This window comes from Echiichthys vipera, assembly GCF_963691815.1.
Source record: "Echiichthys vipera genome assembly, chromosome: 20".
Lineage (NCBI taxonomy): Eukaryota > Metazoa > Chordata > Actinopteri > Perciformes > Trachinidae > Echiichthys > Echiichthys vipera.
Genome location: NC_139845.1, coordinates 15,298,621 through 15,370,709, shown reverse-complemented (window position 1 = coordinate 15,370,709; position 72,089 = coordinate 15,298,621). Strand labels below are relative to the sequence as shown.

Genomic DNA, 72,089 nt, shown 5'->3' with positions numbered 1-72,089 from the left:
CAAAGTGTTTCCTGTTTACGCATCAAGCAGAAATAGCAACATTACAGTAGCATTCATTTGGAGTCATTTATCTGGACGAATAAAAAATCCAATGTCTAACTCTTGAGAGAAATATCAGCTGCTTAATGCTCCGCTTTGTTCACGAGCTAAGTGCTAATTTGGTCTGCCGGTTAGTGGTGGAGCTGGTTGTGTACTGTGTAGTGAACCAAAACATAGAGTCTGGGGGGGTCGTCAAACCAAAACAATGACTTGGAAGACACTAAAACGTGGCGAAGAGCTGAGGGGAACTGCAGAGTCTGTAATATTGCTTATTCTTCCACACTAAAAATAATATGCAGAGGATATAACGCGAGACAAAACCTGAAACGAAGCACCAGAACATGAAGAAGAGAGTGATTCACATGATATGAGTGATTCACCTGTTATTTTGAGAACATTTACATTTTTCCAAATGGGTAAATATGCTAAGAACGTGTAATTTACACAAGTGATAACAGGCTTACTGGTGTAGGTAAGGTAGCCATCCACAGATACAGTTAAAGTTTTAATCCATAAGATTTAAGATACCTTGTTTCTATAGTCGCCTCTTTGGAGGTAAGATGTATTTGCAGGCAAGCCTGTTCTTTCAAGGCCCTCCATTTTTATTTTATCTTTTTGCTCTTTTGTAAACTTTATTGTAACACATTCTCCTCTCTACTTCCAGTCCTTCCCCTTTATGTTGCACTCTTAAATCCATACACACACACACACGTTCCTACTACACTGCCCTTTCTACAAGCCACGGACATACAAATTGTGATACTCTGCAAAAAGGCAAGTAAGTACTTTCATTAGTGGGTCATATGATCAATCACAACTGTTTTAACTGACTCTTTGATAGATGGTTACTTAAAAGGAAATTAAATAGATGGAAATCTTATGGAGTACAACTTTAAGCTTGAGGATTTGCTGTGCCTTCCTCATGTTTGTTTAATATTAAAACATCATATATAAATGTATGAATATGTCAATCATTACTATTTTAATAGCTTAGTAATGTAGGAACCATAAAAAGGTTTATGTATAGGCTTTAGTCTGCCCTTGTAGGCCCAGTTTACCATGCTTGCAAATCAATTTTATATAGAGGGTCCTTGCTCCGTCTCTCTTTCAGATAAGAGGTCCTTGTTGTTCTAAACCAAAGGTTGTCTGCACCTAAATGACCAGACAACATAAATATCACAAAGTGTTTCCCCATGGTTTGAATAGAAAAATCAAGCTATATGAGTAACACATTATGTTTCCTCACCTGCCTGTACCTAAACTCTCATGACACTGTGCCTGTAAATACACAACACCTCTTCCAGTGATTCCTCCGCCCTCTCTGTGACAAAAGTAACAATTAGTGTGAATCCCATCGCAGTGCTGGCCTCATACTTTAATGTCACGTCACCCTGAGCCTATTCCCAGACTACGCACAGGCGGCGCTGGCACGATGCTATTATCCAGGCCAGCCCATAGGAAATAGACTGAGGAGAGAGCTTATTGATTGTCTCTGTGTGAGAAGTGGTTGATATTCTCTCTCACCTGTATCACCTCTGTCGCTCTCTCTCCCTCTGTTGCTTTCTCTTTTCTGCCTCCCTGTTGCATTACAGCCTCAAGGCTACATCTGAGAGAAGAAAAGTGAAGCGCAAACACACAGAAACACACAAACACCATACTTTATGTCCATATTTCCCTTTTCCTGTTTGTATTTCTGATGCCTCTCTGCACTGAATGTTGAGGTATATGGACACTTTCTTACACACGCAACCGCTTGCGCAGGCACACACACATACACACACACACACACACGCACACATACACGCACAAACACACACACACACGCAAATTCATGTGCACTCAAGTGCATCTTTTCCCAGCGTGTACCCACATGCAAGCACAGCAAACTGTAATGTGAGAGAAGGAATGTGTGTGTGAGCGAAATGAGATCAAACTAGCACTATAACTCTCCTTGTTATCGTTATTACTCGTTTTTGAAAGTGTGTGTGTGTTTGTGCGTGTGTAGAAAGTGAGAAGGGAGAAAAATCGAAGCCATTAAGCCTCTCCAACACTTTCCCGCGCCGTGCTCTCCCTGTATCTTTTCACGTGGGGAGAAGCTTTTTGGCATCGGCTGTGGAAATGGAGTCAATTTATTATCTGCCCTTTCCCACCTAATTCTGTTTCAGTGCTCACTAACACACCACTGTTTGATTTACAAGAGGCCATTTAATATTCATGTGTGCCTGGGAGACATCAGCCAAACTCTCCAGAGACAGCTGGAGATTTATTGGCCGTGTGTGCTCTCCATACTTTGTGTCTATTTGCGATCGAATAGTGAGGCTGCAACTTGTTTCTTTTCATTCTGAAACAGTTGTCTTTCGCATCTCAATTATCCTCATTGTCTTTCTCTGTTTGTCTTCATCTTCAGCCTCTCCCACCACGCCCCCCTCCTCCCTTCCTGATTCTTGAAGCCTCTCCGAGTCACAAATCCAGAAATGTATCGCCGATGCCGAGACAGGGGTCCTCCCGCATCTCCTGCAGGTGTCGTGCCATTTAATGACCCGCCTGCTCTTTCTGGGAGTGCAGAGGAAGAGATTAGAAGCCGAAAAAACATCTATTATCCTGAATGTCTTCAGCACTAAATAGAAAAGTCCTTCAAGTGCCCTAAAAGGAATGTATGTCAACCCCAAATAGCTGTGAATGCATGTTATGAAGTGAATGTTGAAGCTACAAGCGAGAAATTACATCTCTCCATTCATATATGTGTGTTTCACTTTCTGCACGGGGATTTATCAGCGCGTAGGCCTCTGTGTGTGTGAAACAAGCCATATGTATGTGTCTCAAGGGTGAAGTGTATTCTAGATTGGCTGGTGGTTTGTGGCCAGATTTTGCACCTCTTGTTTGCGCTGGCAGCAGTCATAACCTTTTCCATGACGAATCCTCAGCCACCCACCCACCCACCCACACACACACACACACACACACACACACACACACACACACACACACACACACACACACACACACACACACACACACACACACACACACACACACACACACACACACACACACACACACACACACACACACACACACACACACACACACACACACACACACGGGACTTAGAGGAGAAGCCAACTGTCAGCAACAAGAAATCATCAGCAGCATCATCTGCACTCTCCCCTGGCCTCCTGTGTGTGTATACGTCTGAATCCATCTGCATGTGTGTGCCAACATTTGTCTTTGAATGTGTGTGTGTGTGTGTGTGGGTGTGTGTGTGGGTGTGTGTGTGTGTGTGCTGTCTGGCTGTGTAGAGGGGCTGAGGTGAGTGATTGCCTTGTTTCTGTGGGCGGCAAGCTGTGGCGGTTTGCTCTCACTGTAAATTTAGAAGAATTCTTAATGGAACTCCAGAGCTGTCAGACCTCAAAGTGTTGCGCCCTTTTTTTTCTCCTTCCCAATGATAAGAGAGATGCCTAAATCCTTCACATCCAACTTTATTTCCAGTGTTGTGAGGAGGGAGGTGGCAGCGGATGCATATGTGTTGTGAGACGTACCGCAGTGACGTTAAAAAAATGTGTCGGAAAGAAGCAATAACTTCGCCATGATGATAGCGTTGTGAGAGGTGGCATAGTTCTTCTGTGTAGACATGCGGCTTTAAACTATATCAGTAAAACTATGGGAGATGGATGCATCACAAAAATCAATGCTTTGCCTGCAATAAATTCTTTATTTCATCAAGAGACTGTCATGTTTTTGATCAGGCAGTTTGAATGCGTGCAAAAGGATACACACTTTTTAAAAATGAGTGGAAGATAACCTTGTACTTCTCATTCTCACACCACATCAAGGAGATGTTATCAGTGCACTAGGTCTGCCTCTTATTCAGCTCTCTAACGTCTTCATCTGATCAAGTCCTTTCTTCCGTCCATTTCTACCTATCATGGAGCCGGATTCTTTTATATTAGCCTTCGCAGTAAGATATTCAACACTTTTAAATTTTTTATTAGTGAAACAAAGAAGAAAAGCCGCATCAAACTGGATTCATGTTTGAATTAAGGGGTTAACCACAGTTATAGTTCAGTATTGGATTCAATTTGTACAATATTTGTGCAATACTAGATGAATGTGTTAAACATGATCAGGCTATGATTATCTTCCCAACTGCATTCTCAATTACTTTTTCAAGGGAAACATAATTTGTTATGCATTATGTTTGTTTTTGACTGCCGGTCCCGTGTGAAACCAATAGTCAACATTGTCTTATTTCAACTTCACATCCATAAATTAAGTTACATGACAAACATACTTGTCTTAACCCAAACCATAATCTTTTCCTAAACCCAACCAAGTCATGATAGCTTTCATAGAGAGTGACGATCATGTGTTACTGAAAAGGATTTTTGAGTCTTCAACTCACCATCAACAATCTCTGCTGACATCGGAAACCCGTAGATGAAACCAAGGCCACAGCACATAATACTTTTTTTATTAAGCCATCCAGTAACCCCTCCTGCCCTGTATGGAAGCATCTGCATTCACTGCGTTTCTACTCACTTATTCAGGTTTTTCCTTTTTAATTTGTTGCCCATCAGTATGTGCCGCTGCAGGGTCTCATATCCCGCTCAAGTCACTCTGGGTAGGCCGGCTGAATTACCAAAAAGGTGGGTCGCGGGTTTGTAAATCAGCCACAGATCTGACTCTGTGTGAGCCGAAGACGATACTTTTTTGAGCGGGAGCGAGGGATGATGAAGGGAGGAAGGAACAGAGACATGACAGGCGATAAAAACAGGGCAGCAGATTAGATTTTGATAGTCTGCATGGAGCAGGCAGGCGACAGCCAAAGATGGATATTTGATTGGCTAATGCGATGAGGCGGGTAGCAACAGAGGGCATCCCGTTCTGGCCGTGCTCTCTTTCTCTCTCCCTCTCGTTTTCTCTCAGCCTTGACGGAACAAGACCACCCATTGGGGACGTCTCTGATCAATGCAGTCATTATCCTTGCTGCACACACACATGGACACACACACAGACGTAGGGGACAAATGAGGGAGAGCTGTGCTATGACTAGGTCAGAGCGGCAGCAAATGTAAATGTGTCTGGTGAAATATGCTGGAGAATGTCGCACCATTAGCCAGGCTGCAGAGCGAGCCGACTCTCTGGCCTCAGGTACAATAGAGATTTAGATTTAGGTTTGTCACTGCCTTTCTCTTGACTTGCTATCTTTGCCCCCCCACCACCCCCCCTCACCCTTTACTGCGTGTCTTCACCCTTTTCCTTCCTTGCTTGTCATGAACCACAGCTGAGACGAAACAACGCTTATCGGCTGTGACAAACACTCACTTCCTGTGTATACCTGCATGCATGCATCGACATGTTTATGTCTTCCATGTGCACCATATGTGATTTAAATCTGTGTGTGTGTGTGTGTGTGTGTGTGTGTGTGTGTGTGTGTGTGTGTGTGTATGTGTGTGTGCGTGTGTGTGTGTGTTTGGGTTTGTGTGTGTGTGTGTGTGTGTGTGTGTGTGTGTGTGTGTGTGCGTGCGCCCATCTGTGCTTATGTGGAGGCACGGTCCCAGTGGAACAGCAGCGTTCTGAGTGGAACAGTGTAATGATTCCTGTCTGTTAGCTCTGCACCACCTGTATGCACACCAGTGTTTGCAGACCCGACATGTCTGTTTGCTGTTTCTTAATGGCTCCCTCCCCGAAGGCAATACTCCTTTCCTTCAGTCGCACGACAAAGCGAGGGAGAGAGAAGAAAAAAAAGAAAGAAAGATGTTGTTGTGGAGAAGGAGGAAACACATGCATAAGATATTAAAGATGAAAGAGATGAAGAGAGGGTTTGGGTGCTGGAGGTGCGGGAAACATCCTGATGGGGGCACTGGAGGACCTGCTATCACATCTTTGTTTTTTTCCTCTCAGAGAGCTCAGCTATTGGAAGCAGAGGACTCGGGGACATGGCTCCATCCCATATGCTGAAAATTTCTATTTGTGAGAGCACCATTGAGTGAGTTCATGGGAAATACAAATTAAGTCTAATACTACATTCCTTACATCCTGCATGGCGGCAGTTTTCTTTGGTCAGTTATTTTGGAACACTTATCGAGGTGTGAGGGGCTCGAATGCAGCTCACAGAGCTAAACTGGGGTTCAGTGTCTATTGCTCCTTTCGAGATGCACAGTTTTGCCGTCAGAAGCAATGACCACTTGTATGAATACTGAAAGATATAGTTAATCTGAGAAGCAGTTTAGCAGATAAGAGACTGAATGCTCAAGAGTGATCCATTTTTCACAGTGTAGGCTCGATCAGCCACACTTCAGTCTGCAATTCAACATGAGGTGCAAAGGAAATCTTCACCAAGCGCACTGTACATATGTAATGTAGGCAGATACACACAGAAAGCCCAGAGATACAAATGTTCCATCTATTATAAGTGATTGCATGAGCAGAATTTTCTGTATTCAAGTAGCTGATGATAATGTTCTGGTTCCATCATTAGAGTTTATAACCTAGCTATGGCTATTCTTAGCCCGGATGGAGGATTACAATGACCATCACTGTGGCAGGTCGCCTTGAAAGCCAATATACTGCAGTTAGGGGATGAATTGTAATTCTAGATTTAGGAACACAGCTGGAGATGTGGAAACAAGGCACCTTGTCATTCTCCTCATGGAACTGAGGACTTAAGTTGTCGGCGCGCTTCAAACAAAGCACTTGTCGAATTATTGAAACATAGCGGAAGAACATCTATCTCTCGCTCTCTCTTTTCATTTTTTACACAGTGTACAATCAAGTGTAACAACACGAACGCCTTTGAGGAGTTAACTGTCCGAAAGTGTGCCCCATTCTCCCCACTGACTCTCTCTATAACTGCTTTGAGAAAGCTTTCAGCCTCACTCATTGTGAGCATGTCAATGCTCGCAAGATAGCAAGTAACGTATTTGTCGGCAAGTGTTGGGTTAATAAGTAACACAAGATTTTCTTCAGAAATGTACGCAACGTTTAGCCAAGCTGCATGTATTGCATTGCTTTAACTTTTTGCCCTCATTAGAATTAAATCCAGTGAGTTTTTTTTTACCCACGGCAACCCCACCTCATCGGACATACAGTACTGGAATAAAGACTGACATCCGGCATCTATCTTGCGCATCAGATGTTAGACCTCTTCCCCTCTCAGCTTTCTGTTTTGCAAGTGCACTGTTGGCAGTGACTGGTAAAGAGAAATACAAACAATCTCAAAATGATAAGCCAGTGTAGCCAGATCATGCTCCAATGCTGACACAGCATTGTGCAGGTCTGTAAATACAAGACTGCACCACACCTGCTATCCCACAGTGCTGAGATTGGATTTCCCTTAATTCCCAAAGAAAATAAACGGGGACAGATCTTTAAAGGGCTCGTATGCTGTAGTCTTATAGAGATGTTGCCCACCATAACGCTAGAATGGGCTCACCATGACTTGCTGAGCACATACATGCGACTTTAAGTTAAAGGAATAAAGTAAGAGCAAGGCTTGAAGAAGTAGAGGTTGCTAACCAGAAACAAAACAAGTAGCCTTGGTCATCCCATCCATCTATGAGACAAACGTAGAGAGGTCTCCGGGAATTTGGTTCAGTTTTTAATTGTTCTTTCATGTCAGCTAGTATTGGACATGTTTTATGCTGTCTGGAGAAGAAGACATATTATGGGAATATCCGTGAAGATGCCGACAGCAAAAACAGCTGATCAGGCAGTTAAATGTCCATTATGTCAGGACTTCGGCGAAGCCATTTCGATATCCCATATATGCATCAACTCTTTTTTGATAAAGGGAAAAACAACCATAAGAGAGTGTAAAACTGTTTTGCGCAACTGAGGTTTTTGGCGTTGAATTGAAGTTTTATCCAATAATTCTATTTCCATATAACTTTCCTAATTTGATTTAAAATGTGCCTACAAAACAAGAATGGGAACACGACCTATGGAATTCTTACACTGCCACAGATAAACACGAGGACATCTTAACCAATGAATGTCATGCCATAATATTCTCCATCACTCCCTTCTTTTCTGTCTCCGCTCTTTCTCCATGTTTTCCAGAGTTGGACAGCAATGGCTGGTTGCACAGTAAAGTAGGACACCCTATGGTCCTGTCACTGCGGGTAAATCAGAAGGTATCCATTCTAACCCACGGCACATCTTTGCACCAACATATTGGCCTGTTTTTCTCCCCCGACGCCCCTGAGATAAGATGTTTTCCCCCAGGGAGAAGGCTGCACATACACACACACACACGCTCTTTCTCTCAGACATTCACACTCATCCCCCAATGTCAGTTGAACCCCTCTTAGAAGGTGACAGTTTTTGTTTGTCCATGTCCCGCTGCGTTCTCCCCTAGAGCAGGGCTGACACTGGAGCAACGTGTCTCAATCATCCACAGTCATGAACAGAAAACGAGCCTGTGACATAAAATGGATAAGGAGAAGAAGAGGCAGGGAGGAAGACGAGACACTGGAGAAAATGACTTAAACAAAATATCCCTGAGGGGGTTTGGAGACTTGGGTCGTAAGGGTGATTGGAGACTGGAAATAGGAGGTATCAGTTAGATTTTTCTGGAGGGCAAACTGCCTTACAGCGGCAGTCATTTCAGTCACACTGGCTGAGGTGCATTAATATTGGATTGTGCTGCACCTTGCCTCGACACAGACCAAGAGACACAGGAAAAGAGCATTTCTCTCCGGAGCTGCAAGCTGGCAATATAGACAACATTGTTTTGTGAAAGGCAAGGTTGAAGGTCGCACAGAAGTTGTTAAAAAGAATCCATTAAATGTGACTTGCCTTCCATGTTACTTAAAGCCTCTGAAAACTAGCTTCCAAATCCTGCAAATACACTGGATATTTGTGACTAAAAGAACAAATAAGATAAAACAATCAAGGTCAGAGTAATTAGTTATTTATTTGAAAGCTCAGCTCATCTGCTTCCTCGGGACGGTGTGGGCGTAGATTGATCAGATGTGATTGATTGACTGTGCCGGCAATATAAACAAACAGCGTCACGACTGTCATAACATTTTGATTCAAATTTTGCTAAACTCTGATTGATGCCTGGATATTGGCGACATCACCTTTTTCCAACTGAGCCTCACATGAGAAGATCACCAACAACAAATCCCCAGAAATCTCTCGGGAAATCACCAAAACTGTTCAATATTTGCCCAAATATGTTGTTACTGAACACTGTCATTCATAATGACAAGCTGATGTAGAAAAAAAGGTCCTGAAAAGTTTGAAGGATTTTATGGCTGTAACATGTATTTAAAACTTTTCTGTTTTTTTCCCTTTTATCTGTATTAGAATTAGAATAGAATCCCAAATTAGCTTGTTTTAAAACAACTGCTACTCTGAAAAATTAAAAACGGGTGATTACAAAGTTTTATTTGCTTTAGTGTTTTTTTCTTAACACTAAAAAAAGTAGCCTACTACATGGTTATGTTAACTTGCTAGAATTGACGATGCTAGGCTAAAATGTCTTTGTCATTTGTACATTTTCCACATATTAATTTTGTGTGTATTCCATATTTTTGCAGCTGAAGAAAGGGGGCAGGTTGGGTCACATAACAAAAAACGGTCACATAATGTTAGTTTTTGTGACCAGACCTAATCAAAACCAAATCCGGTCCGTCATCTCGCAGTCGACTTCTGTTAACCATTTCGTAAGATATAATAGGAATTTTTGTTCAGAACATTTTGTACAATATCGTAAAAACCTGTTTTTTTTAGAAAATGTATGTTAGAAAGGTTAGGTGGCAGTGATGCTAGCAACTCTTTGAGCCTGTGCACGAGCACAGCAGTGCTTTGAACTAAATGTTAACCTCATTATGCTATTGCTAACCCTATATACTAGTGCTCTTCATGATACTCAAAGACTACCTATAAATACAATACCTTTGAGGCCCATCTTGAAGCTCTCTCTCTCTCACTCAAACTCACCCACACACACACACTGACGGACTTGTATGCAGTCAGTTAGGCTGTTGGTGAAGCATGCCTCATATTCTCGCACAAGAAAAAGTGACTGCAGATGCATTCTGGCTAATGAAGTCATTTAGGGGAGAATGGTGTCTGTGTATGGTACTTCTGAGCTACCATGCTGAGGCTTGCTGGAGAGGACTAGACAGCGAGTAACATTACAGGGTGTAATTACTTCAAGCACCATTAGGAACACAATAACATCTGTGCTTAGCAGAAAACAAAGTCCAGCATGCTCGCTGAATGTGTTTGTGCATGTGCAACTCGGTTTATGTGTGGCTGCACAAACAGAGAATCTGTTGCTGGAGCAATCTACTCATTACTTGTTAATCACTTGAATGGGAGGACCTGTTTGCTAACAAAGCGCCAGCTGAGGTAATGACTTGTCACTACAAAGCACTGGCAGAGGCCAAAGTGCCACTGTTGATTCAGCAGGTACAACTCCTGCAGCACTTTGGTTCTTGACCCAACTTCCCAGTGGTATTGAGCTGTGGTCAGTCTTCGGGGGAAGTTACTTGTTAAAAAACCAGGTGGATATTTGGAGTAATTAGAAAATGTGCTCCTAGTGCGCTTTGAAGTGTCAGTTCACCTACAATTCACCTTTCCTCTGTAATGTTAGTGATATCAAGCCATGAAGAAAGATAGTTAGATAGATAGATAGATAGATAGATAAATACTTTATTTATCCCTGAAGGGAAATTATTTTGTTGCAGCTTACTGGTACAACTGAATATGATACAATACAATAGGATAAATATAAGATCAAATAGAAATATCTGGGTATAAGAAATAAGTAGAAACACAGAACGGAACATGGGCACTTAGACGTGAGCACAAGATAAAGCAAAGTAAATGAATAGTAAGGTGCAGTGGCAGGATGATGGTAAAATAAAATACTTATGTATATGTACATGCAATATATGATATAATATCCATCCATCCATCTTCAACCGCTTGTCCCTATCGGTTCGCGGGGGGTGGAGCTGATCCCAGTTGACATCGGGCGTGAGGCGGGTTACACCCTGGACAGGATGCCAGTCTATCACAGGGAACATAGAGACAAACAGAGACAGACAACCATTCACACTCACACCTACACCTTAGAGTCATCAATTAACCTAACACGTGCATGTCTTTGGACTGTGGGAGGAAGCCGGAGAACCCGAAGAAAACCCACGTAGACACGGGGAGAAGATGCAAACTCCACACAGGAGGGCCCCAGTCGGGATTCGAACCACCCTCTTGCTGTGAGGTGACAGTGCTAACCACCACACCACCGTGCCACCCTGATATAATATACAGTATATGTATGGGATATGTAGTATCTGATTTAGTCCAGGTGGGCGATTGAGGCTCTGACAGAGGTATATGAATTGAATATATATAATTAATCAAAGATAATTTGGATAAATTTGCCAGGGTTTTGAGAGGCATACTACATGTGTCACATACCAATCATCACAGTATACTGTTTAAGCAGTTAATAATGCAATTCTGCAATGACATCACCAATTACAATCCACAAAGGCAAAGTTTGATGTTTTAAACACTTTTTTTTAGCCATGGGCAGCTGTTCAGTTTCCCTTCTGCATTGCATTGTGAGAGAGTAGTCAGCAGCGCACTCACGAATTGACCGTCTTTAGTATGCATGGGGTTGGAATATACTTCATTTTGGTCGTTTTTTCACTGTGAACACACTGTATGAATGAAGGTCTACATGTTGCATCTCCGCAACTGGTAAAACACAGGAAGACGGTCCTGAACACAAACTGAAATATTTATGTCTAATCAGATTTGAAGGGCTTTCTCATTGATTATTTATCTGCTACAGGGACTGACCTTCGTTCCAATTGACGTGTTTGAGAGACTCTTGTACTATATATATGGATTATGCTATTAGAGCCCTTCCTCACTTGCAGCTTGGTTTTATTTTTATTCATTTATGTGATCATATATACATAATGGCATATTGACACATTCGTTAATTAAGCATGTGATTCCAAAGCAGCAGTGGTACACTACAAACGATGGCTTGTCACAGCCAGGAGAGAGTTTCCTAATGATCGAAAAAGTCATTAGTTTGTAATTGTCTGGTGTTAGTCGTCTATTGATGGAGCACTTTAATGCTAATTGATATGAACCAACATTTTAAATATTTATGTCAAAAGACAATATGCCTTAACAATAACTAACAGAACCTGACAAATGTTTGCAGTTGAAATACTTTAGGAGAAGACACGAAAAAAGATTTTGACATTGACACAAACATACCTCAATACGTAGAACTTTTGAGTAAATTTACATCAAATCTTCTCAGAATGCTGTCAGAAAATAAGATTTTTCCGTGTTTTAGTATCAGAGGGGAAACCCACTGTAAAGTATGGTGTTTAATCATGTTGTCACTTGTCCACCCTCAGCATGTTGATGTGTCTGTTTGTGTGTCACTTTACAGACACCCTGACAGGGCTCCAGCGACTGTTAACACTTGTGGGCGCACATTAGTGTATTTTTACAGTGCAGCAACGCTGTAACAAAATATAACTGTGGCAGTCTTTTATTGCATACACAATGCATTTGCAGCGTACAAACCCAACTCATTCAGAAATGATAGCTTCCTCTGTAATGAATGCATTGTGGACTGAATCATATCCCAGCATTGCCTCTAGATCATTATTACGATTTGCAAGATTAAAAAGATTTGTAATTGCAGTTTTAATGCTTATTCAAGGGCCTCTCCTGTTGAGTGTGTGCTTATACTCAAAATTACCATAATAAGGAAAAGTGGTTCCTTAAAAAAAAGATGCTGCTGGAATTGCTAACGAAGAAGAGTCATGATAAATTTGTGACAGGTGTTCACATAACATCTGAGCCCAACCCAAATGCAGTGAGTTTCTGATCTGACCTGTTTATTTGCACTGGGTTTCCCACTGATTTTGGTTTACATCACAGGAATGATCATCCATTTTTTAAAACTTTTATGCCATTTGCATTAAGAATTTCATGAACCCCAAATGTGTTTTTTATGGCTTATAAGAACTTATTCTAACATGAGTATATGTTGAGCTTTGTAGTTTATCCTTGACCTTGAGAACAGGTCATCTCAAATCAAAATACGCTTATTCTCTTGTCCCAGGGCTCTCTACCATATTGCATGGTTTTTATTTGGTTTGCTCAGCGGTCATAGAACTGTGAATTATTCAAAATGGTACTATTTAGTATTTTGAGCACTTTTAAAACTCCTTAATAGAGTTTGTCTTGACCTTGGAAACTGCAGTCGACAAAACAATCTCAACTCAAGTTCCACAGTGTTTGATCATTTAATATCAGCACATGGAGTTTGCTTAGTGGCACTGACAGTGCAGATGTTTAAACTTTACATTGTTTTATTTCAGCACTTTTAGGGTTTCCATCCATACAAGTTGAGCTTTGTGATTTGAATATCTTCATCAACTCCAACTACAGATGAAAAAAACAAACACTGGACATTCCTTTAAGGTCTGATCGTTGTATATGAACGGAGCCTTCTGTCTGTATTCTGTGTTTATTTTGTCCTTATTTGGGTTTTGAAAGCTTACAAATACAGAAAGAGATGGACATTATTAAGACCTTCTCCATTTGTTGTTGTCAGAAACTCTTGACCTTGAGCTCCCCTAAGTATTGATGTATTGCTTAAAATCTATGTTAGTGTAAAATAAGTAAAGTATGTGGGCAATGAGGATTACTTCATATCAAATTAAAATGTCTATTTTCGTACATAAAGAGAGCAAAATAAAAACCTTAAAGCTGCAGAAGGTAAAAAGCAAAAACAAAAACTGCCATAATTGGAAGCAGAGTGAGTCTTGCTCTTGCTGCTGTCCCTCTCCCCTTTCTATCCAGAGCCAATGGGAACGATCTTTCTCTCTCTGAAACACTGTTGGCCAAAGTCTCCAATCACGCGACACATTTTCTAAATCCTGAAGGAGGCCAGGCAAAAACATCAATTTAAGTGTTCATTAGTAATCAACTGGGAAAGATTCATTTTGAAATATGTTAGTTACAATTTTAAACCTATTCACCTCCAGTGTGTTGGAAAATCTATGGAATTTGACAATATATGTCTTTAAAAGTCATTTCCTCAAAAGTAGTTTTGAGCCAGAAATCTCCACTTCATTAGCAATTGCATACACAAAACGTTCCAGTTTGAGTCCAGTCTATTTTCTGAAGGTTTTTACTGTGTCGTTTGTTCATAGATTGACTGTAGCTGGATTTATACAACATTTTTATGCCTGAAAACATGGTGAAAATAGATTTTTTTAAAAGGTGGTTGCCAGCACTTTCTGACTCATGGAGTGTTAAAAAAAGAGATATCAAAAAGTCTGTCTTTAAAAACCTTTAATTCATATATGTCAAAAAATTAAAATGACAATGTATTTAAATAAGCACATAATCCATAAGATGATGCACATTTCATAACAAATATTTGTCTTAAGACAAATATTGAAGTATAAGTGAATCTACCAGTAGAAGAGCACTTCAAGCACTGTTTTCAGTGTTAAACCACACTCCGCCATACAGATGGATATCATAATAATATATTGATTAAAAAACACCCCATGGTTCCAGCTCTGACCTCCAGAATGTGTGAGCACATGAGTGAGTTGAAATGTGAGAGTGAAGGTGTGTGTGTGTGTGTGTGTGTGTGTGTGTGTGTGTGGGCGAGAGATGGAGAGTGAGAGATAAGAGGCCGGTAGTGGCTCCTGACTCAGAAGATGGACTGCTGTGGCCTCATTGATCTAAATCTCTTACAGGGAGCCCTTTCCAATCAATACAGAGAAGTAGACAACAGCACTGCAGCTGTTTGGACCACCGCCCCTGCAATATCTGCTCTCTGTCCCTCGTTCTCTGTTTCTCACTTACATTGTGTTCACACCACCCACCTAATTATGCTTAGTCTCCCACACAAGCAAATATTTCTACTTATGTTTGATTGTACTGTTGTTAGTTGTGGGAAAACAGCGAATTTCAAGATTTGGTGGCTGTAATTATTGGTGTCATAATATCACAGCACCTTTTACCTGACCTCAACTTTCCACCACTGCACAAAAGTTTGTTTGCGTGCAGTGACTTGTGTGTTTCTGCTGTTTCACAAAGCTTAGGGGGAAAAAACTAATCCTGATTGCAGGAACTGGTTGAAAAGGTCAAATCAGGTCAAAATGGGAATATTCTTGAAGTAGGTCAATAACACACCTCATACACCTACTTGGTGTGTGTGTGTGTGTGTGTGTGTGTGTGTGTGTGTGTGTGTGTGTGTGTGTGTGTGTGTGTGTGGTTGCGTGCATGAGGGGAGAGAATAATAAAAAAGGATAAGTCATAAGTGTAACTCTTTATGTTGGTGAGAAAATAGCTGAAGGTTGATGCAAGTGTGTGTGTGTGTGTGTGTGTGTGTGTGTGTGTGTGTGTGTGTGTGTGTGTGTGTGTGTGTGTGTGTGTGTGTGTGTGTGTGTGTGTGTGTGTGTGTGTGTGTGTGTGTGTGTGTGTGTGTGTGTGTGTGTGTGCGTGCGTGGTTGCGTGCATGAGGGAAGAGAATAATAAAAAAGGATAAGTCAGTGTTTTTCTATTATATTTTAAGTGTAACTCTTTATGTTGGTGAGAAAATAGCTGAATGCAAGTGTGTGTGTGTGTGTGTGTGTGTGTGTGTATAAAGGTGAGAGAGGGACAGAGTCAATGAGAGTGTCAGGGGTATGCAATGGCACTGTCATCTCCTGTTAGGAACTCTTTCTCTGTGTAAAGACAGTGGTTATTTGAGGACAGAAGCCTCTGTGTGTGTGTGTGTGTGTGTGTGTGTGTGTGTGTGTGTGTGTGTGTGTGTGTGTGTGTGTGTGTGTGTGTGTGTGTGTGTGTGTGTGTGTGTGTGTGTGTGTGTGTGTGTGTGTGTGTGTGTGTGTGTGTGTGTGTGTGTGTGTGTGTGTGTGTGTGTGTGTGTGGTAGCGGGTGTTTGCCGCTGTTTCGTCTCACCTTGCGTCTCAGGTGGGATGTGGGAATGAGATAGCGACTCTCAGGGGGGCTCCCGACAAGCAGATGGAGAATAAATCAATAAGGAAGTAGCAAAGCAAGACAATGAGGGGAGAAGGAAAGGAGGGAGGGAAAACAATTTGGTTGCGACCACGGACAAGAGTGGCTGGAAAATCCCTGTTGTCTCTGCGGTCATACTAGACATTATATCAGAGTAGTGTACGGCCATTTTGAGAACAGACAGTCACTCCATTAAAGATTAGGTTGCTCAATACCTGCTCAAAGCAGCAGGTCAGCACAGTCACGCTGTGGCAGCCACGAGTAGTAGCAGGAGATAACTTTTAAATCTCTATGGATTAAAGGAACGCAAGTGACAAGGACAAGCTTTATTTAATTCTTTCTCCTTTGGAAAGTACTGACATGACACACGCTCTTTATACACATTCTGTGGGACTAGACTATAGCTCTGCTGGGCTTAACATTGCTGTCTCTGACTCTCTGCTCTGCACTGACAGAGCTGAGATGTTTTCTTTAACACTGTAGATGACAGGTCATACACTAGTGTAAAAACTTCAGACCTTACTACTACTACTACTATACTATCAGATACATATGAAAGACAGGACAATATCTAGAAGTACTTATATGTATATATACGTATATACACATATATATATATATATATACACATATATACAGTGATTTTGCAATGCCTGGCTGATTAAAAAAACAATTAGATTAAGATACTTAATTTAAATGATAAGACTTTAATTTTATAACAGACATACACATTTTAAAAGGTATGGGTGTTTATCAGGTAGGGAAGGGCTAACTTAACATGCCAACAACTTGAATTATAGCAGGGGTGTCCAATCCTGCTCCTGGAGGGCCACTGCCCTGCATTTTTTAGATTTCTCCCCGCTCTAACACGCCTGATTCTAATGATTATCAAACCTGTGACAAGCTTCATCTGCTGTGACAACGAGCAGGGCATTAGACTCAGGTGTGTTAGAGTACTGTGTTGCCTAGATACGAGAGAAGCAACCTCATCAGACACAGCACCGCATTTCTTGAGTGAGTTGGGTGGCCTCTACCTCACCTGGTAAAGCCTGGTAGGCAAGACACTGAACCCCAAATTTCTCCCCATGCTACATATATATGGGTGTGTGAATGGTTAGATCTACCATCAGTGTGAATGTCTGTGTGAATGGGTGAATGTGACAAATGGTGTGAAGCGCCTTGAGAAGTCAGAAGACAAGATAGGCGCCATATTAGTACAAGCTCTTTTGCCGTTTACCACATAGGCCATCAAGGCTCTGTCCTTGCCAGTGGCCCGGGTTTGAATCCAACCTGCAGATCCACCTCCCTCCCTCCTTTCCTCTCACTTGTCAGCCGTGCTAAAAAAAAAAGACATAAAGTAAATAAGTGTGATGAAACGTAAGGTGAATAAAACTTTAAAAGAAAAAAAGAATTGGGCAGCATTACAGATGGATGCATGTTGCTGAGCTCCCGTAGAAAGGCACCGGGTTTTGAAAAGGTTGACGAGCGTTGTGGAAACCCCAGTTCCAGTGTGGCTGTGACTTTTTAACTACAGTGGCTTACACTCACTCCAAGAAGCCCAGACCCAAACTGTTACAGGTGCTTTAAAACTCAAACGATACAAGGAAGGTCAGGATATCTCAGCCTCCGCACCATCAATTTTTATTATTTTTTACGAGTGAGTCCTTCAACTTTACGGCAGTACAATGCTAAGTTAATGGAATAGCCCTTGCTATGCTTACCATATAATATTGTCATTAATTTCTGAAATGTGGGTTATGGGTTTAGTATTTATTGGTCACCTTTAATCATGTGGTTAGGCTGATGTAATAATGTCTCGGGTTTCCGACGTTAGTCATTTCATTAATCGCTGACTAGGACAACCTGCATCGTCTGTAACTTAAATATTTGATTTGATTTGGCATCACTGCTGTGGGACTACCTGATCACAGTTCCCACATTACTTTTCATCACTTTTTCAGTTGCTTGTGCAGTGTCAAAAAAAGAAAGAGAAACAAGAAACCAGACTTTGTGCGGAATGAGCTCAGCATGAAATACCACTCCATCTCAGCAGACACCTTTGATGTCTGATGTTCTTTAATGAAACATCTCGCTCACATCAGAGCACCCTATTAAATTCCACTCATACAGGGAGACAGAGAAAGAGTGAGATTGAGAAAACCAGCGCAATGGAGCACTGACCTTTTGTGTGGATGCGTGGGAGTGTGTATGTCAGAGAGAAAATGAGGGAATGAAACATCACTGGCGTCAAGCAGAGTGAGAACACTATGAAAATCAAGCAAAGGACATGAAAAGAAACACATTTCAAAAGCACTTTATTGAGCATTTTCATAAAATAAATGACATCAGCTTATGTTTGTTTACTTGCATATGGAGAGCAGCAAGATTGAATAAAGATTGAATTTCACAAGGAAATTAGTATAGCTTTAGATACTCAGTAAGTTTTGAAAAAGCATAAACAAGTAATGTCTAGGAATCAGCGCAAACGTTAGCAAGCTAAGCTAACTAGCTTAAACAAGCAGAAGCCATGGGTCTAAGCCAAGACTAGTAGAAAGACGCAAAGTCAATGAACAAAAATGGCGGTGCTTTGGGGGTATGACAAATGCGCCGTAAAATCTGTTCTGTAGTTGCCATGAGGCTCAATAAGTGACACACTATCATACTAATAGAAAAAGAAATGGCCCAAGCACACCTTAACAGCACCTGAGCAGAAACCATCATTTTAAGAGTAGCACCATCTGCTGTAACCCTCCAACAGCACAGCTCCAGTTCCACTACACATGCGTCATACTGCCAAAGTACCGCCATCTTTGATTGGTGTCCTAGCCTCCTTCCTTAGCCTTGGTCTAGGCTAGTTTTGCTAGCTTCTAATATTTCTTTTCTGGTGTTAAAAGTTGTGTGTGTTTGACGTAGAAAGACACTGAATATCAAAAATGGAATAGAAAAACAGAAATATATGTGTGCATGCACCTGTCTTTTCCACAAGTGCTTGCTGGCTGTAGTCAGTGAGCATCTGCAAAATGGTAGTCATGAGGCTAATTGAGATAGAGCCAACTCATCACTTTGACGCACACACACACACACACACACGCACACACACACGCACGCACGCACGCACGCACGCACGCACGCACGCACGCACACGCACACACACGCACACGCGCACACACACGCACACACACGCGCACACACACACACACAAAATTATTCTTAGACGGCCAGGCTTCACAAAAAGAAACTAATGAGGCCAATTTCAGAGTCACACAACAGATTATCTTTCATATAAATTGCTAATCCCAGGTGATAATTCAACTATCATTGTTTGGCCAGAAAGGTGCAGAGCTCAGAGCCACAGGTGCAGTGCAGCAGTGCTGAGACACACCAAATCACTTAGCAACCACTTTGCCTTATTACCCAGAATCCACCAGGGCCCTGTTAGTGTATTAGCAGGGTATTCAGCTCTTTTCATTAGTGCCCCTGGCTCATATCTGCTTTCACCTTGATCACAGATGAAATGTTTTTCCCCCCAAAAAGGAAAGATCAGATTTATTTTTAACGCTGTTTTATGTCTTTTCAGTTTATCGGTGTACTTCACAGGCCTTTCTTCTTCATCCCTCTCACAAAGCAGTATTTCCTTGCCTGTCTTTCTTTGCTACACAGGAAGAAATCCTATTTGTGTCCTCCTTCATGGAAGGATAAAGACATTCCTGCGATTGTTGCAGCTGAGTCCAGCTCAGTCCAGTTCAGCTGTTTAATCTGGCGGCTTGAGTTCCCCTGAGCTTCAAAATCTTCCATTTCCCCAAAAAGTACAGATAAAAAAAAATGAAATTGAGCTTTGAATATGCCAGTGCTGGCGGTTAGAGCTGTATCATATCACATTTTTGGGTTACTTAAAGCCGCATGAGGCAATTTTGCACATAACAGCCCCAAATGACAGCAAAGACATAACTAAATCTTTTCAGTAACAACAAATCCTGCAATATAACTTCTATTTAGCCTTCCGTTTTCCCCTGCGTAATGGTTGGTGACGGGAGCCTCTCAACCACACCTTCTTGTGCTTTGAGATACTTTCTGTACGTTTTAATTTAAGCAAATACACTAAGGAGGGATGGAATGCCAGTGTTTGGGATTTACAGTGATGTGATGCAACATTTTTCCAGGAAAATCTTGCCAAGTGCAATTCAGTTTTTTATTTTCCAGCAGCTAAATGTCCATTCCAACTCTCAGTCCGCCGACTAGTGTGTGTTTGGCTCCAGGGCCCGCGGTGTACAAGGATCTTCAAACATACACTTCTGCTGCTGCTCCTCAATACCACGGGCAAACAGCCTGATCAACTGGCACTGGACACTATAGAGGGGGAGAAAGTGTACAGACACACAAACACACACACACCACATCATTTAGCCTGAATAACAAACCAACTTAATGACTGTGCTCATTTCAATAAGACTTTACTGTCCATGTGGCAGATGTAAAAGCAATGGAACGGAACCCCTGTGTGCAGACTTAACACGCAAACTTGAAAGTGAGACAATCTTTGTGGAGAGTTAAGTATAAAGACCTTTAAAGAGACACCTATAACAGATGTGAGAATACAGATGGAGCTGACAGACTATAATGACACAGAACACATCCTGATGCATAAGAGGTAAATGTATACAGGCAGAAAAATAAGCTGTGAACGGGCAAGATGGGGATTATGGAACAGTACATTGTATTGCCTCAATTACTGTCTATGCCTTTGTCTGCTAAATATCATCCGTTCTTTATTTGAACACCTGTTGTTGTTTTTGTTGTATTTTTACCTTGCTTCACCGATAGTTAATATGATTGAATAGCACAATTTTCAACCCAGTGTAAAGGGTTTATTAAAAGTTCAATACAATACACGTAACTTTAAAATTAAGGAAGCACTATTTTTCAGTTAGAATTACATGAAAATGACCCTGCCTTGTTTAATTTGTTGGTTCAATCATTGTCAGAAGGTGTATTTCTCACTTCTAAAGCAAGAAGTCTTCAGTCTTTCTTTCCGTTTTGCCTGGGCTATTACCATTAATTATCCAAGCAGCACTCTGGCTGGCTCACTCCAAGAACGATTAGCAGAGAGGAAGAGGCAATAAAAGGACGGACTTCTGCTTTAATTAAAGGGGAGTAGCCTTTTAACATGGGGAGGGACGTTAAATTAGCAACATTACAGAGCCATGCATCATTGGCAAAGTACAATGGAGCATGAAATAAATGATGCGTCCAGCAGTGCCACACAGGCTGTATAGAGATCTGATAGTGGGTAGAGCTGAAGTGTGGACAGGGCCTGAATAATGAGGGGGGCTAATTTCAATGAGTTGCCAAGATTGTCCAGCAGGGAACAGTGAAAGAGCCTCCTGACCACAGACTGTTGGACACTGGCAGTGTTAATGGCACTGCTGCTCTCACTTCTGTCTGGCCACGTAGCAGAAGTTCTTTATCACCATCCACTGCTTACCATCAAGATGACTTGCATGTCCCTGATATTGACTTATATGTTACATATTGTTGGATGGTGCTACAAAAGCAACCGTGTTGGAACCCTCTTGCTGTGTAAATATATATATGTATCTAAAGGAATAGGTCGATATTTAGTGGAATGTGTTTTCTGCTTTATTGCTAAGCATCATGCTGTGTTTTGAAATTGTTTTTGTCCAACTGTCTGAATGTCTGAAACTTTGTGTATTGTGCTGCTGCTGTCTTGGCCCAGGACTCTCTTGAATGCGGCTTTTCCTGGTTGAATAAATCCTAAATAAATAAATGAAAAGATCAATCGCACTTTCAAGCATAGCTTTGCTAGCCTTAAAATCAAGACCCACATCTAGAAAGACGTAGGCTCTGGCAATGAGTGATAGATACATGCCATTACAGATTTGATTGGGGTTTCAGGGTTTTCTGACAAAGTTAATGAGCTCCAACTATTCGTGCCCAGAGGCAGCTAAAGAGAAAAATAAAATTTGCCAGGGGTGAGTCTGGATTTGCAGGGTATTGCTTTGCATAAAGCCTGGAAAGAGAAGAGAAAGCCAACCTGGCTCTGTCCAATCATACAATCAATTTCCTATTTCCACCACTATAACATGCAACCATGCTAAATGATAACATCAGCATGCTAATGTGTTGACAGTGACAGTATTACTAAGGTGATGTTTAGCATGCATAATCCCAATCATGTTCACCATATTAGTTTAGTATAGCAATAGCATTAAACAGAGTACAGTTACCAACTGACCGACCCAACCGATACTTGAGTGTATAGTGAATACAAACAGAGCTGCCAGACATACAGTAGAACATAGAACATCTATTTCTACTTAGGCTTTAAGTCATGATACATTTTTGAGCAATTTAAAGCAGAGATTATATCTTTAATACCCGAGAGAAAGAACATTATTTGCTGTGAATACAATGCAATATGAACCCTTCGAGTATTTCACTGATTTCTCCATTATATCTCTCATACAATATTATGTGCACCAATTCAAAGCCACTTGCCAGCTCCTCGTCTATGCTGAGAATTGGTCCTGCCTGTCTTCATAGCCTCGTCACAGGCTTCATAAAACGCAAAATAAGCTGGCACAGTGGAAAAGTGATTGGACCATGCCTGTCTTCACCAGTCAAAATGATTGTTTCAGTTTTACAGCATTAAAAAGCAATATATGGGCAAAACATGCATCATTACTGGTAGATGACAAGTCATTCATAAGTCAAATTTATTTCAGACGGTTGTACCTCACTTTGACTTAATTTAGTTTTGAACTGAACAACTTCTTTTCTACATGCAAACACAGAGTAAAGTGCATAAACTAACGACTACAGTATGTTTGGAGCTTAATTGTACTTTCACAGGTGATGTGCAATTACCTGACTTGTATGGCAATGTGAGGCAGGATCTCTCCGTCGCAGTTCCAGCTGCTGTGGGAGGTGCTGTTGTTGCAGGTTGCTTGGACGGAGCATATGGGACTGAAGCCTGTCTTCTTTGGATTCTCACTCAGGTCCTCCAGTGAAGCCAGCTCATATGACTTCGGCTGGAAATGAAACTTCCTTACCCGGTGGACCTCCACAAACGAGTGGTCAAACTGGGGAAGGAAGCAGAGATGGATGAGAAATAGATGAAAGAGAGGAGGAGCAGGAGGAGGAGAGATGGACGGCCGGATGAACAGATGTGCCCACAGATGGTGCAAAGGTTGAGATCGCCACTCTCCAGAAGCACTTGAAGAGTTTCATTTCAGACTAAGCAGAGCAGCAGATTGAGTGGGAACACAAGACACCATCTTTGTTTTGTGCTTCAGCAACTTGTGTCAAAGTGTTTGTTTGTTTTACTCAAGAAAATGCTCTTTTGAGTATTTTCATGTTTCCACAAGGCTTGTATTTTGAAGATGAACTAACTTTTCAGAAAATATTTTTTTAGTTTGATTCTCTTACTTATATTATATAAAGTCAAAATGTTGCCAGCCTGGCTAAAAAATAATCAAAACAAAATATGCATAACCGTTGATGAATCAAGGATCAATGTCACCAAAATCATTCTCAGGTGCATAAATACACTAGGGTGCATTCAAAACTTAGGCTGCCTTTTAGAAACAAAACAAACTTTTTTTTCTTTTAACATTTAAATGTCTTTAATTGAATTTAAGCTGCTTAATCTGCACTGGGCAGTAGCATATTTGTCTGAAATATGATGATCATATTTTGGTGGCAAATCAATTCTTGGCATGTAACTGTTCTTCAGTTTACAGGCTTCTGTTGGGTGAGGTAAAAAGTTAAATTGCCTTTCTATGAACTGTTGATTTTTTATAATGAAAAGCAAAACTACACGTAGGTTTATTATTCATTCCGCAATTTACGATAAACTGGCCATTAGGAGATCAAATGCAAAATAGAGAAGGGGAGAGAAGAGGTCAGATAAGATGGATGTGCGTAAAAACTTGGTTACGGCAGCGGGGTGAAGAGAAGAAGAAAGAGAGATGAAAAGAAATTATTTTGTCAAAATCCCCTTTCAATTCACTTAGTGTCGTAGAAAGGTTCAGCTCTGTAGTGCACTACTTACTTTTACTTCACAGGATGCCACTTTCTCTCTTTTCCCCCCTCTTTTTTCTTACCCCCCCGCCCCCCCTTCCATCTCTACCTTTCTTGCCCTCTCTCATCCCAAAAGCGGAGTGACAGCCATTTATTTCACATCAGACCCACTTTATGACTGCAGCAGCTTTGCATTCATGCTGGACGGTCTGCCTAAAAGGCTTTCTGACAAGGCCATGAATACGCTTAGTGGCTTCTCACTCCTTGTTTCTCTACGCTTGGCTGGACAGTGATGCTGATATTAAATGAACTCTGATGCAAAATCTCACTCGCCGTACTCATTCGTCTACTTGTCTACCTTTCTGTGTTGCAAGTGAAGCAGCAAAGACGGCCTCAAGCTAGAGACGTACCACATCATGCTTTTTCACTGCCAATACCGCACTGTTTGCACCGAGATCTGAGGTCATTAGACGGTTAAGAGATGTCATATGTTTTGCTCCATGAGAGATATCTGACATCTGAATGACAAAAGGCACCACCGTAGTTGGTTCTAAAGAAGGCATTGTGGGGTCCAGGCAACTGCAGGACAGACAAGTGTCACAAAAATAATTTAATTTGCATACAGTTACCAATATTTTTCTTTATCCAAGTAAGTATTAAATTCACTTGAAAACTCATTGCAGTGATTTGCCAAAAGCAAAGGCAAAGAAATAAATGAAGAGCTGCTTGGAAAAACATTGTGTAAACTGTGGGAAAACATGCACGTTGCTTATCTACACATTGTTAGCTAATGAAGAAGCTAATTGCAAGCTTGAAAGCATTGACACGACCACCTAAATGTGCAAAAAGTGGTGGAAGTGATGTTGTGCATTTTGTTCTCTTCCAACGTTTCTTCTCCATAACAGTCTGAGTCACACCAGCGAATCAATGAGGCTGTACTCAGCCATGCTTTGAGCGTAAGGCTAATATCAGCATGCTAACATGCTCAAATTGTTAGAGTTTAGCAGGAATAATGTTAGATGCACTTCAGCCGCTTCAGAAGAAGTTGTACACCTGTCTGGTGCTCTCACAACCAGGCAATTGTCTTAAAAGAGAGACATATAAATTAAGATAAAAAAATATAATGGTGCACACAAATAGCAAGCAGGAAAGTCACAGTTATTAGGATCTATTTGTGGTACAATTAGCCACAACTTCTGCCTGTCTGCACCCAAAGGTAACGTTATTCTATGAAAGCTGCGTGAAGTGTAGCTCCACATATTGTTGGCACCTTTCGTAAATCAAGAAAGATTAACCATTGTCTTTTGTTAAAAATCGTTTAGATAGATTACACAAAGCTATGTGTCAAAATACTCTCAATCTGTCTTCGGGCAACATCTCGCAAGATTTCAGAATGAGATTTCAGAACAAGTCTTCACCATCTTTCCAGGCAGGCACATATGATAACAATCTGAGCCTGTCAGTAACAAACACAAGCATTTTTAGTGGATATATATTGTCGGTGTTCAGGTGCTCTATTCATGTGCATTGCAGCCCGGTTCACAGCAGCCCGGCTGCACCACTTGAGCTCAATACTGGACCAATTTAAGAAATACATGGGGAAATAGAGTCCAGGTTAAGGAATACAGAAATTCCCCTTCAAATTCTGCTTCAACAGAGAGTTCGAGATCAGCTACATTCTTGGTTGTCTCTCTGTACAGTCATAGCCTACAACATGCTCTATATTAGATAAACGGTTGTGATTGACCTAGCACGTCTTAGGCTGCTGAAAGTCTGTCCAAAGCAAAGGGGGACCAGATGCATCTGCCTGAGCAAATAAGACATAACAAACAAACCTTTGGGTAGAAGTTATGGCCTGATGAGGCCACTAGATGGAAAGGGGGCACAAACACAGGACCAAAAAAAACATTAAATACTTCAAGAAGGGAATGACAATGAATGCATTCGATTATTCTAAAGGGGAAAAAGTAGTTTACCATTATGCTAGCCTCGCAGCTTTGTGAGGCTGTAACTGCTAAATTCAGACATCAGCATGCTGACACACACATAATAATATGCTGATGTTTTGCTGGGAAAATGCTCACCATCTTAGTTTAGCATGTTAGCATGCTACGGTTTGCTTATAAACACTAAACTCAGCAATTCGGCCAAAAAACAAAGTGTTGGCAAAATGGATAGTTTGACCTTTTGATTAAGCTAGATGGAAAGTAAGTTTGAAAATGAGCTTTTATTTTCATTTCATTGCCATTTCATAGCAATCCATTCGTAGCAATAATTGAGACTGGACTAAAGCGGTGGATCAGCCAACATTGTCATTCCTAAAATTTAAATTAGTCTTACATGAATACAGTTAACTTGCTGGTGATTCTCAGTATGGGGTTTTAATATATTGGGTAAATTCTCTGTCATAAAATCTTTTTTAGGCCTCTCTGCATTAGCATCACCAGGGAAGGTTGGTTATTCGATTATGCCCACACACACATTGGTAATTTCATTCATCTGGATCTAATAAAGTTTATTGAGAGCGTGGTATTCCAGAGACACGCTTTGTGTCACACAGAGCAGCAAAATCTTTCCTCAAGTTGCTTAATTTCACTGTAATAGCAGCAGCTTTTGTACCTTTTTTATATCATTTTCTTTGATTGTCTTGGTATTGAATTGTTTGCCTTAAGTACTTCTGAATCCAACTTATTTCAAAGTAGGGAATACATAAGTTATCTTATCAAACGTTAAAAATGTGATCTTAGTAAGTTAAAACCCACCACGGGATGTCAGTGTTAACTCAAAACATAGTTTGCAATTGTAACACTTTTACCAAGGCAGCTGCTGTAGATGAAATTACTTACAAGATCCTTCTAAATGGGATAAACTTCCCGAGGTCCTTCCTGAGGTAATAATTACTAATCACCAGACATCTCTTGGCAATACTTGTGCTATCCTGAGAGGGCATTAGTCTGGTATCAACCTGTTCTTCTATACAGCATATCCCTGATGCAGCGATTACCGGTGCCTCTCTGGACCAGGGTGGAGGTTATTTATGATATGTGGGAAGGCACTAGGGCTAAGGCATTTGAACTAAAGTGAACCATAGTTGGGAAATTGAGCCGAGTCAGCAAATGGAGGTGCTAACACAGCAAGTGGGTAAACTCCTGCCTTCTGCTCGCTCGTTTAGAGACTTAACACACTCAATTTATCCGTGCACAGACGGAGCAACTCCCGATGATGAATTCTGCAGAAAAGTGATTGACGGGGGGCTTTTTGGGAAGCATCGTATCGTCTTAAAAGTTGTGCTTTATTTTTTGTGATCCACTCACTCTTTGAAGGATATGTTTTTTCTTATCCCTGCTGGATCCTGAAATATTCTCTACAGCATGACTCGCACATTGCTGATGTACATGTACAAGTACAAGAAATATGAAATCCTAAATGTAGAAGTACAGTAACCTTAGAAAATGCAGTTAAATCATACACTGAGCTAAAGATGATATACCTGAACACGACTCCTCCACTCCTTACCTGGTCGTCTTTGTTGGTGTGTCGAAGGAGGTGTGTGAGGAAGTCCAGGCGGGAGCACTTTCTGACGAGGATGAGGTCTGTGGTGCCGTCGGCGAGGTGAGCAGAGGGCGACAGGCCTTTTGGACTGCGGGGACAAGCGCAGCTCATACTTGCCGCATTAATGGCAATAAACTTTCCATGGATCACACTCCAACCATCGCTGCCATCTGAAACAAAGGAGTGACATACACATACAGTTTATTTCAAGTTTCAAGTTTATTGGCCATTTGTGGTATGAAAACCACATTGGAAAAAAATGTGCAAGGAGCTCAAAAAGTGCGCTGTCAACATTTAAGACAATTCACAAAAACACAAAACAATCAATCAATATGTGCAATATAAAATTTCCTGGTGGTAAAATACTGTACAGTTTTAAATGTAGCTGTACTTTTGTGCAAACTTCTATTTGACTCACTTGAGGTAAAACATTTTTTATCAATAAATCATAAATAAGGGCGCACCCACACTGTCAATCCGTACCGGGCCCAAGCACGTTTCACGGCTAAAGTCTAGTTCGTTTGACCAGTGTGAGTATCGCCAAGCGTACCGCGCCTAGGCTTGCTGGCCATGGCCCGTTTGGGAGACGTGGGCTTTTGTAAAGCACGTTTGCACATGTAAGAGCAAAAGCGTGCGTACATGCACGAGCGTGCGCACGTGTACGAGCACCACCACGAGGCCTACGGCAGTTCTGACGTCATTTTATGTGCGCCTGTTGGGACATAGAAAAAAGAAGGACAGACCATGCGCGGACATTTAAAACAATGGCGGCGAAAGGTTCACGTTGGTGTGATGCGGAGGTGGAGTGTTTACTGCAGATTTGGTCAGATGAAAATATTCAAAAACAGTCGGACAAGACAAACCAAAACTCTGAGGTCAATGGAAAGATTTGTAAACAAAGCGACGCATCGCGATGACGTCAATCAATGCGCCTGACGAGTTACGACGTGATGACGTATGGACAGGCAAGAAGCATTCGTGCGACGCCCAGGCAGTGTGAGTACAAATGGGCCTGGGTCGCGGGGGGAGAGGGAGGGGGGGACAAGTACCCTGAAGCACGGGGCACGGTACAGAAGGACAGTGTGAGTGCGCCCTAAAAGGCAGACCAGAAGTGATAAAACAGAAAATGGAGGAAACTTTCTGTTTTATGCTCTCTTGGCTCCAAGAAGAGACCTGTGCTCAGTCACTCACAGCCAAAAGAATTTCTGGATGCTGTAGCTAGCCAATGATGAAGAAAGTTAGAACAACCAAGTTAGAGACTTTCAACATGGATTCCTGTCAAAGAGAAGCTGAGCGAACTGTTGTTTTGGATGAAAATAGAAGATTGTTCACTCACTTGGCGTCTCTTCCCTGGTTCTGTGAGTGCATACTATTAAATGAAGGAAATGGAAATAAATGACCAATTGTGCCTACTGCTAGCACATTGAGTGGATTTTAGTATTACGTTTCATGTCACCACTGCACCATTGTTTTATATTATTATACTGAATTGCATTTTTCTCCACTGCACACTTGAACCACACCAATGATTGAATAGTTTGAACATATTAGGTTGGTGACCGGAGCTGGCAGTACACTCCAAATAACAGAACTCCCTTTTACTCAGGTCTGCATGTTCACACAGGGAAAATGTTGAGTTTGCAATCAAAATAAAGTACAGCAGAACTCCAACCCTCTGCACACAATCACCTGCAATTGCTCAAAAATGTCTGGTTGTGTGTGTTTTTTTTGTTTTTTTTACTCTTTTTGGAATGCTACATAACTCCCCACTTTTTACTGCAATGTTGAATACCCACCATCTGTACAAACATTGAGCTTTGGTGAATACATCGCACTGTAATTAATTTACAATGCAAAGCAGTTCCGCAGCAAGATATTTACTGGTACAAGTTAGATAGGAGTTACATATATAAGCTCAAAAACTGGTTGTCTTGAGCCTCAGTTTTGGATTTTCCATAAATGCGGATGTTCGACTGAAAGATGATCAGAAATGTGGCTTTCAAATTATACTGTGCATTTTGCAAGTGCTGTTTGAGTCCTTAAGGTTGAGCCCAGCCTGTTACACATCAGCAGTAATGCTGAGGAGGGTCCATTAGGATCCAGATGTCTTGGCAGGAATTCTCAGAGCAGCTTTACCCTGACGATTAAGCCAAGATAGAAACTTTGATGCTGAAAGTAGGAGAACTGAATGTCTTACAATTTAAAATGCAATTGAGTTTGGCCAAGGAAGGGTTCACAAAATCTAAAGAGCAAGTCATATAGACAGAAAACTGATTGGATTAACCTCAAGTGCTGTGTTGCTTGTTATGATTAAATGCACACGTGGTCGTCAAATCTCAAATGACAGATGCGACGGTTGCACTTCGCAAATAATCACTCTGTTCCTCAGAGATTAGCGACTGTTTTGCAGTGATGCCATATCAAAGACAGAGATCACCCACAGGGTTGCCAGTGCCTGTCACCAGGGTGATAGTCATTGGTATAAGCTGCAAAAAAAGTAAGTGATCACAGACGTCCAAACCTCAGAGGGAAAATCATGTGATCTTGGAAAGCAAAACTATTCATTACCTTTCCCCCTCATTTCCCAAAACAAACTTTCAGAGGTGATAACGCAAACTGATGATAACAAGCCTGCTGAGGCTACATGAAAACAACAATATTCTGATTGGGAAGCAGTGATTAAAGTTGGAAAAAAAAATTAAAAGCAATAACACATCCAACTGTGGACTGTGGGCTCTGCATTAGGAGAATGATTCCAAGTGAGTATTTGCTTTCGGAGGAGAGGCTGGCTCATTTGCAGAGAAAAAGTGTGTCGTGCCTCATTGATTTAGCAGTTGTCAAAGATTTCTCTCGCCAAGAAGGGGAAAAAAAAAATAAAAAAATCGCAAAACAAACGGCAGCACTGGTGTGAGACAAACCCCCTGTCAGAGCTGGCAAAGCCAAATTTCTTCCTGATTAGTGGGAGTCTGTCACACAGCATACACACACACAGAGGTTGCGCTTCTTTTCGTATATACACAGGGAAACATATACGAACAAGCACACACACACACATACACATACACACACTCCATAGGAAGTCACAGATAGCTAGGAAGAAAATGTTGAATTTAACATCATGACACTAATTGGAGAGGAAAAAACACTCACAGCTTCTTTGTAGCTCAAATTAAACACACAAACACGCACTGATGCGCGCACAAACACGAGTCATTTCATCTCCCTCCAGAGGTTTATGCTGCTGTGTCAATGGGTTGAGAGAATCACAGATAATAAAATGCGCTCGTGTGTGCGTGTGTGTGCGTGTGTGCGTGCTTGTGTGTGCGTGTGTGTGCGTGTGTGTTTGCGCGCGCCATGGTCAAGGGGGCCAGACGAGGGAACAGGAGGGGACATTGTCCTACTATAGGCTGGTGTCCGTCCACTCAGCCTCAAATAGGAGGGGAACATGTAATCTCATCAAGCAGACGCAGGAGAAAATAAAGGCCTCAGCGGGGCATGGCAGGGAGCGACGTGGTGTCACTAAAATCAGTTTATATTTTCTCGTCAATAACTCATCAAGAATCTCATCAAGAATTTTGCCGTGCCACAGGAGAAATCCAGCCCCAACAGAAAATGGAGACATTTGAGAGGGAGATGATGATCTTGTTATTTACACTCAGACCACCTCAGGTACTGCAGAATGAAAATCTCCCCTGATTTGTGGCTGTGCGACTTCAAGGGAAAGAGAGCCGCTGTGGGATTGTCTCATCTCTTCTTGTTTAGCTTTATTTTTTTATCTTTAGAAATACTTTTTTTCACACGTCTCAGAAGTCTGGAAATGGTTTCAAAATAGACGAACGAGCAAATAACACGGAGGAATGAGAAATGTGCTTTTTCGGTGTGATTAATTTGACAGGTTGCGGGTAATAACCCCAAAACTCGTACCTTTATTAGACTTTTCCTTCTCCTCTGACATCTCCCATTGTGTGTCCTTTGATGAGGGCTTGTGCACACAGACGCCGCACCTGAAACATCAGTGTAACCTTGTTTTACAAAATCATCAAACCGTCAGTGTTGCCGTTACATGACTCATTAGGAGGAAATAAATTCAGTCCCCCTGAAAATGACTTGCGTTGTGTTCAGTTATGTAAATATTTGTGGTTATTGCCAGAAAAGCTCAAAGAAGTCTACAGCCAAAGAAGCCTTTTGTAGCAAAGTCATATCGCTTTTTATGGGGAAATAAATTGTCAGAACAACTGTCACTTTACAGATTAATGGTTTTCAGCTCCCTTCAGTCCTCATAACAGATGCAAACAATGTCAGAACTCACAATCTCGAAAAGCAAAGCACTAAGTCAAGCACTTTTTTGGAAAAAGACTAAATGGGTTCTCAGCCGACAATAAATCAGATGGGTTTCCTGACAAAGTAAACTACCCCATTTAAGCTCTGGCAGGTGCACTGCTACTATTGAAATGCATCCGATAAGTTAACACATAGTAAATAGGGCTGAAAAGCTGTAGAGATGATGATTTATTTACCCGGATCGACACTTCAGCTTGTCCCTGGGGTCCCCCATGTTGCTCTCAGCGGGTAGGAAAGAGACTGTTCCTTCATAGTAGTTGTGAGTCAGAAAGGTTTTTACCCCTGGAACAAAAACACAGCGTGAGCCACAGGATGCATGTCAATATGTTGTATTTGTTCTGTTTAACTGAACTCTAATTATACCTGACAAGACAATTAAGACTACATTAAAAAAGAGACACATTTGCATAACTAATTGGACCACGATTCTTCTCTGTCTTATTCTCTAGAGGCTGTTGTAGGCTTAACTGGGTAAAAAAAAAGCCTTAATTTTGCCTACACTAATCAGACATTCATGGTCAAGGAAGATGACTTCTAACATCTTTGATGATTTCCGGACTTAACCTCAAAAGCCGCTGTGTGGTTGATATTTTTTGCTAGCTATTCTATGGACTGCCATGAAATTTGGCGAAAACATTAAGGTGACCAGATCTCTGAGTCAAAATCCGGGGACATTTTTGGTTCAGAGGCGTAAAACCTCAAAAACATGACCAGTATTTAGTCAGTTTGAGATTCAACATTCAATGCAACATTCAAATAAAAAACTATTATGCATTTAAACCATTTCATTTAATTATGTCAAACCACTTGTGCAACATAAAGACTAATATTTCTCAAAGCTTGTTTTGAATAATATATTTTTGATAATTTTTTAATCTTTTTTTTACAAAACTTTAATCTATTATGCTTCCTTATCTTTTGACCTGGAGATGTCAGTCTATTTTTTGTCATGTTAAGCAATTTTTTTGGACTGCCATGGGAATAACATGAATTTTGAAAATGGAAGTAGTTCCCCATAAGGATATTACGACTTTCAGATGGATGTCACATGGCATTCTGAGGGCATTCCCATACAGAAATGAGCCTGTACATCCCAGCTTTTTGTTCATAAATACTCTCATCTGCTTTGGCCTCAGTTTAATTTAGCTCAGTATCATAGCTTAGATCATAAGGTTGATGCCTTTGTTTAAATCACCCGACCATGCAATGACTCCAAGTATTTATGTGCAGCCCCAGTGAGCCCGTTGGTGTTTGTGAATCCTACTACTGAGCTACACAAACGTTTGCACTGAATCCCCAAGTCTGAGGCTGTGGGTTAGATTTATATCTTTAATCCTCTAATGTCTGGACCCAGAGCAGGACCAGCAAGCTCAGGGAAAAACTGCAGGATACCACACATTAAAAAAAAAGCTGGTGTGAGGTCAGTAAGCTCAGAGGTCAGTGAGCAGAAGGTTAAAAAAAAAAGTCAAAGTGTGAGCTAGGCTTAGCCTGAAGAGTCACTCAAGTTTAGAAAATGATGGCCCTCATACCTGACAGGTCATATCTTGCAGGACCCAGCCATCTCTTCCTCTCACTGTCTGTCAGTACATCACCGTAGAAACCGTAGCCAAGCAAAGAGACAGAGTATCTGAGAAAGATGTCATTGTGGTGAACTGAACACACGTCCATCGGCTGGGAATCTCCTGTTAAGAAACCCCCAGTAGAGTTGTTAAAACACACACGTGTGAAACTGAAAACCGTTGCTGAAACAAAAATCGCTCAAAGATTGTTTGTAGCTTCCTGCACAACACTGATAACATCTCGGAAAACTGAAACAGCGTTCCATCCCGACACAGTGTGTGCTGTACGTCTGCAGAGTCTTTCAATTACTCACTCACCCACAATGATGTGTAAAGCAGAAGTAACTGGATCGTTGGTTCCCACTGTGGCAAAGCAGATACAATCAGTGGACCCTGTTGGTTAAGAGCCATACAGGTCGATGGTCAGCCATTATAGCCAGTTAAGTCATGTTAAAAACACTGGGACAGGAAAAATGACTTTTTACTTAAGTTGCACATAAACTGTTTCAACCAAAAAATAAAAACACAAATACCTCTTCACAGCAAACCTCCATTATTTAAAGCCAGTACGTGTAGAATTTTAAAATACATAGAGTATAACGTTTCTATATTGTCTCTGCGGTAAACAAAATTTCACTCCACACTTTTAATATTTGGGAGCTTGGTCAGGACCCCTTGGTTTGGGTGGGATCAGGGTCCTGTGAGGCCCCTGGGCTCATGCCTTTAGGAGCCCCCTCCCCATTTCTGATTCTCTGTGACATCAGGAAAATCAAGGCAGACAATATACTATCTACTGGCATACTAAAGTGCATACACTAACAAGACTAATGCTGGGTTTCATTAGTGGTTCAACATGCCCTCATTCACTTCCCCTCACACAGAGGCCTCTTGGAGAGCTGAGGGAAACTGGTGCCGGGGGAGGAGTGGGGGATGAAATGGAACGCACCTGCCCTCGTTCCCTTCAGCCCAAACTATCATGGATCCACCACCAGGTGTAGATTTTGTGCTGTACTGCTTCTTACAAAGAATCACAAATACGGATACAGATGATTGCAATCTGCACTTTGTAAATAGCTGCATCCTTAGATTCAGAAACTTCTGTTTGTGATCTGTATTATGATTCTCATCATCATATTATTATATATTGTAAAATTACGTTTTCCCCATGCATTTACAGATAATGTTGAGACAAACACAAGTCAAGTGTGTATATATTCAAGATTCAAGATTCAAGATTCAAGAAGCTTTATTTATTCCGAGGGAAATTATTTTGCAACAGTTTCAATACAAAGGCGGAAAAGGATCAGAGTAACAATAAGCATAAACATAAATCAAATCAAAATAAAGCTAACGTAAAATAAATCAAGCAATGAACCAAGTGTGACAGAGTGCAACAGACGTCGTGGTTAAGCGTAGGTATATACAATATACAACAATACGCACTGTTCAGTTTAGCAGCAGATTGAATAAAATAAGTACAAACTAGATAAGTGACAAGGAGCGATAAGTTATAAGTGTTAAAAATGTTAAAAATGTAGCAGCATGTCCTACAGAACTAAGTGACAGTATGGCGCAGCATTTCGTACTTAAGTTAGTTACAGTAAGCCACAGTGAAATGTAGCAGCATGTCCTAAAGCACAGTAAGTGTATCAGCAGATAGTTACAGTAAACCATTAATAAATAAATAAAGTGAGGTAGTATATATATATATATATATATATATATATATATATATATATATATATATATAAACTAAGTAGACTAAGTAGACAAAACATTTACTGCAACTAGTCATTTTTTCAGTAAAATATTAAGCTATCGATGAGATTATCTGCTGAATAGGCAAGTGAGCAGCCTACACATAAAGAATTCTAATAAGATATTATATATAGTAGGCCTGAAACTTAAAAGCATGCCAGACAGTGAATTTTTATGATGATAAAAAGTTGCTTTATTTATGCATATTGTTCTTCTACTGCCACCTACCCATGGAAGTATTCTCTTGCGCCAACTGCAATGTATTGTGGGTGATATCCACCTCCTGACTGATGGGCGATCTCACCAAGTTCACTTCAGTTTATCAGACTATTGGAAGGAGACTCAAGATGGCGGTGGGGATTCCCCCGAGGGCAAGTGCCGAGGGGAAGTGAACGAGGGCGTGTTGAACCACTATTGGAACGCAGCGTAAGAGTCTACAGCTATGCTAGCTAGCAGCTCTCTGAGGCTGTACTTCACGTATTAGCTGGATAGCATTAGCTGATTACTACTGACCACATTGTAATGATGGGAATTTCGTTTCTTTGGTCACAAACCAAATAATTGGACAAGTGAAATACGTGGTCTGACCGTTAACAGGTCACTACATTTCACTACAAACCATAAATGTGAACGTCTTGGTAGGGCTTGAGGAATGGTCAGGCGATCAACAAAGCTATCATGATATATAGTATGGGAACCATACATGTCGGTACACATTTTAATTCTTTAATTCTCTTATTTTCATGGAGAAGTGCTGACCTGACCGGTCAACCTAACCCCGTTTGTTGTTGCAGTGGATTTGTCACCCGCCATGCCGGTTTTTAAAATACCGTTCCTTCGTCCATTGTTGCAGACAGGACGGGAATTAGGTGCTTGGTTTAAACTCATTTGTAAAGACCTTTTGAAATAATATCACTTTTTTCCGTGTTACTTTTTATTGCTGGACTTTGCAGAACAAACAACGGACATATTTCATTAATATGCTTATACAGTAAGTACAGGGACAGTGTTTCTTCCGAGTTTTGTGTTCCCATTTACAGAGCACAGAGTTGAGAGACTATTGGCAAATAAAGCTGCAAAGATGTAAATTACGTCTCTTATTCATAGTTAAAATCAGCCATAAAAATCTTAGTCTTTGGTTCAAACAAGTACAAAGAATTAAGTCGTAAGAAGTAAGGAGACATTTCAGTCATAAAGTGAACTAATAGGATAGCTGCTGGCCCTGGGTGATCATCGGCTCTCTTCAGCCAACAAATGAAGGATAAGAGGCATCTCCTGCCTTGAGAGAACTGTTGAGTTTGATATTAAATCTTTCAACTTGAGAGGTAATAAGGCTCTGTCTCTCTTTCTGCACCACATGGCGTAATTTCAGACCTATCTGCCCTACTTTGATCATCTTCAAGTGGTAAAATGGACCTACTGCCAGTGATAAAAGGCAGAGAAAGTGTGTGAGAGAGCGAGAGAGTGGAGAGAGTGAAATCTAACTAGTGATGTTTTGAACTGGCTCACAGAAGCGTGACAGAGCAGATCAGGCTTGTCATTCAGCGACAGACACACAGATGAGTATGAAGATGAGCTCCCTTTTTCACTTTCTTTGACTTGCTCCTGCACTTTCTATGAATATCACTTATCTGGCCTTTGCTTGTCCCCCTCTGAGCTTCATAATCACATCCGAACACTTTCCAATTGCTTCTGACAGCACTGCGCTGCCTGCTTTTTTTGCTAAACCTAAAAAAAAAACCAGTGACATATGCTATCCGACTCTTGCAAAGCTACCCAGTAAAAGCCAACTGACTTTGAATGGATTTAAGTGCCGCACACAGATGTTCAATGATGTTCAGTCCTCAGATGTTCAATGTTTTATTTCCCTCAAGTTACTCAACCACAGTAGCCTGTTGGCATATTCAGAGGAGAGAGCATAAACTGTCAGAAGGCATATCGCCAGTAAGATCATCTTTGCAGTGAAATCATCTTCATTTTTTTGCCATTTGAATCCTCAGTACATGAATGTATTCATAGCTGCACTTGTGACCGTAGCTTATAACGACAGCAGTGAACCCTTTCAAACTAGAGAAGTGGACCTTGGACAACATATCATTTTTTGTTTCTTCGTCTAAATAATCTACTTTCAATGTGTCAGAAAACATCTGACAGAAAAAGCAACATGTATTCAACAACTCTGTGACAAAGCCATAAATAGCTTCATGGGACTTGGCTCGAGGACTTTGATGCCTTACTGACACATTAACATAATTTCGAAAGCAGTATTGATTGTTATATTGATGACATAATAAATCCCACCCATGTGGTAAAGATAAACTCTCTCATGATGGTGTAGTGCTGAGCTACAAAGCATCAAAGTTCATGGTTTCATAGGAGACTTGTAGCAAGAGCTCAATGTCTTCTATTGTTCCCCTTAAAAGTGTGTGTCCAAAAATGTTAGAGACACTTATCACCATTACTTGAGAAAGAACTGGCACTTTTAAAAAGAAAGTTACAAGATGTTTAACGATAAAGGGAGGGGGGTAATCTAATTGGGGCATTTGTGCCATCACTAGAATCAACAGTAGAAAGACAACAGAAAAGGGAGAGGGAGAGATGCGAAATGACACCCAGCCTGGGTCTAAACTGGGGACGATGTCGTTTATGGTAAGTACCTCAGTGCTTTCCAACATCTCTATCCTGTCTGTGTCTCTCATCCACTAGACAATCATTTTCTACTGAAGATGTTAATCTTTAAAAAGAGGCTATAAGAAAAAAGAAGCTGAATAACTTCCTAAACAGCTGGGTAGTTTGGGTAGTTTTTCCAACAAATATTCCTTGAACAGGAGTAAACTATGCATTTGTTGGACTACTTTCAGCGGTGGAATAATACGCACTTGGTGCTCTAGTATTTATGGCAGCAGGATATGGGGGATTGACTTCAAATAAACTACAATGCTCATGTTCATTGTAATGAAGTAACATGTCACCCAGTGTTACAGTGTGGCTCACTGATGTGTTTTTAATAGGCTTTGGGAAACAATGCAGCTCTGTGGCACAGAGGAATAAGATATCAGGGATTGACTACACAGACAATAGTTGTTAGTATGATCAATTCATTGTTGTTTTTTTATCTTTTCATGAAACGTATGGATCGTTATTGTTGCTGCTGCTATTGTTATTCTCACAAAGATCAGACATTTCCTGTCTGATTGCCAGCAGTTATTTCTGTCAGTGACTGAGTAGAAGGGAAACTCTTGAAATGTCTTTCTTTAAATTACAATAACGCTCATCAGCATGCCTGTGCTTATACAACATTCTTGAAAACTTTCTTTGACTTTAAAAGCATTAAGTCTAGGTTGACCTTGGTCATTTGAGGGTTTGTCAAAGATTCTGTATATAGAAGATACCGCACCTCAGGTAGCGCCAATTGAACCAAATTATATACACTTCCTGTCTCCGTGGGCCCGGCCTTGATTGAAAGTGTTGTTAACGTCATGTGGATGGATGACAAGAGATGAGTATATATATATATATATCTAGCATTATTTTTTTTTTTTCCTTTGCTAACATATTTACACAGTTAACAGTTGTCTCTCGCATTGCAAAACTTATTTATCACTCGTGAATGTTAGTTGACGTTAGCGTCGCTGTGTTCACAGATCTCGTGAGACACAGTCAGTGGACAAGATGATAGAATTTTTTGCAGTTGTCGAAAAGTTTACACATTACACAATTTACAACACATTTTAATTAATCTGTGATTGTGAAAATGGTCAACACATCCAAATCATGGTTGTAATTGGCCTAAAAATCAATCACTGTGTCCCCAGCCACTTTTTAAATCCCTCCAAGGTATGCACCGGATAGCCTCATATTGGTCTGCATGCACTGTGTTTTTGTCCTCATGAAAATCACAATGATCTCCAAAGGTCACAAAACATGTTTCCATTCACGGCACTTGGAATGATTGACCCTCCACAGGCCCTTGATGGGACCTCCTGCCCTGTTGCCATAGAGATTCTCTTATGTAACTCAGCAACCCCAATTGAGCAGGGATGAAGTTCTTCAATATAAAAATCAATAACCATTCAGTTAAGTGTGATTATTATGCAGGGGCGACCGTTTAAACCCTTTCGGAAACTCTAGCACCTCTTCTGTACAATTTAGGAAAACACTTGACCTCCATTATACATCACTTATGTGAACAAACACTATCTATTAAGTATCTAAAGGTATACAGTGTCAGTGGGCTGCTGCATTAAATACATATACACAAGACTTATTTGATGTGTAATTTATTGTATGATGGAGAGGGATTTTCTGCAGTGGGATGTTGCGGTTATACGACATCGAGGCACAATTTCCCACTTTTGACAACTGTGAGAGAACTGTTGTAAACTTGAGGTTTCCAACTGTGGATCATACCGCGTGTATAGATGGAGAGAGGTGAGTGGCAGTGGTGGTGAAAGTGAAGAAAGGGAAAGAGTTTTTCCATTTTGACAAAAAGTTAAAGTCATGTCCTTCAGGCAAATTATAATGTTTCATGCCAGCATTATATAATGTTCTAGAGAGGCTACATGTGGAGAGAAGTGAGGTCGTATTGTCCCTCTTTTTTAGGTGGGTGGATGTAAAGGCAAAGTGGTTCTTATTCTAGTTTCCTTTGTCTTTCCTTTCCTTTGTGTGACTTAAATCACAGTCAGATGTTTGAAGCCACAGGAGCACAGAAGCTATGTTACTTAAGTTTTCAAAATTAACTTATTACACGAAAAGCTTAGACATTAATACTCAGACATTATGGAATATACACTTATTAGCTTTCTTGCCAATTTAAAAGTTACATGAGCCCATTAGCTTATAGCAGTTTAGCTTAAAAGTTACTGCTCCCAGCCAAGAAAAAGCCAAGAATATAACCCCATGTAAAACCACAATGTCACTTTTAGAGAGTGTTTAGAGGTTTTTAGAGGTTTAGAGGTGCTAGTAGGCAGATTTTATCACTTTTTGAAAAGGCCTAGCTAGCTAGCTTCCCCCCATCTTTATGATAAGCTAAGCTAACTGGCTGCTGTCCGAATTTGCTGTCTGAATTTTTAGTGTACAGACATGGTATAATAAAAGGTGTTATCAATCGTTTATGTTCTTTTTTCGTTCATACTCAGTGCTTGTAATTTGGAACATTGGTGTGGTATTGTCGATCATGTCATTTTAAATTGCTTAAATATGATGTTCATAAATCATAATAACCAAAACCATTCCTAACGCAGTGCTGTTTCCACACCCTGGATATGTTTTTACATGATATAATGACCAAAGCTCACCTGCGGGAATGATCCCTATGTGTAGAGAACACGGCATCAACTCAGCATCTGTTCGGTTATGGTCCACACCGTTGTCGGTTTGGGTCCTGGTGACCAACCCATGTAGGATCTCACTAAACATCCCATCTCCTCCCACACACACCACCCTGGACAAACAAATGATGTGTTTTGCTGTCATTCAGGGCTCTTTTCTTTCCTCTCCTCTTTTCAAAATGTGTTGCTCTGTTTCAATAATGTTAGGATTCAAATGCGCATGCAGGCGGGGAACGGAGAAATATCTGTTGCATTATAACAGAGTAGTCTAATGTGTGTAGAGGACGCACATTCACACTCATGTTCCCCTCAGGATTAATTGAAATCACTTAAGTTTTCTCTAGCACTATCATCAGGTCATAATGTTATCTTGGCCCAAACTTTAATATGAGTTTAAAGGAAAATATCCTAATAGTAAGGATAAAACAATATATCTTTGTTTCACTACTAGTATGTTTCCTGATGTTTATCTGCCAACTGTAAGGAAACAGACTGAAACTGGAAACCGGAGTGTAAGAAGCACAGGGCTTTTTCTCAGTGATTACAATCTGATACAACACAGATTACAGGGCCTCATAGCAAACTATGTATGTGATCACTGCTATACAGCTCATGGGAGAGTCTCTCAAAGGCTTTATTACAATATGAACAGACAAGAGTCAACTCCATGTCACAGTGAAGAACCAGTGTTGAAAGCCTGAGAATCTGAACCTACCTAGCTTGAGTACTCACCCGTCATATTTATCTAGATTGGCTTCTGTTTTCAAGTGGTCCATGGCATGATTGGCTCGCTCTGTAACTAGGGAAACAAATCAAATGGCAAGTGTTAGTACATACATTTAATGAGAGGTAATGTGCAAACAAAATAACTACACTCTTTGGGACCCAAGCACACTATAACTTACGTTTTGATATACAAGACAAAGTGCTGCACTTTTGAAACAGTCACTGGAACCCGTCGTGCAGATTAATGCTCAGAAAAAGCAAAGGCACAGTGCCACAAAACAAACTAATTCCAGCTATTGTATATTAGCCTGCAAAATGAGCCCTGGCCTCACAAAAACAAAATTTCAAAAATAAATCTGTTTTCAGGTATATAATATCAACAGATACAGTCCTGCAATTCACAGCAGCTGTAGGATGCCCAGAGTGAATAGTATGCACTCTGATGGACCATCAATACTCCAGACTATATGTAGCTGTAGCAAACACTTATTGAATAATAGATGTGTTTGGATACCCAAGCTTATCAACTACCACAACTTCCATTAAGGTGGTGGCATGATTAATAGCACTATAAGCCAAATCATATACTTGCAAGCCTCTTCAGTCCCTTCGAGAGGCCACCGTGGCAGTGGAGATCTATATGGCAGCCATCGAGACTCATTTTTTATTTAAATGTTAAGGAACGCTACTGATAGATACTCACCAATCACATCGGCTGAGATGCAAGCGCGGCGAAACAGTGGAGCCACCTTCTGCTCGTAAATATACTTGCCGCGCCGCCTTCCCCCGAAGGGATTGATGTACACCAGAAGGCTCTTTGGTCGGTTGGCTGCAAAGTGAGGGAGGGGGATGAGATGGTCATTTAAAAAGGCTCAGTGTTTACCTTTTTTACAAATGTGTAACTGACAGCAGCTTGATGAAGTTTTCATTAACCAGGGACCTTTCTCAAAACGCTCAGTCAAACTGACTGCTCCCCAAAAACATGCCGCTCAAGAAATAAATGGTGTGTCTACTGACTATGGTAGGAGTGTGAAGCAATTCAGAGGTGCTGCATCATTCGGTGATAAACCTACAAAGTGCTGCAATGGAGAATACTAAATGGATTGTTTATGGCTGTTGTGGACGACTGCGTTTAGGACAACAAACTGAGATACAGCAGCTGCTCCAATCGAAAATGAATGCATTGGGATCAAGACTTAAATGAGCACAAAGAAATATAGGGTGTTGTTTGGCAATAAGAAAGAAGTTCCATTAGATTACATAAATGGATTGTCAATGGGTGATGTAAAGGTGTACTGTGGAGGAGACTAACACCACTACACACACTAAGGCTTCATCTTCACAATGAATGTGGTTAATTTCCTTCAATTGATTCATCCTGCCAGGCAAAATGGGGCCAAGTAGACCATTTCAATTGGGTTAAACCTATCTTACACTCTAATTTCCACATGCTAGTTACACACTAAATCCTGTAGAGCTCAATCTTGTTATCACTTTGCAATCACATTATAGGTGCAAAGCACTGCATTTTGCATTTAACTGGGTCAAAATGTAATAAGGCTGTATATGTTATGACTGATGGTGTAATAAAGAGTTTCTTGTCATGTAATATGTTAATTTGTCATTGGAAACCGTATTAAATGTCATATCTTCATGGTGGTTTTTTTAATGGATGATGTACTGTTATGAACATTTTCAGCCCAGAGTTTTTAGATTTTCTCTCATAAAAGCATGTCAATATGTAGGAGACATATATGCAGATTCCTCGGAGCACATCTGGACTTTAAGCTCGAAACAAAGAATATTTCAGACATCCATATTACAGACATCCTCTCCAAGCCAGCCAAAGATATTTTTAGTACACTCTTTTAATGTTTGTAATATTGCCATTTATATATTTTATCAGACTGCTGTTGTAAGCTCCATTCTTTATGTCTGTGCCTGTGAGGGCAACCTTTGTTGTAGGTTCCCCTCTGGCCTCTCCTGAGGATAATGATACCACTGAAAATGTTTTATTCAGAATAATATAATATACACTTTCTTTGCAGTGTGGTTAAGGAGTAGAGGTCTTGAATGCTTTATTGATCTACCATTTGGTCTGACACAGAAATAACTGAAATTGTTTCTTGGTCTTGTGATATTAATGTGTAAACTATTCACTTACATTGCTATAATTTCTGCTTTGTTTACCACAAACTTTATTGATATGGCTCACAAAAAAAATAATTCTTCGAATAATTTCAGGGTTTCAGAGGTTTTCCTTGGGCCCCACATAACTTATGTTGCGTACTGTATGGCTGTGTCCCAATGAAGAAGTTCATAAACCACTCAGAAAAAAGATTGCATTGTATATCCCTTGTGCACATTGCTGACAGCTATTGAAATTGCTTGAGAGATAAAAACTCTGATCCTCACAGAACACCCATTCCCCCATGTATAATGCAATAATAATAATACATTTTATTGCACAACACCTTACAGTCCCATCTTAGCCTGACTACTGTACTATTATTAGTATAAAAAAAGCCAAAAGTGCTACTTTCATGTAACCAATGTGCTACTGAGTACACTTTTCCTACAGTGACATTTGCCCTTTGGCTCTTTGTAGTGCAGCTATATGACCAGTGTACTTGTTCCACATATTTTTTCCTAATACGTGGCACTTTTATGGCACCAGGTCAATAAACGGATTCAGATTAAGTAAAAAAAAAAAAAACAGTACTTACTGAGTAATGACAGTTGCTCATTGATAACCTGGATCCACTGCTCGCAGAGTGCCTGATTGGCAGAGTGTAAAGTGACATCACTACACCGCCACTGCTGCCGCCTTGTTCTTCTAACGTAGGAAACTGTAAAGGAGCAAAACAGAAGGACTGAACAGACTACAGACCAGCTGATCTGATTTCTGGGGCTAACACCAAATGTGCTAAATAAAGTCTTACCTGCCCTAAAAATAATCACTGAGAAACCATCCTTGTGACATATGATTTGGGCAGTATTTCTGAGCAGGATGTAATGTCTTTTTACATCAACAGAGAGGTATCATACTTTCGATTCAGTCATTTTGCACAAAATTCAGTACTACCTGTCTTTTCTACAGTGTAAACTTGTCCTAAGAATGAACCCTGGCTTTATCCTTACCAGCCAGGTCAATCAGATATGTGAATGAGTAAGAATTGTGTGCATGTGAGAAACTAAAAAGAAGGCAGTTAGGTAACACTGGGCTGTGCTCATAGTCAGACAAAAACCGGAGCTGAAATATTTACATTAAGGAGCGAAAAATCACTCGCTAAGCACTTTGACAGCAGATTCACTCACTAAGCATTTCAAAGCCAAATTATCACACTAAGCATTCTTTTCATCAGATAGAAAAGTTAACTTTCCAGGAGAGTTCTTCAGTCGAAATGACTTCCAGTACCTCACACTTGCAGTGAGGTAGGCAAAAAGACGTTTAGGGTGGGTGTAGAAATCCTCTTTTAATAAGTTACATAATCAGGATGCAAGTGATGGGACGTGTCTTTGATGCCAAGTTTCCACAGACCGTGGGAATGCAGTCGTGTAAGGCTCGACACACTCTAATGCCAGTAAAAGCTCACATTAGCGACATAATTTTTAACATTTGGCTCTGATAAATAATGTAAATCCAATCTTGTTTGGATTGAATCTAATGGCTCAAAATTGAGCATTAGCCCATAAGTCACTGGCATGCTGCCATCTTACACCCAGTCGGCTAAGCTGTGAGGGACTCTCTTGTTAATGCATTACTTTCAGACTGTGGATCTGTCTTTAGGCTTATTTCCAGTGTCAGATCACTTGTGATTTGTGGGGCTGAATACAGGCTTTTGGCCCACTTACTCAAAATGTAACTGTGATGTGACATTAACCTACTAGTAAAATGAAAATGACTGATCAAAACTGGCTTCAGGCAACTTTGTTGAATGGAACAAAAATACACCGGATCTCTTTCTTAAGCACCTCAACTTTGGAGGACCTGTGAGAGACAGATTAGAGATATCCTCTCTTCTAGTCCCTTATATAGGTCAAGCCCCCCAAAAAGCTGGATCCTACACTTTCCGTAATGCAGCTTGTCATTTTCTCAGACTCGACAAAACTCTACCAAAGCCACAGAAGAAATTATATAACTGTTTCCAGAAGATGAGTAGTACTCCCCGTAACAAGAAATTTGTCTTTGACATGTAAAATCTGTGGAATCTCCCTTTAAGTGTGCATTTCAGTGTAGGTTTTATACCTGTGAATGCATGTGGATACAGCGGAGAGTGCTGCTTTGATTTTTTCTGACTCCTCCTTGTCTCTGCGTCCTCTTGGTCATCACCTTTGGTGTTGCACACAACCACTATTTCACACACCTGAACAGCATGGCTCTGTGCTGGAGGGATATAAAAAAACAAACATATTTCACTCAACTCAATTACACAATAACCAATGTATGATATTGTGTAATACAATTTCACAGGTACATAGACACACAGTGACAAACCACACAAACAAATTTTCGAAGTGACTGTACGATGCATTGCAAAATATAATCCATAACGGTTGTGAAGATCATTAAAGCTACAATGAATCACATGATCGTGTGTAATGTGAAATGAGACAAAATCACAAAGAATTAACACCCAAATCTGCAGTTCCCCTCAGCTCTACAGCCTTGTTTCAGATCATTGTTTCGCCTTTATGGCTCATAACCTTAACTGTTTATTGGTTTTTGTTCAGTCGCCGAACACATCAGCCTCATTTCCAGATGTAGCCGGCAGCTGTTTCAATGAAAAAGCTCAGATAAACCAACTATACGCTTCCTGCCAAGCACCAAATGGTACTCACACACACAAGTTAGTAACTAGTTGATAAAGTTAAAGGATTAAAGAGGTATTCATTTACAGTGTTGAAAAGGCAGAGGTTGGGAAAATAGAGGACATTTTTAGGAAATGGGTTTGTATGAAAAAGAGTGACATCCAGATGAAATCATTAAAGAACACCATAATATAGATGTAAAAGATGCAACTCAATGCCAGGAAGGTGATGCCTAAATATTTTACACTGGGTCTCACAATAATATAACTTTCCATTGTGAAACGCTTCTAAATTTAAATCCAGAAATCTTGAGCATTCAAGCACAATATGGCGAAGCTACTGACGAAACAAATCCAAAGTGCACTTTTGAACTAGGAAAGGACAATATTACATGCAATGAGTTTAACTGACCTCTTCAACTGCATCACATATAGGCATTCAAGTCGTTCCTACAAATTTATTCAGCTGATATGGTGAAATGAATGGGAGGAAGGCATGACATATTATTTCTCTCCTGGGAGTCTGAGGGAATAGGATTTCATTTCTTTCTCAAATAAAGATGATGCACCATGCAGGCATGAATAACTTTATGGCCATCGATATTCACACTTTGACAAATAGGAAGAGTTATGGTCATGTGGATAATAGCTTTATTTCAGAAAGAAATAAGAATGAGGATAAGAATGAAGAGTTTCATTCCAGCTGTTTGAAAAATGGCACCTTGTGCCCTGCGAAAAAACGAATATTGGTGTTGAATTAAAATATACAATGGATTACTGAAAGTTACTGTGACTTACAAATGCCGTCCATTTCATAAACTGTTTATCCTGTGCATAGTCAGGGCTCCTGACACCAGATGTATAAATACATACAATTAAAAGTATTCAATTCAACACATGAATGTCTTTGGACTGTAGGAAGAAACCAGAAAATCCAAAGGAAATCCATGTAAACACTGACAGCATGTGAGCAGAATCAAGCCTTATGACATATATATATTTCTAAAATAAGTCAGGATCAGCAGCTGTAACTGTGAGCTTCTGTGTTTACTAGCTCTGTTTAAAAGTGCATTTGGGCATTAACATTCTGACCCCACTTTTTTTTTTGAGGGGTAAGGGACAGGGAATGTTTTCGCTCTAAACTGTCTGGAATTATTATAAAGTGGGCGTGTCTGTAAAGGGGCGACTTTTGGGTACCAATAGTAGCCAATTTAATTCAGATATTTTATCTCAAGGGGCCAAAAATGTCCATGCCCATTGCTTCCCTTGCTAAAATTTTGCCAAACTTTGGAATGCCTCAGCCTCTGACAGTAGAAATTCAGACAGGCCCACCAGTGGGCTGTCAGATCATTAAGAGGTTAAACATCTCCAAAGCCAGAAACTTTAGGCCTGGTGACCGCACGTCCCACTCGCAAGTCTTGTGCTCACAGTGAAGCTGCATAACATCCAACTCTGAACAAACAGTTCCTGAGTGTAGGCTTAACGGTGACTTACATTTTACTGCGAAAGCCTTACTTGTTCTGTCATGACCAGTAGTTAATGGGGGCTAAGGTTAGCTAACGTTGGCTTTTTATCTATCTAAAGATTGCTTTGTAACTCATTGTCACTGTTACACAGCAACTTCATGTTTTAGCATATGTACCATTAATTCCCCAGCTCGCTTTATAGCTTTTTCTCAGGTTTATTTTTCCACAGCATGACATTTTGACTTGTGATTAAGAAAAGCAATGGGATTACTAATAACGTTAACAATGGCTCTGTTCTATTCAAGTATCCTAGTGACAGTGAGCCAACATGACGACACAGAAGCTGGATGGAAATCAGCCATCATTAGTTTTATTATTTACACCTGTGCTTTTCCTACTGTGACATGTAAAAATGTCTTCCAATTATAAGGGCATATAATGGCTCATTATTGAGGTTAATATTGTATGTTACACTGACACCTGTGAATTAAGGTCATCACAATACCAGAATTGTACACTTTTTGTGCAAGCCTACCAGTATAAAAGAACAATAATCGATACCTCTGTCAATACCACAGAAAAAGGAAAAAAAACATCTGAAAATATTTTCTTCTCTCCTAATTGACAACCTGCACACAGTGCTGGAAAACTCACTGAACAACACAAAGCTGACTCCTTCCCTGTTGTTTCATCCATGCAGGGTTGAAAATCTGATTGTAGATCTGCGTTTTTTATAGCCCCGGTACGTTTTTTTTTATAGCCCTTGTACTTTCAATGCTATACAATGTGGATATCATATCATTTGGAAACACATGGCACTGAAAAAGTATTGAAGTATCTGTAATTTTGACAACCTTACTATGGATGTTTACAATGTGTATTAAGGGACTATATTACACAAAAATATAACAGAGGGAGGGAGATTCAAATATGCTTTACTGTCATCTCTGTTGTGCAACACGTTATACGTTTGACACATCACTGATGTGCTGAGGATGCTTGAACGTCAGAAATCATTTCATGCAAGCGTACGTAGATAAGCAAAAGCAGATTATCTTCGGTAAAACGTTGCATGTTGATAGTGACAACTACTGTACAGTTACAAGGATTACAACAAACCGTATTAGAGTTGAGATAATTCAACATGAAATCTTGCATCTGCTGCATGTACCCGATTTGTGCAAAAACATTCAGTGGAATATATTAATATCTTATTTTGTATCTTACACATGTACATGTTTATTATCCTAAGCTCCCTGGCTTTACAGTGGAATCCAAAAAAATGAAAAATGCATGAAATCTTTTGTCTGTGTTATCCTGGTGGGCAAATCGACTTCTGTCAATCCTGGTGGGCTAATCAACTTATGTCAAAGACAAAAAGCTAACATTCATCATTGAGTCAGTATAGGCTGTATCTCTCTCTCTTGTCAAGCCGGTCTTTTGAACAACTTGGTCAAATTAACCCCTGAAACAAGCACAAAGCCAACAATCCCAGTGAACTGTGTTAGGGAAGGAACTGGAAACAATAGCTGACATTCCCACATTTTAAAACTGCTCCAATAACCCTGCCACACACACACACACACACACACACACACACACACGCACACACACACACACACACACGCACACACGCACGCACGCACGCACGCACGCACGCACACGCGCACACGCGCACACGCGCACACGCGCACGCCTTTTAGCTCAGTGCAGTCCTTAAACTACATGCTAAGCCCTCGGCCATTTAAGGCAGATCCTCTGCTCTGCTCTGACATACTTTTCTTTGTGCTTGAAAAAGAATCTTAGCAGTGGCAGTAAGCCAGTGTGTGCTGCCTATTCATACCACAGGGCTCAGTGTGTTCAGACATGCAAACCGTGGAGTAGTGAAAAAGATGACATGATCCAAAATTAAAATGAGGTATGGGGATCTGGGGGTATTTTTCCCTTGGAAAAGAATTTCAGGCATTTTCTTATACAAATTAAGTCTTTTGGAGCATTTCCTGAATAGAATAGGACGAGAAAGCATCTTGTTTTGATAAACAAATGTTTTATTTGCATAATAATACTATAAACTATTCAATTATAATTATGGATGTGTTCATTGAAGCTAGTAAATTTAGAGCTTTTATTTGTCTATATTACTTTACATACCCTTGGACCAATAAAGCCTTTTTGATATGATATAATTATTTATTAATTATATTCTATATTGTTAATCTCAATGTGCAAATAACTTAATGTAGTGCAGTAAAAAGTACAACATTTGCCTCTGAGATGTAGTAGAGTAGACCTATCAGGTAGAAGACAATAGAAATACTCAAGTAAGTACCTCAAATTTGTAATTAAATACATACCTTAGTACACCGCTGGTATTTGGTTTGGTTTGGTTTATTTATGGATACAGAAAGACAAAAAGGATCCAACGGATAACGTGAAAGCGATGAACACTTTTTTCCAACAGGGTCCCTGGAACTGAATTGAGAGAAGCCACAGAGTTAGCTAATGCTTACTAGTTTGCTAGCTAGTTTAGCTAACATTACGTGTTAGAAGGTGGATTGCAACAGTCAGCAAAGTTATCAATATTGTGTTGTTCTTTAAGTCAGAAGCTCACTTGTTCCAGCTACAGGCAACCAAACTTGACTCAAGGTAAACTCTCATCAGTTTTGCGTCATTCACTTTAGCGTGAGCAAATAAAGTGTTGCACTGTTGCCTCCAAACATGACAAAAGTAACAATGAGTGTTAATGTTTGCTATGAGTATAAAAGATGTATTACTGACTCATGATTCCCGGCAGTGAACACAGTAAACACTTGTGTCAGGTGATATTATTATCAATGTTTTCATATGAATCCACCTAGTTTAACTATGCGTGCAAAAAGTATTGTTTATAAAGAAGAAGGCTATACAACATCACATACAAGCGTTATGATCACCTGTGTTTAACTGGAGGATTGACTTAGATACAAGCTGGTTACCTACTTAATAGCATTTACATACATATTTCAACATACAGTTCAAAATTTTGGAAAATGTATTTGCTTTTCTTGCCCAGAGTTACAACTTTAGATTTTTTGAATGAGTTTTTGGTGCTAAGTCCAGGTTACCTGACAAAAATATGTCATCCCTATAACACTCTATATGCTAAAGATGTAGCTAAAGCCAGCAGCTGGTGAGCTTAGCTTAGCAAAAAGACTGGAAACAAGGAGAAACAGCTATTCTGCCAGGAAGTCAATGAACCCAGTCGAGACAAATAGTCCCACATATAAAAGCCTATGAAAACAACAAAATGTTAAGTGTGTTAATTATTGAGCTTTAGAGGTGCTGGAAGTCTAGTCAGAACCAGTCTGGCTGTTACTCTGTTTCCACAAAGCAAATAAGGGTATTTCCCAAAATGTCAACAACAACATCAAACAACCTGTGAAGTTTGAGTTCAGGCTTCAGGTTCCCCTCATGAGAGGTTCAAGTTGACTGCCGTGGACATAAGGCCAGGATCAAAGAGACAATCACACTGGATGAGAACAAAGAAAAGCATAAAAGAACGATTCAATAACCCTTGCGTGTGCAACTATCAATGTGCAAGACCTCAAATTCTGGCAATGGCGGTGTGTTGCTTTGCCCAGTGTGAGAATGTAATCCCTAACTCTGGCATTGTTAGTCCCTTTCTCTACTGAGTCATAAACATCCAAATCCTCAGGGTCAAGGGTGCTTCTGGTCTCCATTCTAACCACATGAGACGGATTGACACCTGTGATGCACTGTTGATTAAAGGGCCAGGAGCAGTTTGCAGATTTCTGCGCAATCTGTGAATTTATATTTTACACAAATTGTATGTGACAAGATGAGGCTTGTCACAGGTTGCATATGTCTACTGCCTGCTACCAGTTTAACCAAGGATGTATTATTCACAAGAAAAAAATAACACTCTGTTCTATCATTCCAACTAAATATAATAATGTAAGCCTGAGCAACCTGTATTCTCTGTTCAGGCCATGACTTTATTATCCAGGTGTAGGATTTGGAAGAGCCTGTCTGCAGTGTAGTGGCTTGTTTAAGTATGTCATATTATAAGAAGAACAAAGGCATGACATTTAAAATCAGTGAATCCCTTTAACTACCTAGAGGGCTAAAAATCCAACTGGTCTTAATAATTGTATCCTATAATGATGGAACAAAGTAGGATCTTTCAGTTCATGTAATGGAGATGAGGAGAGGTCAGTTAAATACAGCTCTTTGATCGCTGCGATTCCCTTGAAATAACTTTTGCCCCTTTAAATGCTGGTGTGACGGTGCCTTTATGGGTTCAAACATGGGGTCTGAACCTCAGTCTCTGTGGTGGTGGGTTAGTATCTTTCCCCTGTGACAACTGACTTTGGTAACGGTACCTTCAAATGGGTATACAATACTCATTTTCAGATGCATTCTTGTGTTTTGGGTTTCTACTAAAACATGTTTACATGCGTTAATGTTCAAAAAACACATTTTTCTCCTATTGTCTGTCTCTATATACCTGTTTTCACCCTCTGTCTGAAGTGCTCTATTTTAGTGTCTGACCCCCTCAAGCCCAGTCTGCTCTGATAGGTCAGCGTCTCTGGGTCTGCAGTGTCATTACAGCTGTGAAATGGCTGTAACAGCACTTTCATGCTAGTGGTGACATCACAAGCGTACAGAAGTCCTGACGGCTCGTTTAAAGGCACAGTTTCTGAACATGGGCTGTGTGCATTTCTCTGTGGATTGAGCTTTTTGATACTTTCACAGTATTTATATAGCATCTTGACCTGCTTTATCAATCAAAAAAGACACTTCTAAGATGGGACTTAAGTTCAGACTAAATCGGTAAAGAAATTAGTCTACTTTGTACCTTTTATGGTGGTATCAAAAGGTACCTTTGCTGTTAGTGCCACATCTGTGCAAATGACTGGATTCATCCTGCTTCCTCAAAATTGGGGGGCATCCTACCGCACAAGATTCCACTGAACATAGGGGTTTCCTACACAGTGCCTCATGTTAAAATTCGCAAATGCATCATCTCGTCCTTGACGTGTTACACATGGGTGTTAAAGTGACCCTAGACATTCTCTCATCAGCTCAAAATGACGAAGTGATAGATTTGGAGATGATCTCACAGGATTTGATCTTAACTCCGTGTATCCTATGCATGCATTCATGTATGTGTACACAAGAGATTTGGTGTCTGTGTCTGCTTGTGTATATGATATCTGTGACAGCAGCGTAGATCTCGGCCTCCGCTTCTTTTAGTCCTCCGACAACCAGAGGCTGTCATCATATTGATATTCTGCTGTTGTTCTCTGCACCCCTCCCTTTACACAGTGGATCAGTATGTAATCCCTTTATTGTAACTGAGGTTTGGCACTGACAATGCGTTAGGAGGAGGACGAGCCGGCGCAAGCTTAGAGAAATGCTTGCGTTCGCAGGTATCCCCACACTATTTATGAAGTTTTTATGTTATCCAGTTTTTCTTGTACATATTGCATTCTAAGCGGCATGCAACATGGGTGCAAGAGATTGTAACTGAGGGTATAGAACTGATAAAACTGTTTATGTTGTTCGATGATGCAACCTAAAATTTAAGCATTTTTGCTGTATATGAGCTGCAGATGGGTCTCTGTATGCGAGTGTTGTACTGCAATACATCCCAAAATATGAGTTATTATCAAACAAGGTGGATGTCCTAACATTGAGAGGATAGCACTTTGGCACTCAACCACACCAACATATCATCATCTAGGTTACTGATTTATTGTGTAATAGCTTTAGGGGTCCTACTCTTTACTCCTACTGGCCCAAGCCACAGCTAAATAAATATAATCAATGTAATGAAAGTGCCTGTATTGCTGCCAGTAATGCAGTATAAACCACAGTTTACCCAATCTCCAGCTGTTGTTTTCTGGCAGTGTTTACTTCTCTGTGTCTCTCTCCTTCCCTCTGCAGCCGTCTCTCATTGTACAGACAGGGCTGTGCATTGAGCGCCCGCTTTAGATTACAAAGCGCAGATCTGCCTGGGTACACATGGCAGTGAGCTGTCAAACTAGACATGTGGATTTCTCCCAGGCACAATGGGTTTGTTAAGCCAAGGCTTAGGCAAACAGACGGGGAGAAGAAAGGACAGCAGGGGTGGAAGGTATAATAGGAGAACAGTCACTAGGGGTGCAGTGGTACTGCTATGGATCACTAGACGTATATGCCAAAAGTACCAGTCAGTAAAAGTCATAATTTCCAATCCTTTTTGTAACCTCGATTTTTTGTAATTAACATAAAATGCTCCCGATCTGCCTTTTCATGTGCTGGGTTTGGATTTTGAGCCATACCACCAGCATGGCTCAAGGGATGGCAAGGTCAACCAGTTTGTCTTCCACTTTGGTTCAGACTGAAGTATCTAGCCAGGCTCTGTTTGAGGTTTCTGCCTGTTAAAGTAAGTTTTTTTTCTCGCTGATGTTGCTCATGGGGGACTTGCTGGGCTTTTGTAAATCATAGTGAATTAATGACATTGGCGATGAGGTTGATGTTTTTGTTTTTCAGTCAAATGTCTTAGGAGCTGCTGGTTGGATTGCCATGCAATTTTATACAGATATTTGTGGTCCCCAGAGGCTGAGGCCTTACACTGAACACACCAGCAGTGGTGAGGTGCGGCCTGTGCTGAGCTGCTATATGCAGAGTTTGTGGAAAGCTGTGGCCATTTGATTCTGCAGCAAAGTGCAGCCAGAGAATTCCCACAGCTAATCAGTAATCTTGTGATTCCTGTGACATGTTTACAAATGTTACAAATTTACCCAATACTTTGGTTTAAGACTACCTTACTGCAAAGCTACCATCCTTGGAAACAATCGGCTATCTGTCTGACGTCAATTTAGCCTCTGGTGGCAACAGCTAATATTTTGGGCTATCCGGTGTAGCCAACGGAAATCCATGCCAAGACTTTCTCTTCTGAGCCTCTGTTTATATTTATAAAGTGAACAAAGTTGTTGCCGCTCAGTTGCGCTGTTGTTCCGCAATTTTCCAGTTTGAATTAAGTCAAACCCCTCTTCAGCTACGTAGACAAAATGGCGGCAATTGAAAGTGTTGAGTGTTCATCGATCCAGACTAGCCGTTTCTGAGTATGCGGCCGGAGAAATGCACTACACTGCATTTTACCGACTTCCGGCATGAACGCACTTCCCCCCTCAAAAAAGATAGTTTGAGAGTGGAAGTGCGCGATTAGGGAAACAGCATAAGTACAGTCTCCCAACGCCTCTAGCATGGCTGTAGCAGCTTCTTTTTTTGTTCTACGAGTGACTGATGCACAAAATCATGTAGCTTTGTTCTGCTTCTTTACTTGTTCTATGTGGATTTTACTAAGGGATTTCATTACAGAGGAAATTCTGTGGTGCTGATATCTGAGATCTGTATCCAGCTCTGTGGGAAAGCAAATATCAAAAAAAAAAATGGACAACAGAGATATCCAGGCTTAGAGGGCCTGAGGAAGTACTACTCACTAAGCATAGTGATTTGGAGGCAAGGGGAGATGCTCTCTAAAGTATATGCCATGATTTAGTCAAGATTTTCCTCCAAGGTGGGAGCATGACTCGTATAAGAGGACTGACTCAGGCATTATGTGGACAAGGATTTACTCTTGGCTCAGAGGTCATGTCATCTCAGTGATTGGATTTAGTTTGAGTGTCTGTGAGAGCGAATCTCAGTGCAAACAAACATCATGGCGAGGATAGCGTCTTGTTCTCTACTCTGCACATCTGACTGACAGATGCTCTGATTCGATCAAATTCACTTAAATGTCAAGGGGAACATCCACTAATGTTGTCTACACCAAAGCATCAAGACCAAAGCGGTGTTTACCGCTCATATCAGTTCCTCTTGGTATTTATGATACTTGTGTGTCAGTTTGATGTAAAGGGGGAAAATAGATTTTTTTTCCTAAAATACAAGCTGAAGAAGACATGTCAAATTTGAGTCATGCTGCATCATTTTCTGGTTTGGATTGGGATTAAGTTTTTCTGTTTTCTCAGTGCTGTTGAGAAAACTGATGCACTGATTCTTTTCTTTTTTTTTACTTTTTAATGTTTAATTTGTACCAACTTCTGTCCCCTTCTACCTATCATCCAATTACCCCTGCTCGTTTGGCTCCCTTTTTATTTTCAACAAACTAAACTGCAAAATTATGTTGTAAGTGACAAAGAGAAATAATCCATTATTTATTCATTTGCATTATTTCTGCTGTTGTGGGCACTGAAAACCAGACCCTTCGGGAGATTGTGAAACACATAACAACCCTACTAACTCCAAAACAAATATCTCAAGGACATTTCACCAATTAGTCTTTTAGACAGCTGCAACATTTGACAGTTTTAAATGCAGGTTAAATACACATTGAATGAACCGCACAGGGAAGGGTGGTATGCTTGTGCAGCCAGTGGTGCAAATCAAAAACATGGAAAACATGTGAAGTCCAGAAATAGGGCGTTTCTTTTCTGATGTTCAGAACCCACCACCACATCTTTTCCATAGTCACTGATTAACTCAACTGTATTGACAATGAATGATAACCACACTTCACTCAATGACTAAATGTATAAAAACAAATATAATCAGTCACATATTCAGTCAGTTTAGCTTGATTAAGCACTTACAGCCATTTGATTTTCCATAAAAAAATGTGACTCTATGGTGTTTGATGTTGGACTTACTGGAAATGTAACTCTGGCAAAGTCCCCTTGTTTGATTCCTAACTCCAGGGTAAACAGACCTGCTATTGTCACAGCAATCACTGGGGGAGATTTCGATGTAGTCGTGTTGAACATTGACTCAATAAATGGAAGTCTTTATGGCAGGTTATTATAGGGCGCCTGATACCACTTTGAGGAAGGTCAATGGGCAGGTTTAAGCCGAAGTGTGCAGTGCCAGCTGTAATAACTCCACTTGATACTCGATGGTACAGTAATTGCAGACCAGGGAACTCATCTAGATGAACAAACATTAGCCTCAGAAGGTTATAAGGACGTCTGGATTAAGTGAAAGTTGTCTGATGCAAGAGAGGTGGTGCTTGTTGACAACCACAGTCAGTGGTTAGTAAGGAGAATTTAAGGTATATGCCATAAATCTAGTTCATGCTGGGATTAAAGATCACTTCACCAAGAGTCCTGCATTGGGTCAGGTACGCCGGGTGATCCGCAAAAAGAAGTGATGCACGGGTGGTGTTTAGTCTTGAACGTGCGGGTCGGATCGCAGGTGTTAGATATAATCAAAGTCGCAGATCTCGTGTTGACGGTCGGGTCGCTTTAAGGAACTAAGTGGTCATATGTGCGGGTGGTGGGTGGGTATAGTATTGCACGTCACCGTGCCGGGGCAGGTTTTGAAAATCAGACCCGTGCAGGACTCTGCCCTAGACTGGGTTACACCAACTACACTGGTGTGTGTAAAGTCCTTCCTTTGTTCTTACCAACCACTAGCTAGTTTCGGACCATTGATTTACTAAATTGGGGTGTTATTGTTAAAATTAAAACCCAATTGTTTTAGCTAGTTAAAACTTTAGCTATATTTTATTTTTATTGTATTAACCTTTATTTATACAGGTAAAATCTCATTGAGACCCAGGGTCTCATTTGCAAGAGAGACCTGTTCAGGTCGGCAATATGTAAACTGGTTGCTATCATCAATGTTAACAGAGTCACAGACTGGAAGATTTAGGTGGTGAAGTGATATATCATTACTTTTGCAGTCCTTTGTAAATGTATACATGCAGTTGTTTTATTCTTATATTCATGCACAGACAAATGTGTCTTTCTGAGTTAGTTGTATTTATGCAGTTTAGTTTAGAATGAGTGAAATTATATCAGACTATGCCAACATTAGTAACTTCATTAGCAGACTTTGTAATTTGAACTATGTGTTGCAAGTTTATTTAAAAGTTATTAAGAGGCATTTTGCTGAAATGTTAGGAAAGAAGTGTTGACCATATTCCATAATCTACCCTTTTTCCTCTTCATTCTGAATGGGCATTAGCAAACTAGCTGAACATTAGTTTTGTCAATTAGCTCATTTAGTTCAGCCATCCGTGAGGAACTCGGAGTAGAGCCGCTGCTCCTTTGCGTTGAAAGGAGCGAGTTGAGGTGGTTCGGGCATCTAATAAGGATGCCCCCTGGGCGCCTCCCTAGGGAGGTGTTCCAGGCACGTCCAGCCGGGAGTAAGCCTCGCGGAAGACCCAAGACTAGGTGGAGAGAACCAGTTAGAGCTTGTTAATGTGGCCCGGGAAAGGGAGGTTTGGGGTGCCCTGCTAAAGCTGCTGCCCCCGCAACCCGACCTTGGATAAGCGGTTGAAGATGAGATGTGTAAGGCAACATGGGGTTCATACCATACGCAATTTATTTTTTCCTATGATGGCAAAGGCATGACCAGCTCCCCGCTTACCATAAAACTCCCCAATCTCAGTACTCATGCCCAAACCTAACCAATCCACCCAACAAAAGCATTGATTAATAGCCAATCAGAGACAGAGTATGGTGGGTCATGTCTATGCCATCCTGTAAATTATATTATCGCATACTATATCTTTGTTGATATAAACTAACATTTTGAATTGGTTTGAATAAAGCAGTACTATAAAGCAGCTGAGCCACCTGAATGTATACTGTAACCTGTAATCCTATGCATGGGTGGGCAGGTGGGATGGGAATAGGGATTCAAATCTGTCAACGTATTTGATGAATAGTGCTTCTTTGTGGGTGGGGTGGGAGTATGATGTCAAACACGTTTTTGTATTTTTTATTCTAAAAAAAACAACAACTCTGAAGATCAATTTACAAAAAAACATTTAAACACGTTCTGCCACTTTGGGGATATCAATGTTAACAAAAGAAGAAAAGAGAAAAATATCAGGCCCGTAAATTTGAGGGGGAAGGTTTCGAGGAGTCGCCCACATCAGTTGACTATAAGTTGTAGGTGGGGGGTTTGAGCATTTAACCAAGAGAAACACACATTGCAGAGAACATGAAACTCTTTGAAAGGTCTTGGTTATGAATCATATTAATTATTCAATATTAAGATGAGGAGTTTAGATATGCTCCTGGCAACAACACCTGGTAGTTAGTGCGTGTAAACAACATTAAGTAACAACTAATCTTTAGCCTACATAAGAACTACTTTATGTAGAGCAAACTATTTTAACGTAGACATCAAGATGCCTAAATCTCAAATTATCAAACACTACCAAGGCTAAGTTAATGTACTGTATGAAGAATTTATGATTAGGATTAGAAAGAAATGATGTAAGGAAAAAGGGATGTAGTGCATACATTTTAGTTTGAATTTAAAGGAGGTTCATACCCCGTACTCTGTGTTTGGAGAAAGTTCTGCCTCTTATTGCCTCAGAAACTTACAGTGACCAAGCTGCAAACGAGACTGCTTTGGTTAGACCCTACAAAGCTGACATTTAGTAGATTTTGAGACAGAAAAGAGCACCTTCCTGGGGGCATATTAAATAACAGTCAACCCCTTCTCCTGTTTGATGCTTGTAAGAAAAGAGCCTCCTAATTATCTGTGTGTGTGTATGTGTGTGTGTGTGTGTGTGTGTGTGTGTGTGTGTGTGTGTGTGTGTGTGTGTGTGTGTCTGTGTCTGTGTCTGTGTGTGTGTCACCTGCTTTTGTCAGGTAATAGACCCCAACTACAGTAGCTCCCTGACCTGGCTGTTGCTCCCTCAACATGTGCATGATCCTGATAAGGAGTGCACAGTGGGCCGACAGCTGTTCCACGCTTGTTTTTCCACGGGTGACAGTGGTTACCGAAGGTGAATGTTTTATTGCAGGGTCATATATTTAAATAGCGTACAACTGAACAACATCGGTTACTGACTCAATAATGCATTTCCTTAAATATTTGTGACATTTTCTATTTATTTCATATCCACATTTTAGTTGAATACTCATCACTCCATTATTAACAGGGTTAGAATATTCCTTAAGTTTTAAGACATTGAGCGAAGGCTGTTTTGCGTGAAATTATGACTCGTTCACCTGTGCGTGTCAGACTTACCTGTGTCAGCACTGTTGCTGATGCCAGAGCTCCGTTTTCTGCTCCTCTCAATCTCCCTCCACGCCAAAACACCGTGGTTTAGAGCAACTTCTACCTGCCTGTGCTTGTGAAAAAGCTTCGAGGAGAGTAATCGGGGTGGTTTTTCCATAATATCGCTCAGACGTGTCATTGGTTAAGCTGCCGTCCGATGATTGTCATCTAAACTTTGTTCCGGCCCGTAGGACAAGGCGCTGCTCGGCGTCTGAAGTGTGGCGAGTCAGTGCGAAGTCTGCCGGCCCGTGCTGTCAGGAGAGCAGGGGTTTTCAAACAAAGATCGCGTATGAGGAAGATGATTCACTCAATAGTTCAAAAGAAAAAAAGAACCCCCCCCTCTTTCCATACTGTGTACAACAAACATATTGTACAGTGGACATGACAGTGCCTGTAGAGTAGAGTAGAGGCACAGTAGGCCTATATTATCTGCCACTCCCCCCTTTTTTTAAGCATTTATTTATTTATCTATTTTTATTTATTGATTGATTTCTTTTTCCACTTTGCCCCTTTTCTTTTTTCCTGAATCACCTTATACTTCAGGTAGGCTAGCTGTCAATAACTGGTTAAAATAAAAACAAACAGATTTTTTCCCCCCACATTTTTTAATAAAATGTTGCAGATGATCAAAGCAAAACAGTACAACAGCTATCCAGTTTGTCAATGCATCTGCCTCAACCCCAACATAAATCCCACTATCCTTCCCAATAACCCGTGTCAGACACGGTCACAGCAACCGACCAAACAATTGAATAACATATGACATAAGTAATTAACTAGGTTACAATGGAACCAAATGGAACAAAACTAAAGATAATAACAAAAAGATATTCCTTTATTAGTCCCACAGAGGGAGATTTCCTTATTACAGCAGCAAAGTGAAGCAGCAAACATAGAAGAAGCATTATTAAGAAACAATTACTTCTAACAAGCAATATAAACAAGGAAATATAGAAACAAAAATAGAAGAACATATAGGAACAACATATAGTTTTAAATTTACACCATATCACAAAGGAAATATTATTATTGCACATTGACTGAGATTGAAAATTCGCCTGAAAGAAATATTTTGCTGTATGTTATAGTCCTATATAAGTATATTACTTGAGACTTTGGTGTTGTCTAAACAAGTTGCCCAAATGAAAAATGCAACCCATAATGACATTTTTATTCATACTTTTTAAAAAATACCACTCATTATCAAAATTCACACATTTGTATGGGTTCAGCAGTGGCTGATGGTAACTCATCCTCCATGGCTTTAATTTCTTTCTTCCTTTTATTCTAGTGTATTAAAGCTAACTGATTATGACCTGTATTACTTATGTGTTTTGGAACTAAAAACTAATTGTAAAAAAGATTAAAAATAATTTTCTTTATTTGGGTGTGATTTTAATCAGAAATCATTTAAAAAAAATCTATTTTAACATAAAATGTCTGCAGAAGTAGGACAACTTTTACCAAGTTTCCACTAACAACAATAACCTTTTAGCATACATGACTTTTGCAGTACCATGAAATAGTGAAAGAGTGAGAGCTCTCGCCTTTCATCCTGTCTGTCAACTCTGTGGAACAAACAGCATCAGCACGTTGCTTGAGCAGTGAGGTGTTTCCAAACTGTTCCAGACTGCAAAGTTAAATAATTACCTCACATAATCTTAGACAGTAGTGAGGCAAACACAAGCATTAACAAAAAAAGATGACTAAACTGTGCACCTCTGCTTTTAGCTGAGTGGAGACTGGGCTGACTTTAAGATAATGTGACAATACAGACCTACCTACCTCCATCCACACTGTGTGTGTGTGTGTGTGTGTGTGTGTGTGTGTGTGTGTGTTCGTGTGTGTGACAGACCGAGAAAAATAAATAAGGACAGAATAGGAGGAAGTGAGTATTTTGCTTCTTATATTGAATTTATTGTGCATTTTCAGGCCAAATTTGGTCCTCAGACAAATATACGTAGTCCCCCATGTGAAAACTGAAGTCCCAGTGTAAGTTAAAACTTTGACATGCTTTCCCCTGCAATTTACTGTACATATATAAATACAAAGCTTACATATATCCCAATGAATAAGAAAACATTAACCTTGTAACATCTAATATTTCTCCAACATGATGAAAGGCATGCTATTTGAACAGTGCATGATAGTGAAATAAAGTCCAATAAACTTGAGGAATAAATGACAGAGGTGTCAAGCATAACATGACTGCCTAGAACAGATACAACAGATAATTGTTTTGTTTTTTTTGCCAAATGAGGATTAACATGAGCAGCTTTGCCTCTGCTGTTCTAATCTACTAACAGGACATATGAAATCCGCCTTAATAAAGTAATGTGTTTCCACCACGCCTGTAAAAACATTGCTCATTATGATGGCAGTCCTCCCAGGGAGTGTGAATTGACTTGCTGGTGCTTTTTGGCTTGTGCAGTGACATAACACTGACAAACTGCAATCAGTTATAACCCTTACATCTATCAATACAAACAATAGATTTCCAGAAAAAAAATCTATAAATACTTCATATTTGTAAACTTGTGTCTGAATAAATCTTCTCCCCTCACCCTGCACTTTTTTATAGTCTCCTTTACTGTGTGTATATATCTATCGTTTATAAATTATATTTTACAATTTTACATTTTGCTATTTTATATATCTATTGCCAATCCTTGTTAGCTGTTAAACGGTGTGTCATTGTCCTACGTAATGACAACAACGATATATCTATTTATCCGTCTATAATAAGTTAGTTTAATTTATTGTCCACAATGTGGAAATTTGTCTTTGGTCCCATAAAAAAACAACAAGCAGGATGGCAACGACAATAACACTTACAACTTACACACAAACATCTTCAGGGAAAAAAGCAGGACAGCAGTGGCAGTTACATTAAAAACGCATCCACGGGACATGGTGTTCAGTGCTCGAATGGATTAGGGATGAAGGAATTTAAAAAAATATTACGATATGCCCTTGGTACTTTATATCGTCTACCAGAGGGAAGAAGTTCAAATCCCTATTGAGTGGATGAGAGGGATTGTTATTTTGACAGCTAATACATGAATATTAATAGGTCTATATGGACAATTATAAACAATAATCAGCCTTGCTAAACTTTAAACACAGCTATAGAGATGGTAATGTTAAATGGTGAGCTTCTGGTCCTGATGCTGAGGGGCTCTCTTATGATTGACACAGAGACCTTGTAGTTTCTGTCAACAAAGCAAAGACAGTGGGCCATGACGTCAACAGCTTCCCATGCCACCTCACAGCAGCTCTCACTTGTGATTGGCTCACAACAAGGAAGTGTGGGTTCCGCCAATCACGGCAGCGTTTGCTTGCCGATCAGGCAGTATCAACATGGCAGCTTTCTGAGTTTTGGAGGAGGGTACCTGGTGTAAATAAACACAAATTCACGTTTTACAGATAACGACAGCGTTCGCGTGTTTTTTTGTCGAGGCCTGGCTGGACCATATAGGGAAAATGTCGACTGACGGGAATAAAAAACAGTTCTGGAAAAGAAACGCAGCGAAGGTTCCCGGCAGGTGAGTGACGTGTTCCCTCCTGTAGGCTAGCTTAGCATAGCTAGTTTGACTCAACTGACGCTGCACACAGCTTCAAACGCAACTTTGGCTTTCACTGACGGCCCTGTGGTGTTGCACAAAGTTTGCGAGATTTACCCTTTGAAACGTGCAAATGTGGTAAATTAGTCTCTTAGGCGGGGTTGACGCCTTTCTGCTTTTAACTGGCTAAGAGCTACGTTGCTAACAGCGGCTAACAGTTGAGCAATTTACCCACAACACCGCAGTCAAGAGTTGTAACTAATGATCCAGTAACAATATTATACAACGGAATAGCTGTGGTCTTACAGCAAAGTAAGTCATCACACTAAGTGCAGTATTATGGTATTAACTGCCATTGTTTTGGGTTAATAAGAAGCTAACATGTCTAACAATCAGTTCTGGATGAGCTCATTCATTTACTTCTCTCTTCTTCTTCACTTCCTCAGCATTCAGCATGTGTATGGCGCACAACATCCGCCTTTCGACCCGCTCCTCCATGCTAAGTAAGCTAAATGTACTTCCTCGTTGTCGGTTAAATGCCCTATGATGTAACTGTAGTAGTTTGGACAGATGTTACACTTACTGGTATAAAGTTTCTGTGCTGATGCTAACCGTTTGTCTCGGTTTCTAAACTACATGATACCCTAACTGAAGTTGACATTCTTGGCTCTCCTTTATGTTTGTTCCCCAAAACACTTTAATTTTCAATTAAATTGTATTTATAGTGCGAAATCATAACACAGGGTATTTCAAGGCACTGTCGATATACGTAGATTAGGTCTAGATCACACTCTATGACTTATTTATGATTTAAAGACGTACAGACAGACAGGAAGACAGATGCAAAGAGAGATAAAAAGAGAGACAGACAGCCTTTAAAGGCTGATATGACGTATCTATTCAGCTTGAAACAAATGGTTGAGAATATCAGCCCCAATCATGGAAGATCATTTTTCATTCATCATGTGATGTCTCGACAGACACTCCAGTTTATATTGAGTGTGTATGAGGTAGGTTTCTTTTTCTCTTCCTCTTTGAATGGGAGGTGAACGTTTGTTTTTTTAGTAGTATAATATTGTTCAGACCTTGATAGATGATATACGCAAGAACTTTATTGAACCTGTAAAAATCTGAATGCATAGCCATCATCCAGGATTTAATTCACTGGTTTGGAGTCGTTATAGTTTTTCCAATTCAACTCACCCTTACCAGTAAGAGAGTATCTGGCAGAAGGCGTTTAAACGACAAAACAACACAAAGATCTTCAAAGGTAGTTACGGAGCCACTTACACAGACAACAGAGAACTGCTGTGTCATGGATTGACGCTGAGAAGCATGTTATTACTTCTAGCCACAGGAATGTGAAAGTGTTTGTTTTCCATTCGACAGCTGACAAAGGCCCAGCTGTGACATCATGGATGGGGCATGGCCATATGTGTGAAATGGCATAAATTAGGTCTTGCAGTATTACTCTGGTAACATTTGTTTGACCTGTCCTGTTCTGCGGGGTCTGTCAAAGTTCACTTACCAGACAACCTAGTTGTTAGATGGATGGATTGACAGCTTAAAGGACATGAGCCATGGTTTCACTTAGTTCTATTTTTAACTAATTCGAAAAGCATATGATAATGTCCACGACAAACAGATTATATTACATGATTTGGAGATCAAACAATTCAAGTGGAAGTTTGAAGTATTTCAGGTCTGGGATGTGGGAAAATATTTGAAAGGAATGGATGCTTGATAGAATAAATTAATTAAAAAGAACAAGACTAGACTTTACAGTAAATGTTTAATATACTACAGCTTAAAAATAACGAGGAAAAACTGTAAAATCTTGATATGTAAAGAGTGTAGAAAACATTTTTAATCAAGCATCATCCTTTACTTCTGCATAGGTAATATTTTTGACTTTTTTAACCTATCTCATTTTAGACACACACACACACACACACACACACACACACACACACACACACACACACACACACACACACACACACACACACACACACACACACACACACACACACAGAGTCTATTATTCTGTAGGAATCCCTTTATTTCTTGTCACTGACGTTAATCATGTAGATTTCCACAGAGGGTTGAATTCAATTTGCTTGTGTTTTTGTTGGGGAATATGTTCAGACTCTCTCCTTTCTTCTAAGTTATGATTGAAGTAAGCTAATATGGACAAGTCTCTCTCTTTATTATGGTAATGCTTGTCTTTGTTAGAAATCAGACCCCCAACCCCTTTTTCTCGTCTCACTTGCTTTTTCCGCATTGCATGATAAGGAAAGGTTTTTAATTTGAATCTCTTTTTTTCTTCCATTTCTTGTTCCTGCCACATGAAACGGTGTCCTTGCAGCACAAAAACAGCAACTAAACTTGGCTAATTGAACATGACCAAAGTCAGTCTTGTTAGTTATTAGACCTGCCTTTATTCAACTGCTTAAGATTAAGAGTCTGTTTAGAGGTGGTGACTCACTTCATTGGGAAGCTTCTGTGTTGTTACTGGTAATTATTTTACAACTTGTTAAGCTCTTTCTTGTCTTTAAAGGGCTAGTGTTTTACCATTCTTTACTGCATGTTCCCGGATTCTGTTTGTTTTTGTCTTTCCTTCACCCTGACTCCCCCTCACCTTTTCTCTCACTTTCTTTAATCTTATCCCTGTTCCCTTATCTTCTCTGTTTTCATGGCCCTGTCTTTGTCCTTCAGCCTGATTAAAGCAGGCAACAGGCTTCCTCCGGCCACACCAGGCAAGCCCAAGAAAGCTACCACCTTCCAGGAGTTTGAGAGCATTACAAGTGATGCCTGGGATGTTGGGGATGATGACGACGAGTTGCTGGCCATGGCTGCACAGAACCTTAATATTGAGGTTGTCATGGAGACAGCCAATAAGGTGAACAACCAGATACAGTGCTTTGCTATAAAAATCGAGATGCATGATTTTCTGCCTTTTTTGAAGGACGTGTGTCTGACCTGCTATAATAAGTTCATCTTGAAGTCTTGGCAATCCATTAGACAGCATTTTCATGAATGTTAGCAACTTCCTGTTCAACTACATTTTCTATTTTGCATAAAATTTATTTTAATATCTTGATGATTATCATGTCAGTAAAACATGCTGCAAAATGTTTTTCCTAAAGTTTAGTCAGACAGTTGCTACCGTTACAAATGATTTTGTCTTTGTCTTAAGAAATTAAAAAAATACATTGAATCTGAAGTTGCTGGCTTAATTTACAGATCACAGACAATTGCACACTTGGTCTAATTTGTTGGACCATAGAAGGAATACGTCCACTTGAAAAAAACACAGCGAAGGATCCCGGCAGGTGTTGAACAAGTTCTGTTTGTTATCAGCAAAACCTCAGACTCACAAGTGACACGCCTTGTTTTTTAGGTCATCGAGAATCACAGCAAACAGCAGGAGAGACAGAGGCAGGATGATACGACAGAGCTGGAACAAAGAGAAGAGGACACACAGGAGGAGGAGGAGGCAGAGGACGAAGAGGAGGACGAAGAAGACGAGGAGGACAGAGTGGGGGAAGGAGACGTGACCAGCCCAGAGGTCTCGTTTGCCTCCCAGAGCAGCCCTTACACTGATGGTCGTCTTGTAAAGTCCCAAAGCGAAGCTCCAATTGGGTCGCCGAAAGGTTAGTGAGCGCCATTGCTCAGTGTCCAAAAATTTCTGGCTCACCTGCATACTAAAAGGTAGACTGCTTTTACTTATTGTGCACTGGGGTCAAGGAATATCTGGAAAAGGCACACAAAAATGTCCCTATAACTGGGAGACAGAATTTCCCCATACCTGTCTATAAGTTTAACCGAGTCTATATTTAAATGAGCTTATTCTGTTCTGTGTGTACTTGTATGGTGTTTTTTATTTGAGTGTAACTTTAAGGACGGTAATAATAGGGGCTAAATATGGAAGAAAACCATAACTTTTAATGCTATGCCATTAATATAATATATTTATGTATATAAACTTTGCTTTAAATTCTTCCCCTGTCCCCTTTGCCCCCCAGTGCTCCATCTTATCCTGTGCTTAAGGGGTTCTAGAAGACTGCAAACATTCTTAATGTCTACCCCTTCCTGAACTGACCTTTAGTACAAATCCTTCAATGAATTACATGCTGATTTTAAATTGGACAAACAGTGACTTCCTCTTTTATGATTTCAAACTTTGGTAGGGGCCATGAAGCATCACTTTACTACTGTTAAAGCAGAAATATGCAACTTATGGTTCCTTGAAAACTGTATGGGTAAACAGATTTTGGAACTATATTTAGAGAAAAAGAATGGGCCAACATCCTATGCAATATAAAGTTCATGTCACATAGTGTTCCCACTAAGTTTACAGACAATTTAAGATTATTAACAGAATGCATTGGACGCCCTCTAGACTGTATAGGGTTAAGCTTTAAAGTGACTCCAGTTGCTTGGAGTGCCCTGACGGCAGTACATTGCTCATGTCTTATACTGCCCCAAGGTACAGGACTTTTGCTCAGGAAGTTCCCTTTTGCATTCGTTAGTTCCTGTTGGAGGATCCGTCCACCCTGAATGACACAGTTTCCTCTATACATGCTGAGTAGGAGACTGCTTATTCAACAGTGGATGTCGGGTCACGCAGCATCAGTCACGGACTGTAATAATCTTCTTGCTAGAGAGGCAACGTATGAACGGGTATCTCACTGCTGGAAAGGATAGAACAGTATTATTTGAAAAGGGGAAATAGTTTTTTTTACTACATTTAATAGCCCTTAAAGACCAAACCAGGGCTTAGCTCCCTTGCAAGTAAGCGTTAACGCATGCAAGCACAAACATACATACACACATGCATATGCTCACATGTCCCAACTATGACGCAGCCTACTGTTTTATTTATTTATACATTTATTCTGTCGCTTGGTTTTTTTGGTCTGCTGTTTTGGTTGAATAAGCACCGTTTACTCTCTTTGTTTCATGTCTGTTAGTGTTTCACTTTTACCAGTTCTACAGGTATGACTTTTTTGTGTATTAATTTGTTAATTAATGTCGTCTAACAGCTCACCACATACAAATAATATCAAGATTCAACAAAACCAGCCAGCATCCACACAGCAGAGAAATGAGGAGAAAATCTTTGGCAGATGTCATCATTCTATCTCGCAGGGCTACTGCCAATGCTGTGCTTTGATTAGACTTGCTTGGGGCTCACACAGTGTACAGTGCTCAGCACAGACATGAAAATATGAAAGCCTTCATGACAGTAACATTCAGATGTTTGTCAAGATATATTAAGAAGTGTTGCAAGCGATACTTATTTATCAATATTAGGGGTGAGTAATGTCAGACTAACCTGTTATCCTCAGGAGAGGGAATACGCTGTCGTAAAGACATAGACTGTATAATAAAGATGGATGTAGATTCCAGGTCTGAAAAGTGAAGACAATGCAGAAGTGCCTTAAACCTGCCTAATATCCAGCCCTGGTTGACGCGACTGGTTGCAAAAACAAGTCGCATTGTAAAGAAGTCTATGGGAAACTTACCCTACTTCTCACTTCATTTATTACCTCTGTAAATATTTTCCAATTGAGTTTATGGTGTCAGACGCTAGTTTCAAGTCTTCTTCAATGCAGCATGGTGTCAACCTGTCAATCAGGATAGAGGCTTTGCAACACACGTTCATGGCACTGTGCATACATTAGAATAGCTGTTTTTTGGGGTTTTCTGGGTTTTTGTCTTTGGACTTTGACCATTTCACAGCATGTTTTCACTTTATCAGAGTTGATTTGTAACATTTTGGTGGCCTAAAGATTTATTTTTGCCAGCCAAGCTAGCTAGCTAGAGGTAGCATAAGCTGCTAACCTAAGGGAAGCGTTTATCTTAGATTAGCCATAGAAACGACACTGGTTTAGGGCCCCTCCATACGAAGACTTGTTTTCCTTTATCCGCACAACTTTTGTAACGTTTTGGCCGACCATCCACATGCAGCCGGCGTTATCAGAGCCTGAAAATGGTATTTTTTGTAACCAGGTCCCAGAGTGGGAATATTTGAAAAAGCCTTCCGTGGCATTATCGTCTGGATGCCGAAACCGTATACATTAACGATGCTGTCATTGCAACACCTCGACCTCTAACCCCCGTGGTGTCACATAACAACAGTGCTGCTGCGTGGAGAGACACGGACACATAGACTGAACTGTACTCTGAGCTGCACGTGAATGACCATATATTTCTCCCTTTTTCCCTGATGGTCTGAATAAGTCGCTACATTTGTTCCTAGTCGCTTTTTATACATAAAGGTGCCAAGAAGGTCGCAAAAAGTAGCGACACAGTGCCCGCCTGTGAGTGCTTTTGGCCGGGGGAGTGGCTCACAGCAGCACTCGCTGCTTATTGAGTACACTAACCACAGAGGGATTTGGGCATCAGAGTGTCCAAAACACCACAAAAGTCTCCATTAGAAACAGTCGCTAGATTTCTCTCTAGGATGGATGAGAATTTGGGAAGTCGCCAGATTTGGTGAGAAAGTCTCTGGTTTTTGTATTATGATTCTACACAACGGCGGCTCTCCCTCTCTTCTCATTTGTTGGTGTATTTCTGTGGCAGCTACAGCGCCACATCCAGGCCTGGGATGTGTACTACATTTCTTGAGCCGAGTCTGTGTGGATGAAAAACTTTAAGAACGACAGAGAAAAAAAGGTAGTTTTCGATCATGTGGACATACCCTCAGTGCTTCTCCCTAGCTCCACTCTCTCATCCAAACACAGTCACCTTGATTACTTCTGGTTGCAAAAAAAAACAGATGGTGAACGCCAAAAATAGAGATAAAGGCTTCAAAACAGGATTCAACAAGTCATGGGTGACAGTGGTTACATCCACTTCTTTTATACAGTTTTTAAGTGAAGAGCACTTTCGCTCCTACTCTTCAGTTTGGGTCCATTATCCCTGAGCACCTTGTTTTAACCCCGTAGTGCACAACAACTCCTCTGTGTCATGGCTCCTTGATAATGGGTCACTATCAAGACCTATTTCAAATGTCACGTCATTGTTTAAAGTTGCTTACTGAAAACTGGGCAGCACTGTATAGAAATAGAGAGTCCTTGAGTAAAACAATTGTATCCTCTTCCTTGCAAACACATAGAAAATTGTGAAGACATGGTTCCAAGGTTGCCTTATAGATTACAACATCAGATGCAATAGCAGCAGAAGCTGTACATGGTGAACCTCTAGCTGAGTATTGTGCTGTCTGGCAGGTCATTTTCCAGTCTGCCTTTGTGTCTGCCGTTTGGTATGTTGCTGCTGTGTTTAGATACAGATAACAGAAAAAGCCCATTGCCTTCAGGCAATTTCTCTTATCTCCTCAGCAAAGAAAACATACAGGCTTGCATGTCATGTTAGGACACAGGTATATGCAAGAAAACACCTTTTGCACCTCTGAGCATGATGCAAAACGCTGAAGCATATATAACAACCTATATAAATGCATCGTACACTCAATGTTTTTGACAGGTGAGTAAACAACTTTGACATGTAACGTTAGAGCAAGGCTCAATGCTGGCTTGCAATGTCTCATTACTTTGTAGATTTGATTTCCCTCTACTTCTTTTGCTCTTCCCTTCTCCTATTGTGTGCGCAAGATGACAGCAAGGAATAACGTGAACACACTAGCCCCGGTCTAATTAGATAATGGCACACAGCATGGCTTTCATTAGTGAGGCCCAGACTCTTTCCATATACTTCTTCATTATGTACTCATACTTGGCACTAACCATCCCAGTGCCCTGCAGCTTATTAATAAAATTGAAATTATACTTTCCGCATCTGCAAGTACGCTAGGGTATGCGAGGGTCCGTGCGAAGGAAACTTCATCATCAGAGGGTATACGCGTAGGCTCTGTGCAGCCTTCCCCCAAACCTTCAAATTGTTGGCCACTACACTACAAGTAATAGCATAGCGGTCTAATCTTCATGTGTGGAAAGTGTCCTTTAAGTGGACTCAAGAAAATAGGGAATACATATCTGTGGTGCCTGTCAATGTACATGTCCGTTTGGGAGTATAATAAGAGCCAGTGACACATAAACGCACAGAAGCTGCTGGTCATTGGGCTCTCTGAAGCCTCTGGGGAAGTACTCTCTGTTTATGTACTTTAATATAGGTTTTTATCCTTCCTTCCTTGTAATAATTGGTGCTGTGTACTGTGACTTGCAAGTGAACAGTACTCACTTCTTCTATCTTGGCTTTGTCTTTTATAGTCCTTTTAAAATTTAAGTTATTAAATGGACTATAAAAATGCTTATTGTTAAAACCCCACAAAAGGTTCCACTACAAAGAAGCTACTGCTGGCCTTGATCATCTTTTTTTAATTTTTGTAAGTGCAAATAAAGCAGTTGAGAACAGATTTGTAGATTTTTATTTGTTCTTGTAAAAACTGGAAAGGAAATTAACATCGGCAGCCTTCCAGTTTTCTTAATTGCTATGGAGAATTTGTGTCACTTTACATGCTGTAGATGTGTCTGGGTTTGCTCTAGAACTAAGAAATGTTGACAGTGCTGTTTACAGGCAGTGTTGAATGAACTTAAGTGTCTAGTGTGACAGAAGGAGCATCCCTGTCCACATTGAAGTCCCAACCTCACCAACTTGTTCATAACTTGTCTGTGTAGTGCCAGTGTTTCATTCTGTCTTATTTTAGCACATCTGGGGGGACATGTGGCGCTCAGTAGACTGAATCAATGTGTTTCTCTACCCGTTATAAAGGGTGCACAGTTAAATCAGACATTTTTGCAGCAACCGCAACTGCTCCCTTTCTGGAGGC

At 40.5% G+C, this 72,089-nt stretch overlaps 2 protein-coding genes across 2 annotated transcripts in view; one reads left to right on the top strand and one right to left on the bottom strand.

Annotated features, from left to right (window-relative positions):
- Window positions 1–20,315: 20,315 nt before the first annotated feature.
- On the bottom strand, window positions 20,316–59,875 carry cerk (ceramide kinase; the record flags this gene model as incomplete). The annotated part of the gene is made up of 13 exons (XM_083935116.1): window positions 59,700–59,875; window positions 45,636–45,773; window positions 44,113–44,235; window positions 42,090–42,215; window positions 41,393–41,459; window positions 40,628–40,773; window positions 33,891–33,965; window positions 33,543–33,695; window positions 32,190–32,295; window positions 31,597–31,676; window positions 27,637–27,842; window positions 22,966–23,180; window positions 20,316–20,427 (listed from the first exon to the last, which is right to left on the bottom strand). The coding sequence occupies exons 1-13, from the start codon at window positions 59,866–59,868 to the stop codon at window positions 20,316–20,318; spliced, it is 1,716 nt and encodes a 571-aa protein (XP_083791242.1). The 5' UTR covers window positions 59,869–59,875.
- A 3,252-nt stretch (window positions 59,876–63,127) lies between these two features.
- tbc1d22a (TBC1 domain family, member 22a) overlaps window positions 63,128–72,089 on the top strand; it is a 133,874-nt gene continuing 124,912 nt past the window's right edge. Inside the window, exons 1-4 of the mRNA XM_083935120.1 lie at window positions 63,128–63,274; window positions 63,739–63,795; window positions 66,011–66,194; window positions 66,696–66,948. Coding sequence (XP_083791246.1) covers window positions 63,213–63,274; window positions 63,739–63,795; window positions 66,011–66,194; window positions 66,696–66,948 — 556 coding nt within the window. The 5' untranslated portion in view covers window positions 63,128–63,212. The remainder of the gene's footprint in view (window positions 63,275–63,738; window positions 63,796–66,010; window positions 66,195–66,695; window positions 66,949–72,089) is intronic.